The 72,089-nt window shown below is 37.4% G+C and overlaps 2 protein-coding genes and 1 non-coding gene across 6 annotated transcripts; 2 read left to right on the top strand and 1 right to left on the bottom strand.

The window, feature by feature from the left end:
- The first annotated feature begins 3,901 nt into the window (after positions 1-3,901).
- Positions 3,902-6,153, top strand: LOC142556449 (SAGA-associated factor 11-like). 3 transcript variants are annotated; one of them, XM_075667913.1, is made up of 4 exons: positions 3,902-4,041; positions 4,484-4,612; positions 5,207-5,518; positions 5,868-6,153. In XM_075667913.1, the coding sequence occupies exons 2-4, from the start codon at positions 4,571-4,573 to the stop codon at positions 6,039-6,041; spliced, it is 528 nt and encodes a 175-aa protein (XP_075524028.1). In that variant the 5' UTR covers positions 3,902-4,041; positions 4,484-4,570; the 3' UTR covers positions 6,042-6,153. The 3 variants fall into 3 exon arrangements, with proteins under 3 accessions (XP_075524028.1, XP_075524029.1, XP_075524027.1); XM_075667914.1 differs by having other exon boundaries at positions 3,907-4,026; XM_075667912.1 differs by lacking the exon at positions 3,902-4,041 and adding an exon at positions 4,049-4,173.
- Positions 6,154-35,132: 28,979 nt separating this feature from the next.
- Positions 35,133-36,756, top strand: LOC142556448 (uncharacterized). Of its 2 annotated transcripts, XR_012822616.1 has the most exons (6): positions 35,133-35,205; positions 35,313-35,489; positions 35,556-35,663; positions 35,738-35,801; positions 35,897-35,994; positions 36,561-36,756. XR_012822616.1 is itself a non-coding variant. In XM_075667911.1 (5 exons), the coding sequence occupies exons 1-5, from the start codon at positions 35,159-35,161 to the stop codon at positions 35,942-35,944; spliced, it is 444 nt and encodes a 147-aa protein (XP_075524026.1). In that variant the 5' UTR covers positions 35,133-35,158; the 3' UTR covers positions 35,945-36,554. The 2 variants fall into 2 exon arrangements, 1 of the variants encoding a protein (XP_075524026.1); XM_075667911.1 differs by lacking the exon at positions 36,561-36,756 and having other exon boundaries at positions 35,897-36,554.
- A 4,910-nt stretch (positions 36,757-41,666) lies between these two features.
- On the bottom strand, positions 41,667-41,772 carry LOC142504647 (small nucleolar RNA R71). Its single transcript, XR_012804273.1, has one exon. It is a non-coding gene; the product is annotated as a small nucleolar RNA R71 (small nucleolar RNA).
- Between the last annotated feature and the right edge of the window lie 30,317 nt (positions 41,773-72,089).

Raw genomic sequence — 72,089 nt, 5'->3', positions numbered from 1 at the left:
AACTCCACCTCTTGACCAATTGAGCTTTTCGAAAATTCAGTTTCTGTCATTTGGGAAATGAAAATGATCATGGCTGCCACAAGGCCTATAGCCATGGTTAGATCACTTCCCTAGCATGTCTAAGACGTTACTAAGTCGCCCTTTTGGTGGCTTGGTCCATGGTGAATCGGTTTTCAAATGAAATAACAAGAACAGCCCCTTCCCCTTCGGCTTCTTCCTTTGTACATCATGTGTTTTTCGAAAATGGTGGAATGGTGTGGATCTTGGTTGGCCTATGGCCCTTAGCCACGGTTCATACCATACCCCTAGATGTCTAGATCGTGTCATGGTCAATCAAATGGCCATTGGAACGATTCGTGACATCCAAACAAAAGCAATGCATCCTACGTGCAGAATTTGTTCTCGGTTGGAACGTTCGGTTGTTTGCTGGTGTGGTTCGAATTGTGGCTGGCCTAAAGCCCATAGCCATGGTTCAAATCATTCCTTAGGATGTTGGTAAGAGGTTCTGGTTGGTGGCTCAAGCCCCAATGACCATTAGCCTCGCAAACGACACAAGCAACCCAAGCGCATCTGCTGGAATTTCTGGACAGCAACTTGCTGCGTCGGTTCGGTGGCTCATTCGAGTTCTCGGTTGGCTTTTAGCCTATGGCCCTGGACTGGACAGTGCCTTATTGAGTTGGAAAGGTCATGTTTTTGACCGTTTGTCATTCGGATCATTTTTGAGGTCGTACGAGAATTTACGGTGCGATGTGCCAAATTGACTCTCGAAAGAGCGTTTCATGTTTTGGCCTCCATTCACCTAGATTTCGGCCCTCACCATTTTAGGAGCATTATTTTATCATTTTAGGCGTATTTAATCATGACTACATGATGATTCAGTGTTGGTTCGGGTTGGTTCGGAGTCATGATTAAATACGAAGTCATTAGGCGCATTTGTCTCAGTTTTTGGTTTTTAATTGCATGGTTTGGTCAAGTAAAAACTATTGCATATTTTTCATGGCATATTTAGGTTGCAGCGAGCCTGGAAGCGATCCAATCCATTCAGTAAAATTGTTACAGGATATTTAATTCAGTTATTTAATTATATTACGTGCAAAAATACAAATTTTGAGATTTATGCGATATGGCTTGTGGTCACTTTACTATCATGATTAAATCCGGTCGCCAGTTACTGGTCCGGTCGTCAGTTACCGATTATGAGAGCATTACTAAGTCCTGTCGCCAGTTATAGCCCCGGTCGCCAGTTACCGGTCAGTTCAGTTCAGGGACCACATGCGTAGACCATAATCTCACCAGAAAATTATTACAGGCTATTTCAGTACAGGGCTCCAAGGAGCAAACATTTTCACTATGATTTTCAGTTCAGTTATGCACGTATTATAATTAATCATGACACGACATTTTTACGTTATGCCTCATGACATGATATTTTCACTTGCATGCAAGCTTATTATTTATTTATTTACTTGCTATTTACGATATATGCATGTTGAGTCTTTAGACTCACTAGACTTGATTGTTGTAGGTGCTGATGATGTCAGGACCGAGGACGGGGACCAGTGAGCAGGCTCGAGTCGGCAGTAGTAGGACCCGAGGACCTCAGTTTCAGCACTTGCCATTTTATTTTTGATGCTCAAATATTTTATCAGTTGTTGAATACTTTAACTTGTTATTTTGGCAAGTAATAATTTCTTCCGCTGCTATTTTGAATGTTAAACATTTTATCAGTTCAGTTATGAATGAGGCAATTTTATTTATTTAAAAGAAAAATTTTAAATTTTCCGCAAATTTTCAAGCAAGGATTTTCGGGCCTTTACGGAATATTTCATGAATATATCACATAACTACCGAATCTAATATGCAACCCTCGATGAACCAATGTTTGCAGATTCGATCGGGATATATGAGATGAAGGGACCTTACTGTACGTTAATCATAACTAATTGGTTCTTGCAGGCACTATCGGTGATACCTAGGGAATCATGAGGCGATTCTTCTAGGCGTTCTTTCCAGATTCAATGGGTTTAATAAGAAAATTATTTCTGACATTCTCATGATCAAATGTTAGTACTTGAGAAAGGAAAATTAGGGTTGGCACAGATAAAGGAAAATGTCCTAAATCACAAGGAGTTGTGAACCCACGGCTAGTTGTATCTCTGAACCATTGAGGGTCACACAAGTACTGGATATTTTTTTTCCCTTTGAGATAATAAATTCAAAGAGTTTATTTTATGTAAAATCATAAGGTAATAAATTCAAAGAGTTGAAATATGATAATTAAATTTGGAGAGATTAAATTCAAGGAGTTGAATTTATGGAAAATTGATAGTTTAAAATATCAAACTCAAAGGTTGAGTTAACAAAAGATTAAATTAAATATAATGAGAGCGTGTCTAATAGGCTTGTAGAAGTATAAGTCCAACATGCTAATTAATTAAAGTTTTTCATAGAATTTGAAATATTAATTTATTAAATTAATTGGCCTAGTCAAATTAAATAACTAAGCCCATTAGCATTTTATTTAATCATGGAGCCCTAAACCTTTAATTAAGAAAACTAACTTAAGGACTCATGTTTTAAAAGGCAACAAACCCTAGCCTCCACAAATTATTATTTTCGAAAATTTACTCTCAAATTCTTTCAAATTTTCGGCCAACTCCAAAAATATTTTAGGGTTCGAGCTGTTGTTTTGTTTTGTTTTTTTATATCAACATTAAATTTCTTCTAAATTTTCTAGTGCAATTTAGAGGAGTAACAGAAATTTTGGTCATGGACTTGATTGAATATTGAAGAAATGATTAAAAAATATCGTTAGCAGGGAATACTTCAAGAGCTATTTACGTCAATCCTGGAATAGTTGGTGATAAGTGATTTAATCACTCAAGTTATATTCATAAACCCCCTATGAATGAAAATTATTGTTCAAACCATACGAATGTCCAAATACGTTATTTGAATGTCAAATTAAAATTTTCGCTGCGTTTTGAACATAAGAAAACCGATTTCTAACAATACATGATGGGGAAGGTGTACATCGATCTGCAGGGAAGAAAATGTGTGAGTCCTAATTGGAATTACACTTAGTGCTCGAGATAACGGGGGAAGAGTTTTTACTTTATTAAATAAATATTTCGAAATAAAATATCACTTAAAAATTTAAGTGAAACTCGTTTTTTTAATCGATCAAGTCGAAGTAAAAACTGACGAAATAATTTTCAAAAATCTACTATTATAATGGTTTTTATTCTCATATATATAAAAAAATGAATATGCATCGTCGAACTATATATGCGCACCATCGTTTTATAAATTATGAATCATCACCCAAATCATATATAATTATAAAATGATCGTGTAATCTCTAGAACACCATAAATTACAAAAATAATAAAAAGTTATCCTACATAAATAACAGTTTAATTAGTTTATATATCAGAAAATTTTTTAAAATTCAATTTTTTTTTAAACTTATAAGAGTTGGTTAATGTTAAAAAATATTATAATAACACTAAATTTTTATTTTTTTAAAAAAACATAAACCTAATTTATTGGTGCATGCAAAAACGTTCTTGGTTTTACTATAATTTTAATATATCAAGTGAACGAACAATGAACACATAAAGATACAAATTTTTTTTAAAAAATGTATAAATATTAGTTTTTTTTTTTTACTATCAAGAAAATATTATGTGCTTTCAGATTTTTTGAAATCTAAAAATATTATTCAATCAAATATTTAATATTTAAAATTGAAATTCAACAAAAAAGTTAAATCAAATTTAGTTAGTTTTTTTATTTTTCATACTTAACGTAGTGAATCTTAAATTAAACATTTTTTTTATTTTTTTCCCGCACATTTTAGAAACTCACCCTCTTGAGTTCTAAAAAATTCACTTATGGGATTTGGTTCCCGAGATCGCAAATTTGCCTAAAAGCGCATTTGGTCCTTCTCTATAGATAAATCGTGCGACTGACGAGGACGCTCGAGTGAATCTCAAATTTTCACTGATCGAAACTGCTCTCGCTGTGAACTTTCTGCAGGTAACTCTTGGCTTTATCATTTCGTTTCCCTGTCACTGGATTTGTTTTCCGTTTCCGTATTTTACTGGTTTGGATTGGGTTTTAACTAATGAATATCAGATTATGGATCTCTCTGTTTTTGCATCAAATTCGGTAGATTATGCTCAAATTTACTTGATTCAAATTGTGTTATTACGGTTATGCCTTGTTCTGAATGCCGATTTTTTCTCTTCTGCCGCTTGATTATTTTTTTTTGGTTGTATACTTGCTCTTGTGTAGAGATCCTCTCGTGATTCTATTTTGGGTCAGCAAGTTCGTTTTTCCAATTACATCGGACTATCTAAATGTCAATTTACCCTTGAAATTTATTGTATAGTATGGTTTATGCTTATTTGGAATCGGAATTAAAAGATTGGGGAAGAAGTTTGAATCGTTTTTTGTTTTTGAATTTTTTAATTGGCAGTTGGCTTCGCACAGTAATTTTACCTCGGTTGATTGTGTTCGAGGAGGGCATAACCGTAATAAGCATCGTGGTTCAGTTGTTTTATCCATGTCTTTGCTGAAAGAGAATGATGTTTCTTCTACCTCTGAGGTAATCAACTCTGAAGTCATTATTGTAGTTTAATAGAATTAAGGTGTTTGTGGGGTCAAAATATCTTATCTTTCCTATGTCCACATTTCGTGGATCTTTATCTCCTCCCATCAAAGCATAAGATGTTATTTTTGCCCTTATTAGGTGCCAGACTTTTGTTTACAAAGATGAACTGTTTCTGTTTTTTGTCCATCTACGGTTACTAATTTTTTAAAATGAATAAGGTGAAAATGTTGATCATTTGCGCATGTTATCCTAGAATAGAAGCCTTGCTAATCTTCTCCATATAATTTTAATTTTATCAGTTATCTCAAGTTGTACTTTGATCCAAGAGAATTGCTTTTTGGCCTCTGTTTTTGCCATGCATTCCCAACTTTAGAATCAGTATACCACTTGACCTGTTTCCTTAGCTACATCCTTTGATTTTTATGATTAACAATTTCATAGATGCCTCAAGTGTGTGGTTAAGATTGAATGTCAGTTGTTTCATTCTTTAGTAATTATATCTAGGTTTGATGAGGTGCCTTTCTTGTGGTTTTTGTTTACTATAATGAGCATGATTGGGATTTTCTTGTTATTTGGTTTGATTTGCAGTTGTGCTCTGACGTTTTCCGAGACCTTCTTGATTCCATCATCATTGATGTTGCATCGGAGTCGCACCGTATTGCCAGACTAGGACTTGATCGTAAGTCGGACCTAAAGGAAGAAGAATTAAGGTTGTCTGCCGAAGCACGAGCAAGGGCGTCTGATCCAAGTCATAGCGGCGAAGCCAATGGAAAATATGTTGTTGATATATTTGGGCAAACTCACCCTCCAATTGCAAATGAAATATTCGACTGCATGAACTGTGGGAGGTCTATTATGGCTGGAAGATTTGCGCCACACTTAGAGAAGTGCATGGGCAAGGTTAAAACATTCTTTCCAACCATGCTAAATTATAGCTGCACTCTCCTTGAGCATGATAGAATTCGTTTTCACCCTTAATTAATTTGAAACCGTTAGTTTTGATAATATCCCAAGCACCCCACTCCCACACATACGCACAGAAATTGCAATCATTTTTCTACAGGTTGTAACAAGTCACAGCCTGAACTGCAAATTTTCGTACCACTTGACCACCCCTTCATTTTTTAAAAGGCAACATGAACTTTGTCCTCTAGTTCTCTTGTCCACTGTGGCAATTGATACAGCATGTCATCAGTTACATTACTTGGCAGACTGTGTTACCCATGACTCTTCAATCACTTGACGACAGGGTAGGAAGGCTCGGCTCAAGGCAACAAGAAGTACTGCAGCTTCACAGATCCGGCAGACACAAGGAAGCCCTCTTTCCGCTCAGCCAGCAAACATTAACGTCAGCCGTGTATCAAATGGAAGTTTTGGAATTGCAGGGGATGAATACTCAAATGGCACACTAGATGAGCCATGATGCCCGGCCTTCAAGATGAAATCAACTCCTTGAGCCCTAAGGCACACGTAGAGAGGAACAAGTTCATATTGTTAGAGTAGGTGTCCAGCGAGCCAACTTGTGGCTAAGGTTTTATGATTTTTATGTAAAAACAATATTTAATTTAATAATATTTTATGATTTTATCCAATTGTGACATTTATTTTGTCTGTATATTCATGCAAGCTGCATAGATAAATTCATTGAATATGCAAATTGTACTATGAGGTTTGTCTCTGAACGTAAGATCATGAAATTCCTTAGAAAGTATACCGTATATTCTAAACATGTTTCTAGTCGAATCAGCCTTCTAAAATTAGGATAAAGCTCGCTTGAACTTGAGATTAGCATATGTGATGTAAACGTATGTTTCATTGGTAAGGACATGAAGATGTTCATTCATACAGATTAATGATCATTTGATGAATATTGTTCTATATTCCCACAATGCATTAACCAATTTGCTGGCTCAAGAATTTTCTTAATCTCCATATTTGACACTTCTAGTTGACCACTAGTTTGAGGATGATAAGGTGTTGTCACCTTGTGAGTGACCACATACTTGGCCAAAAGAGATTCAAAATGATGATTACAAAAATGTGTTCTCTCATCGCTAATAATGGCTCTAGGTGTGCCAAATCTTGCAAGAATATTTTTCTTTACAAATCGGATCACCACCTTAGTGTAACGTCTTCTTATTTTAAAATTGTACTGAACATTTTTTTTTTGCAATGGCCGAAACCATGCACACATAAATACATAAAATTCGAAATATGCATTTGTAAAATCAACACACTGCTGAATAAAATAACTACAGTTAAAATTATAAAAAGAGCAATCAACCTAAACAATTGCCGTTTAAAAATATAAAACCTCAAGCATATTAAAATCTGTCAAAACCCTCGAAAAAATAAAATTATCAACCATTTAAAAAACTGTTTAAATGTATTATCATAAAATCATATTCTTGCGAAAGAATACAAGGTCATCGGGTTAACATGCGCCACCATCTCCGTCCATTCAGTCATCATCACCTCCAGTCTCTTGATCAAAATTCTCACATGCATCATTCACACCTAGTGAGTCTAAAGACTCAGAATACCTGTAACATTAATAGCAAGTACATATACATAACATGCAACAGTGAAAAATACTGTAATCAACATACATTCCACAAGCATTAACGTAAACATGTTGTATAATAGCATAACATGTCAAAACATGTCTCATCATATAATCATATACGTATACATTTTCTTTTATTGAATTCATTTCATTAGTTGTGACTTGTATCAGCTCTATTCGATGGATACATCTACGTATAACCATGGTATCGAGCGGTGGGGACATCGGCGACAATTTTACCCGTAAACTGATCCTCGGCCTATCGTATCATCATATCATGTCAATGAAAATACGATCGTAAGGCTCCCTCTGGAGCCTTCTCCCGTAAACGGGCTCCCTCTCGGGCCTTTTCTATCACGATATCTCCAATCATATCATCTTATACATATATCATCAGTCACAACCAACTCTCATCATGTTGGAAACTGAATTTCGGATGTTTGACAAACTGTGTGTCTAACTGATATAAAAAGAATGATAACTAATCTAAAACATGTTCCCATTAACTGAAGAAAAACACGCAGGCTCTCAAAGGCAACTGAACCAGCAACTGAACTACGCAAACAACTGACTGATCAGTTGGAACTGATCAGTTACTACAAATAGTTGTGAACTTCTCAACTACATTCAATCAGCTGATCCCTCAACTATACACGTCATTAGTTAAGACATTCAACTGACAAAAGCTGACTACAACAAGTAGTGGGATCGTCGGATTACAGAAAGCTGCAGTGTACGACTATCAGAAGAATGTTGATGTGGCATGCAATGGATAGAAAGGTTCAAATTGTAATTAATATTACCGTTGGAGGGAAGCCTATAAATAGCAGAGAAGAGCAATTGAAGAGAACTCTCGAACTACTGAATCATTGAACATCTGAATTCTTGAGCACTCAAAATCTATTCAGTTACTCTGCTGAAATTTTTGTAAACAGAAAAGCTCACGCTTATTGTATACATTCATAGCTGCTAGGCTTTAATTCAAGCTTTCAACACAAACTGTATTACTCGATCTAGAAGAGATCAGTTGTGTTATATTTATTCAGTTCTATTGAGTTTTGAAAAATAGTTTGTAACTAAGAGTTTCAGCTTGGCATTGTAAAGTCCAACACTAAAGTGGGTCTGTACAAGTGTTTGTATCGATCAAAGTCTTTTAGTGTATATCATATCCTTGAGATAGAAGGGATGACGTAGGAGTGTTTGAAATTTTCAAACATCCATAAAATCATGTGTCTTATTATTTCATTTTTTATTATATCTATCGGTCAGTTTATTTCCGCACAACTATTTGTTAACTGATTGATATTGACTTACAAGATTCTCGAGTATCAGTTCGAAAAGGTTTTGAAAATTGTGAGTGATTATTCAACCCCCCTTCCAAACACTCTCTCACCCTTAACCGAACCTATCAAGTGGTATCAGAGCAGTTGAATCTTGTTCCAGAATAATTCCATATACAAACTGATCTATATGTCTTCTATAAGGTCCAAAATTAAGACGACGTAATTCAACTGCATGCAAATCTAAGAAATATGAAAAATGGTTAATTAATTTATTTTAATTGCTTAATTAATTATGTGACATGTTTACATGACGTTTTAGTAGTTTTATACTTACATGCATTAAAAAGGTATTTTTAAGGGTTATTCGAGTTGCGATCGAGGAACGGAGACCGATGGCTGAAAAAATAGAAAATGTATTTATTAAATGATTGTTTTTAATTATTTAAAATATGATTGATGCTATTTCAAAGGTAATTTTATACTCCGGGACGTAAATTTTATCGGTGTTGGTTTTTCAACAAAAATACAAACATTTTGGCAACCCGGCTAATAAATTCACAAACTTATTTAAACAAAATTATTTTCAATATTTTAATTAAGCACTAATGAGACTAATTAACAAATTTAATGGGCCTAAACTTGGTTAGTACTTTATTAACTATTTAATATGTAATTTTGACCCCATAACCTACACATCGCATGCCCACCACCCTTTTTACAATTCAAACTCTCCCCACCACCATCTTACACGACACTCACACCTAAATATTCAAGATAAAGTTCGAAAATTTCAAGGGAAACTCAGCCTAGGGTTCTTGTCGCCGTTCTTCGCATCGTCAACGGATTTTCGTGCGTTATAAATGCAATGGCATACATATTTCTTTCCTTCAAATATCTATCACACCATAATATGAATTTAATCAAGTTTTGTATGAAAAACAAATGAAGTTATTATTTATTCTCGTTTTTACATGAACATGAATTTTTAAAGCTTTGTTTTTGTTTCAAAATCATGTTTGTATGATGAAAAAGGGATTGCCATGAGTTAGGGATTGAACAAGCATGCTTTTACACTAGTAAGGTCTTAAGAACACCACCCATAGGTTGCACAACATGAAAAAAAAATGGAAGCTGGGACCAGGTTGCTGTCATGGTGTTTTGAGAGGTTCGATTTTGATCATGGGGGCTTGGCTTTGTCTTGGCTTGGGACCAGGGCTAGCAATGGTTGTGGTTGAGTCAAGGGAAGAGTCCTAGCCACGCTAGGACTCGTACACCAGGGTCTGGGAGGAGTCGAGAAGAAGCGAGCATCACGCGTTGGTTGCGCAGACTTGCAGGAAGTCAGGGACTTGGCCAGGGGGATCGGGCTGGGCTAGGTCAAGGGGTTAGGGTCCTAGGAGGGTGCTTGAAGTGATGTTTCATGGGCTGGCTCGGTGGGTAAGGTCCTAGGCGCACAAACAAGGGTCCTTGTCATAAGGGGTTCTCGGCCATGCAAGAGCTGGAGTTGGGGCTTCGGTTTCTGTGGCTGGGGTCGAGTCCATGGGTTCCCAGGGTCCAGGAGAGTGCCCAGAGGGGTTGGTCAGGGTTTGGTCCAGCATGGTTGGAGGGTGGCTCGTGAAAATCGGACCATGGCTCGGGGCTAACTTTTATGGGTCAAGTTAGGGTTTTAAATGAACAAATTAATCGAAACACGTCTCACGGGGGTCGAGTCGGGGTTCATGATGGCTAAAATAATATAAAAAGTCTAAGTTTTGAATTTAGGAATTTTATATTAAATTTTGAAATTATTCGGGATTAAAACGCATTAAAAACGAATAATTAAAGATAAATTAAAAAGCCTAGTATTTAAGCTAAATAAAATTTTGAGAAATTTAATTTAAGCTTAAATAATTATTTGGGACATGTTAGAGTCCATGAAATTATGAAAAAGTCCAAAATGTGAAATTTTATGTTCAGGGGTAAAACAGTAATTTTACACCTAGAAATTTGTAAACGTCATGGCAGTGTCCTGAATGCTGTTTTATATTCTAATATGATTATTTCAAATTTTTATGAATTTTTATATGTTAAATTATAATTTTTACATGTTTATGGATTTTTATGATTTAATATGGACATTTAAAAGACATGTTGCATGCTTAGTTTAAAAGAAAAACGTTATATGCATGTTTAAATTTTATAAAGTGGTGATAATACGAAACTTTAAAGGAAGTGAAGTAATTGTGACTAATACGATGATATGTTTGAGATATCGTGAGGGTGAAGGTCCCAGTGGGAGCCCGACGATACGGATACGATGATAATACGTAAGGCCAAGGCTCAGTTGACGTGTGAGAGTGTCGTTGATGTCCCCGCCGCCCAGTACTATGGTTACATGTAGATGGATCCATCGACCAATACGTAGACAAACACGAAAGTAACAATTAACGATCTGAATTCAACTAAAGGAAAAAGGAATACGTATATGTTGATGAAAATATGTATATGAATATGTTGAGGATGATATAAAAATGTTCATGAAAATGTTTAGGTTTGCAGTTTATGCATGTCATGAAAAGGTTATTTTTACGTAAAAGTATTTTCACTGTTATTTTCAGTGTTGCTAGTACTTTTTAAGCAAAATGAATAGGAGACGTTTCAGTTGGAATCAGAGCAAAGGTTCTGTAAAGGGTTGTGCCACTATCAGCGCCGGAAAGGTCAGTTGTCAAGCCTCAATCTGTAAGTTTACATGCTTTATATGATGTATTATATGATGTTACCTGCATGATTACATGAATAATATGTTTATGTCACATGTATACTAGCTTTTTGAGTATATATGCTTTAATTGATAAAATGAATTAGGATATGTTACATGATTAGAGAACTTAGATTTAAATGCATATTGGTTTTGTTTGAATTTGGAAAACATTCAGATATAATGCCTCCCAGACGCCAACCTCTTGATAGACAGACAGAGACCACCGAGGATCAGAATGTTAATGCACCACTGCCTCCTAATGGGGATGCTGCTACTCGTGCCTTAGAGGGGATGGCTCGTTTCTTCGAGCAGCAGTTACAGCAGCAGTAGTGACAACAGGCACCTAGGCCACAACATGACGTGTATGATCAGTTTCGGAGGCTAGGGCCGAAGGAATTTTCTGGCACCACCGATCCCTTTGCTTTTGAAGCTTGGATTCGTGCACTCGAGGTACACTTTCGTTATTTGAATATGGGGGATGTTGACCGTGTGAGGTGTGCCACTTACCTGTTTAGGGATGATGCTTCTTTATGGTGGAAAGGAGTCGAGCATGGTGTTAATCTTGCTACAATTACTTGGGCTCGATTCAAGGAGATATTCTATGAGAAATATTTTACTACTGATGTTAGAGGGCGATTGAAGAGGGAATTTATGACTCTCCGTCAGGGAGACGCTTCTGTTGCTGAATTTGTGAAGAAATTTGATAGGGGTTGTCACTTTGTACCCCTTATTGCGAGGGATCCTGCAGAGAAGTTGAGGCACTTCATGGATGGTCTACGACCTACCATTAGAAATAATGTGATGATGATGCATCCTTTGGATTATGCTACTGCTATGACTTATGCATTTCAATTTGAGCAATCTTTGAAAGACATCGATTTTGAGATGCAGCGCAAGAGACATCAGCACCAAAATAATAATCAGCCGAATAAAAAGCCATATACAGGTCTTTTTCAAGGTCGATTTAGGGGTTTTGGTTAGTCGATGATTTATGATTTATTTTATGCACTTGAGATTTCATATGTTAATTTGTTATTGATTATTAGAAATGCTAAGTTATTTATTTTAAAATTTTTGAGTTTATGAATTATAATTTTAAAAAAAGTCGAGGTCGTTTCATAATGCCTCCTAGACGCGCACCTATTGTCGATGGGCAAGCCGAGAATGTTGAGGATCGTCATGTTAATGAACCCCCGCCTCCTAATGGGGATGTTGCTACGCGTGCACTGGAGGGCATGGCAATTTATTTGAGCGACAGTTTCAGCAGACTCCTAGGCCACAACACGACATTTATGATCAGTTCCGAAGGCTAGGTCCGAAGGAATTTTCTGGCACCACCGACCCATTTGTTGCTGAGGCTTGGATTCGAGCACTTGACGTGCACTTTCGCTACACTTACTTAGGAGCAATTCAAGAATATATTCTATGGGAAGTACTTCACTGCTGACGTTCGAGGACGATTGAAGAGGGAATTTATGACTTTCTGTCGGGGAGACACTACTGTGGCTGAGTTTGTGAGGAAGTTTGATAGGGTTGTAACTTTGTACCCCTTATTGCTAGGGACACTGCTGAGAAGATGAGACACATTCTAGATGGTCTACTACCTACTATATGTCGTGACGTGATGATGATGCGTCCCTTGGATTATGATACTGCCCACTGTCTATGCATTTCAAGCCGAGCAAGCTTTGAAAGAGATTGATTTTGAGATGCGGTGTAAAAGAAAGCAACACCAGCAGGACTCTCAGCCAAATAAGAAGCCTTATATGGGACCTCCTAGACATCAAGGGCAGCAAAAGCGCCAAGTTCAAACAAAGAAGTCAAGACCACCAAAGCCACAAGGAGGAAGGGTATAAAGTTGTTGATTGCTCGAAGAAGAATGCACCCACTGTGGGACGAGCTTATGTTATGCATGCCGAGGAGGCTGAAGAGGAGGCAGACACGACCCTTATCACCGGTAACCTAATTATTTAACGTTTTTATATTGTATTTATTTCATGAAATGTTAAACTGGTTTTCAAATTGATTTGGATTAAGGATAACCCAGTGAAAATTAGGTTGTATGCTCTATCTTAGTTGGAATTAAGGATTGATGTTAAAAACCATAGAAATTGGACTTGATTTTTGAGCCTTAATTTATGTAAAGAATGTAATAATTCCAAATGAAATTTTTGTGCTTAAATTAAGGAAGATTAGAAACCAAGGGCATGATTAGGAATTTTCAAAATTTTGGAAGGACTAATATGCAATTTCCCAAAATTTAAGGATCGAAATGCAGATTTTCAAAAATAAAATGACCGAAATATAATTAACCGAAATTTAGGGGATAAATTGTGATTACAGAAAGTTTGAGGAACAAATTGAAAATTTCGAAAACGTAAGTGGCTAAATCATAATTTCCGAAATTGTTAGGACCAAAAGTGAAATTTTCAAAATTTTAAGGATCAATGTGCAATTTCCGAAAAATTTATAGGGACTAAAATGTAAATTTTGAAGAATTGAAGGGTCAAAATGCAATTAATCAGAAATTATAAAGGGAGAATTATAAATTTTTCTAGGAATAATAGGATCCAATCAATCATCTTCATGAAATTTTTGGAAAATTAATTATACGAATTCCTTAAGCTTCAACACGAATAATCTAAAGCGTTTTCGCCGCAGGGAGGATATTCATGCTAAGTGTAGCTACATATGCATTGCTGGATTCGGAAGCTACACACTCTTTCTTATCCGAGATTTTCGTTAAGCGACTGAATATTACACCTGAGGATATGGGATTGGGTTTCAAAGTTTCTATTCCTTCCGGTGACCAAATGATCACGTCTAGTATTGTGAAGAATCTGGAGCTTCGTTTATTTAAAGATGTGGTTCGGCAGATCTTATCGTACTCCCTATGCCTGAATTTGACATCATACTCAGTATGGATTGGTTATCAGCAAATGGAGCTTCGATAGATTTTCGTCAGAGATCGGTGTCTATTCGACCGCCTAGTGGGAAATCTTTTGTTTTTGAGGCGGTGAGGAACAAGCAAATGCCGCACATTATCTCTTGTCTGTGTGCGAGGAAGCTTGTGAAATGAGGATGCCAAGCTTTTCTAGCATGTGTCACTACCGCACATGCTCCTATCAGTCAGAAGTTGGAGGATATCGAGATTTTCATAGACTTTCCTAGTGTCTTTCCTGAGGGCGTTTCTGGCATTCCACATGACTGTGAGGTAGAATTTTCTATTGAGTTGATGTCGAGTACTGTACCCATTTCTAAAGCACCTTATCGTCTAGCACCCGCTAAAATGAAAGAATTTAAAGATCAAATCCAATAATTGCTAGACAAGGGTTTTATTCGCCCTAGTTACTCTCCAGTGGGGCGACCGGTATTATTTGTGAAGAAGAAGGATGGTACTATGCGACTCTGTATTGATTATCGAGAGCTGAATAGAGTCAAAATCAAGAATAAGTATCCTCTACCAAGAATTGAAGATTTATTTTATCAATTGCAAGGAGCATCGATATTCTCGAAGATTGATATTTGTTCTGAATACCATCAGTTGAAAGTGAAAGAGTCCGATTTTCATAAGAAAGCGTTTCCGAGTGCCAAGACAGTTTTGACAAGTTAAAGCAAGCCTTGATTTCAGCGCCAGTGTTATCTATGCCATCGGGGCAAAGAGAGTATGTTCTTTATACCGAAGCTTCTAAACTTGGTTTGTGAGCCGTTTTGATGCAAAATGACCGAGTTATAGCCTATGGGTCGAGACAGTTGAAAGTTCACGAGAAAAACTACCCCACTCATGATCTTGAGCTTGCGGCAGTAGTTTTTGCACTGAAGATTTGGAGACATTACTTATGTGGGGAGAAGTCCAAGATTTTCACCGACCATAAATTTTTGAAATATTTTTTCAACCAAAAAGAATTGAATATGCGGCAGCGAAGATGGCTTCAGTTGGCGAAAGACTACAACTATGAGATTACCTACCATCCGGGAAAAGCTAATGTAGTGACAGATGCGTTGAGTCGAAAGGCGGCAGTTATTACTCATTTATCTCTTCAAAGACCACTGCAGCCCGAGGCAAGGCCCTTAACCTTGCCACATTGGCAGCACAGTAGACTTTGAGAGATAGAATCAGTGAGGTACAGTCTACTGATGAGCAATTGCGAAAGTGGAGAGTGAGAGATGAAGCCAAGGGCCGGAAGTTGTATTCTGAGGTGGATGGTGTAGTTCGATATCGAGACCGTTTATGGGTTCCTAGTGACGACTTTTTGAGAGAGCTGATTATGAATGAAGCTCATGACTCACCCTATTCCATTCATCATGGAAGCACGAAAATGTACAAAGATTTTCAGCTATTATATTGTTGCCCGGGCATAAAACGAGACATTCTGCGATTTGTGACCGAGTGTTTGACGTGTCAACAAGTTAAAGCAGTGCATCAGAGGCCAGCAGAGAAGCTTAAGCCACTTCCAATTACCAAGTGGAAATAAGAAAATATTACTATGGATTTTGTGGTGGGATTGCCGAGGACTATCAAGGTGTTTAATGCTATATGGGTGACAGTGGATCGTTTTACGAAATCAGCGCATTTTCTACCTATCAAGATGACATTCACCGTGACATAGTATGTTGATTTGTATATTCGAGAGATAGTTCGTCTGCATGGGATTCCTGTATCTATTGTTTCTGACAGAGATCCGAGATTTACATCATCTTTGTAGAAGAGTCTGCATGCAGCAATGGGGACTAAATTGTTATTTAGCACAACATTCCATCCTCAAACCAATTGTCGAGGCCCGAAAATTCTTACTTTGAAAATTTGCGGAAAATTAAAAATTTTTCTTTTAAAATAAATGGAGTGCCTCATCCATAAAATCAACTAATGAATCAAGTTCAATGTCAAAAAAAAAATTATAGCAGCGGAAGAAACTAAAGTTTGCCAAAAATAACAATTCAAAGAATGTCCAACAACTGGTAAAAATGTTTGAGCATAAAATGACATGTGCTGAAACTGAGGTCCTCGGGTGCCACTACTGCCGACCCAAGCTGGCTCACTGGTCCCCGCCCTCGGCCCTGGCCTCATCAGTACCTACAACAATCAAGTCTAGTGAGCCTAAAGACTCAGCATGCAAATATCGTAGGTAACGAGAAAATGTAATTTGCATGAATAAAATTTCATGTCATGAGGCATACTTAAAATAACTTGTACTGAGCAATTATAATACGTACATAACTGAACTGAAAATCATAGTGAAAATGTTTGCTCCTTGGAGCCCTGTACTGAAATAACTGATAAAAATTTTTCTATTGAGATTATGGTCTACGCCTGTGGCCCCTGCACTGGACTGAACTGATCGGTAACTGGCTACCGGGGAGTATCAAACTGAACTGAGCTGACCGGTCACTGGCGACCGGGTGGTACCAAACTGAACTGATCGGTCACTGGCGACCGTATAAAATAATGCTCCCATAATAGTGAATTGACCACAAGCAATATCGCATAAATCTCAAAAATAAGTATTTTCTATTTTCATGCACGTAATATAATTAAATGGCATAATGAAAATATCCTGTATATTTTACCAACTGGATTGGATCGTTCCCAGGCTCTATGCAATTAAGTTTGAAAATGCGACAATTACGTCTAACGACTTCGTATTTAATCATGACTCCGAACCAACCCGAACCGACACTGAACCGACGTATAGTCATGATTAAAATACGCTTAAAATTATGAACTAATGCCCCTAAAATGATGAGGGTCGAAATCTAGGTGAAATGGAGGCCAAAACAAAAAACGCTCTTTCGAGAGTCAATTTGGCACATTGCACCATAAATTCTCGTACGACCTCAAAAATGATCCGAATCACAAACGGTCAAAAACACGACTTTCCTAACTCAAAGGGACACTGTCCAGTCCAAGGCCATAGGCTAAAAGCCCACCGAGAACTCGAACGAGCCTCCGAACCGTCAGAGCAAGTTGCTGTCAAATTCCAGCAGCAGCAACTTCGCTTTCATCGCGTCGTTTGCGAGACTTTTGGCCATTAGGGCTTGAACCACCGACCATAGCCTCTCAACAACATCCCAAGGAATGATTTGAACCATGGCTAAGGGCCCTAGGCCAGCCTCAATTCGCCTCATTCAAGCAACCACCCGAAAGTTCTTACCGAGGGCCCTCATGCGTGCGTGTGTGGTGTTGTGCTTCGCTTGCTGTCTCGACTCGTTCCAGTGGCCATTGGTTGACCATGGCACGATCTAGACATCTAGGGGCATGGTATGAACCATGGCTAAGGGCCATAGGCCAAACAAGATCCACACCATTCCACCATTTTCAAAATGCACATGCTGTACCAAGAGAAAGCCGAAAGGGGGAAGGGCTGTTCTTGTTGTTTTATTAAAAACCGATTCACCATGGACCAAGCCACCAAAAGGCGACTTAGTCACGTCTTAGACCTGCTAGGGGAGTGATCCAACCATGGCTATAGGCCCCTATGGCAGCCATGATCAGATCCTTACCCTTGGACAACAAAACTGAATTTTCGAACACAACTCTACACCTATGGGGAGCTTGCTGTGATTTCGGTTTTCCAGCAAGCATATGGTCCTAATGCATCCTATTACATGTCTAGGAGCCGCCGTGGGAGCCTGGAGTCGAGCCATCCACCTGAAACGTCAAAACAAGAGAACCCGTGAAGCTTGTCATGGAAACCGAAAATCTGCATGTTATATTTTTCTGAAATTTCTTGGTGTGTTTCGGTTTATGGCCAAAGAAATCATGATCATGCAATGAAAATAATTGATAATAGGACTTGATTGAGGTTTTAAAGAATCTAGACATGCCTTGGTTTTCGTTTGAATGAAAAACGAAAGAATACGACGACTCGGCGCGGAGGAGGTGGAGCGTTTTCTTATCTTGCTTCTTGCTCGATTTTTCTCTCTTGTTTCTAGCTATGAGGGTCACAATTTTTCTACTCTATAAGCTCTTAATTTCGGTCATGGGGGGAGGGAGAATGATGGTTAGGAGAGTGAGGGAAGTGAGTTCAAGATATAGGGGATAACTGAAGACCAAGTCTTCATCTTTTGAATTTTCAATTCTAGTTTGATATCAAATGATTTGTTGGTGCATGTTGGGGTGAGGTGGCCGATCAATTACCATCTAGACTAGGTGAGGATAAGGTTGATCATTAATTAAATGGTGCTCCCAAAAATAAAAGAATTATCCTACTAATTAAATACAAAGAAAGGGTCAAAGGTGTTGAGTTGGCATATCAATGCTTAATCAACTAAGGGTGGCCGAAATTACACAATAAAAATGAAGGGGAAATGTTGTTTAGTTGATAAATTTTAATACCTTAAGAGCCTTACCTATCCCTTAAATAATTTAGTGAACTAACCCCTTAATTATGGAACTTAAATGAATTTATTTTCTACTCACCTCAAGTAGCTTCAATAATTCCTTAAACTTCTTTATTAACTTAAATTAACTTATTTGCTAGCTAAAATAAATCCTGGAAATATTTCCTAAATCTTAAATTTATCTCTAAACTCCAACTCCAGTCCGGCCTCACTGAAATAACTGAAAGAATAAAATTAAACTGCTGGCTAAAATAATTAACTTCAAAGAAAAACATTAAAATAATCATGCAATGAAGTCAATTAAATTTAAAATACTATAATTATGCATGGCTTATACGTAGACTGATTTACGGGTTCTACAATCCTTCCCCCCTTAAAAGAAATTTCGTCCTCGAAATTAGAACTCACCGAATAACTCGGGGTATCGATCTCTCATCTCCGGCTCAGACTCCCACGTAGCTTTTTCCTCTGAATGATTGAGCCATTTGACTTTGACTCGCTTAACCAACTTGTTCCGAAGTTTCTTCTCCTGCCGGTCTAGGATCTGCACTGGCCTCTCCTCATAAGATAGGTTCGGAGTAAGCTGCAATGGCTCAAAGTTCAGCACATGCGAAGGATTCGCCATGTACTTTCTCAGCATGGAGACGCGGAACACATTGTGTACTCCGGCCAGATTCGGCGGAAGAGCAACACGATAAGCTAGCATCACAACTCTGTCAAGGATCTCAAAGGGTCCAATGAATCTCGGACTGAGCTTTCCTTTCTTCCCAAATCTCATGACACCCTTCATAGGTGCCACTTTCACAAAGACATGATCGCCCACTGCAAACTCTAACTCTCTCCTCCGCCGATCGGCATAACTCTTCTGTCGACTCTGAGCAGTCCTCATCCTATCACGGATCTTGACTACTACATCTGCCGCCTGCTGAACAATCTCTGGACCCAACTCTGCTCTCTCTCCTACTTCATCCCAATGAACAGGAGATCTACACTTGCGGCCATATAGTGCTTCATACGGAGCCATACCAATGGAAGACTGGAAGCTGTTGTTATAGGTGAACTCAACCAATGGCAAGTTCGACTCCCAACTCCCTGAGAAATCAATGACGCAAGCACGGAGAAGATCCTCTAAGATCTGAATAACTCGCTCTGACTGCCCATCTGTTTGCGGATGGAAAGCTGTGCTAAACAGCAACTTCGTACCCATAGTCGAATGCAAACTCTTCCAAAACAAGGAAGTGAATCTGGGATCTCTGTCGGATACGATCGAAACTGGAATACCATGGAGTCGGACTATCTCTCGGATATACAGCTCTGCATACTGAACCATGGTGAAAGTCGTCTTAATAGGCAAGAAGTGCGCTGATTTGGTAAGACGATCTACAATCACCCAGATAGCATTCGATCCTCTGGCTGACCATGGCAATCCGGTCACAAAGTCCATGGTAACATTCTCCCACTTCCACTCGGGAATAGGGAGAGGCTTGAGTAAACCTGCTGGTCTCTGATGCTCGGCCTTCACTAACTGGCAGGTCAGACACTCGGACACAAATCGTCTGATGTCCTTCTTCATACCAGGCCACCAATACAATAGCTGCAGATCTTTGTACATCTACGTACTCCCTGGATGAATAGAGTACGGCGACGTATGGGCTTCTGATAAGATATCTGCTCGGATAGAATCACTGCTAGGAACCCATATCCTGTCTCGGTATCTCACAATACCATCACTGACTGAATACAAGACACTGCCCTTGGCTTCATCTCTCTTCTTCCACTGTGCCAATTGCTCATCTGCTGACTGACCACTGCGAATACGGTCCATAAGGGAAGACTGAATGGTCAAGGTAGATAGACGAGGAACTCTACCTCGAGGATAAGTCTCGAGATCAAACCTCTGTATCTCAAACTGAAGAGGTTTCTGAATCGTCAAATGAGCCATCACTGCGACTTTTCTGCTCAATGCATCCGCAACTACATTAGCTTTACCCGGGTGGTAGCTAATGTCACAATCGTAGTCTTTCACAAGCTCCAACCAACGCCTCTGACGCATGTTCAGCTCCTTCTGCGTAAAGAAATACTTGAGGCTCTTGTGGTCGGTAAAGATCTGGCATTTCTCTCCATACAGATAGTGCCTCCAAATCTTCAAGGCAAAAACTACGGCGGCCAACTCTAGATCATGGGTAGGGTAGTTCTTCTCGTGGATTTTCAGCTGTCGAGAAGCATACGCTATCACTCTCCCATGCTGCATCAGAACTGCACCTAAACCGAGCTTCGAAGCATCGGTATAAAGGACAAACTCGCCGGGACCTGATGGCATGGCCAAAACTGGTGCTGAGATAAGAGCTTGCTTCAAAGTATCAAAGCTCTTCTGACACTCCTCGCTCCAAACAAATTTCACATTTTTCTTGGTCAGTGCTGTGAGTGGAACGGCAATGGAGGAGAATCCCTGAATGAACTTCCGATAATATCCTGCTAAGCCAAGAAAACTGCGGATCTCTGATGCATTCTGAGGCACAACCCAATCTCTGACTGCTGCAACTTTTGCTGGGTCTACCTCAATACCACTGCTAGAAACGATGTGGCCTAAGAACGCCACCTTCTCTAACCAGAATTCGCATTTACTGAACTTTGCGAATAATTTGTGCTTCTGCAATGTCTGCAACACTGTGGTCAGATGTCTGCTGTGCTCCTCCCGACTCTTGGAGTAGACGAGAATGTCATCTATGAACACTATCACAAGCTGGTCAAGATACGGTTGAAATACGCGATTCATGAGATCTATGAAGATCGCTGGCTCATTCGTCAGACCGAACGGCATCACAAGGAACTCGTAGTGGCCATAACGAGTCCTAAAAGCAGTCTTGGAAACATCAGCATCTCTCACCCTCAACTGGTGATAACCAGAGCGCAGATCAATCTTGGAAAAAATCGAAGCTCCCTGCAACTGGTCAAACAGATCCTCAATCCTCGGAAGTGGGTATTTATTTTTCACTGTAACCCTGTTCAACTCCCGATAGTCAATACAAAGTCTCATAGAGCCATCCTTCTTCTTAACAAACAAGATTGGCGCGCCCCAAGGTGAGAAGCTAGGGCGAATGAACTCCTTGTCCAGAAGTTCCTGTATCTGCTTCTTAAGCTCTGCCATCTCTGTCGGTGCTAGTCGGTACGACGCTTTGGATATCGGAGCCGTACCTGGCATAAGCTCAATGGAAAACTCCACCTCTCTCTCGGGTGGCATACCAGAGACATCTTCGGGAAAAACGTCTAAGAAATCTCTGACAATCGGAACATCTGAGGCTGACTGGCTGGGTTCCTCGAGGACAGATAAAAAGGTCGCTAGAAATGCCCGACACCCTCTATGCATGAGCTTCCTGGCCTGAACATAAGGAATAATGCGCGGTAAAGGAAAGTACCTGTCCGGCTCAAATAAGAACTGCTCCATTCCAGGCGGTCGGACAAGAACAGATCTTCGCTGGAAGTCTATCAACACTTTGTTCCTCAATAGCCAATCCATCCCTAGGATGATGTCAAATTCTGGCATCGCTAGCACAATCAGATCCGCATAAACAAGATTACCGTGCAGCTCAAGGTCTATATCTCGTATAACATTGGTAGCTGCCATCTCCTCGCCTGACGGCAACACTACTGAAAAGGCTGTATCTAGCCCAATGGTCTGGATCTTGAGAAAGTTTGCAAAGACCTCCGAAATAAACGAGTGAGTGGCCCTTGAATCTATCAAGGCCTTGGTAGCGGAACCAGATATAAAATTTCTCCCTGAAAGAGCGGAGCTCTAAGTTGAATCCAGTAGTTACAAGAACTAAACTTATAGACATGCAATGGTCAAAGTTCTTCTAACTTAAATCCCCAAAATACTACTGAGTAGAGCATGCAATCCTATCACAGTTCTAAGTTCAATCTTAATCCTCATTCCCAAAACACGGAAATTCAAATAATAACTTAAAGTTTAAAGGTACCTGTCAACAACATAGTCTCCGGGTTGGTTTCCGCGGCATGGAGAGCAAAAACTCTGCCTTGGGTAGGCAGATTCCTCTGAGGGCACTGCAGCAACATGTGGTCTGGACTGCCACACTTAAAACACTTTCCTGAGCCAGACATACATGCTCCAGGATGGCGGCGTGAGCACCTGGGACAGACTGGGTGCTCATAAGTCCTCGGGGCTGGGCGTCCCCGCTGCTGCTGCTGTTGCCGGCCTCTGTTTCTAGGCGGTCCATGAAAAGGCCTCTTGTTCTGCTGCTGATGCTGATGAGGAGTAGGGCGGTGTGGTACCTGGACTGGGCGCTTGCCCTGGCGATCCCTCTCGATATCCCGCAGATCCTGCTCTGCGGCTAGGGCCTTGGAGACAGACATCTCATAAGTAGTAGGGTCTAACACCCTAACATCCCGGCGCAAGATCGGCCGTAGACCCACCAGGAAATGCATCAACTTGGCTTTGGCATCATTCGCGATCAGGGGCACAAAATGACAGCCCCTCTCGAACATACGGATGAACTCCGTCATATCTCCCTGTCTCAGGCTCATGAACTCAGTGGTCAACCTGGTGCGAACTTCCTCAGCAAAATATTTGGAGTAGAAAACCTCCGTGAAGCGTGTCCATGAAAGTGTAGCCAAGGTCAGGGCTACTGACGCTCCTTCCCACCATAAGCGGGCATCTCCACTGAACAGATAGGTGGCACATCGGACTCGGTCTGCGTCTCCCAGCTCCATGAACTCGAAGATAACCTCGGGGGATTTGATCCATCCCTCGGCAATCATGGGGTCAGACGTCCCAGAAAACTCCTTTGGACGCATCTTCATGAATCGCTCGTAAACAGCCTCTGGCCCTGTCGGCCTAGTCACCACCGCATTGTTCCCCGCAAACTGTGCGAAGAACTGTGTCATCCCAGCTAGCATCTGGGCACTCATGTCAGGTGGGGGCGGTGGTGGAGGTGGAGGAGGAGGAGGAGGTGTCTGCCTCTCTTGTCTCTGATCGTCATCGTCCTCGCGACGATGCTCGCCACTACCTCTCGGGCGTCCTACTTGACGTCTAGGGGGCATACTGTTCCAACATAACCCATACGTAACTAACATGCATAATTCTATAATTTATTTTAAATGAACACTGAAATGCTGAAAATCTGGTCGAAATTATTTCATGGAAGCATGCTGTCAAAATAATTCATGCTTTAAATAAAATGCTGAACTGTAAAACTTACAGACCGAAGGCGCGGCTTCGTGAGCTTCTCGTGGTCAGTAGTAGTGTAACCCTATACAGAACCTGGCTCTGATACCAACTGTCGAGGCCCGAAAATTCTTACTTTGAAAATTTTCGGAAAATTAAAAATTTTTCTTTTAAAATAAATGGAGTGCCTCATCCATAAAATCAACTGATGAATCAAGTTCAAAGTTAAAAAAAAATTATAGCAGCGGAAGAAACTAAAGTTTGCCAAAAATAACAATTCAAAGAATGTCCAACAACTGGTAAAAATGTTTGAGCATAAAATGACATGTGCTGAAACTGAGGTCCTCGGGTGCCACTACTGCCGACCCAAGCTGGCTCACTGGTCCCCGCCCTTGGCCCTGGCCTCATCAGTACCTACAACAATCAAGTCTAGTGAGCCTAAAGACTCAGCATGCAAATATCGTAGGTAACGAGAAAATGTAATTTGCATGGATAAAATATCATGTCATGAGGCATACTTAAAATAACTTGTACTGAGCAATTATAATACGTGCATAACTGAACTGAAAATCATAGTGAAAATATTTGCTCCTTGGAGCCCTGTACTGAAATAACTGATAAAAATTTTTCTGTTGAGATTATGGTCTACGCCTGTGGCCCCTGCACTGAACTGAACTGATCGGTAACTGGCTACCGAGGAGTATCAAACTGAACTGAGCTGACCGGTCACTGGCGACCGGGTGGTACCAAACTGAACTGATCGGTCACTAGCGACCGTATAAAATAATGCTCCCATAATAGTGAATTGACCACAAGCAATATCGCATAAATCTCAAAAATAAGTATTTTCTATTTTCATGCACGTAATATAATTAAATGGCATAATGAAAATATCCTGTATATTTTACCAACTGGATTGGATCGTTCCCAGGCTCTATGCAATTAAGTTTGAAAATGCGACAATTACGTCTAACGACTTCGTCTTTAATCATGACTCCGAACCAACCCGAACCGACACTGAACCGACGTATAGTCATGATTAAAATACGCTTAAAATTATGAACTAATTCCCCTAAAATGATGAGGGTCGAAATCTAGGTGAAATGGAGGCCAAAACAAGAAACGCTCTTTCGAGAGTCAATTTGGCACATTGCATCGTAAATTCTTGTACGACCTCAAAAATGATCCGAATCACAAACGGTCAAAAACAAGACCTTCCTAACTCAAAGGGACACTGTCCAGTCAAAGGCCATAGGCTAAAAGCCGACCGAGAACTCGAACGAGCCTCCGAACCGTCAGAGCAAGTTGCTGTCAAATTCCAGAAGCAGCAACTTCTCTTTCATCGCGTCGTTTGCGAGACTTTTGGCCATTGGGGCTTGAACCACCGACCATAGCCTCTCAACAACATCCCAAGGAATTATTTGAACCATGGCTAAGGGCCCTAGGCCAGCCACAATTCGCCTCATTCCAGCAATCACCCGAAAGTTCTTACCGAGGGCCCTCATGCGTGCGTGTGTGGTGTTGTGCTTCGCTTGCTGTCTCGACTCGTTCCAGTGGCCATTGGTTGACCATGGCACGGTCTACACATCTAGGGGCATGGTATGAACCGTGGCTAAGGGCCATAGACCAAACAAGATCCACACCATTCCACCATTTTCGAAATGCACATGCTGTACCAAGAGAAAGCCGAAAGGGGGAAGGGCTGTTCTTGTTGTTTTATTAAAAACCGATTCACCATGGACCAAGCCACCAAAAGGCGACTTATTCATGTCTTAGACCTGCTAGGGGAGTGATCCAACCATGGCTATAGGCCCCTATGGCAGCCATGATCAGATCCTTACCCTTGGACAACAAAACTGAATTTTCGAACACAACTCTGCACCTATGGGGAGCTTGCTGTGATTTCGGTTTTCCAGCAAGAATATGGTCCTAATGCATCCTATTACATGTCTAGGAGCCGCCTTGGGAGCCTGGAGTCGAGCCATCCACCTGAAACGTCAAAACAAGAGAACCCGTGAAGCTTGTCATGGAAACCGAAAATCTGCATGTTATATTTTTCTGAAATTTCTTGGTGCGTTTCGGTTTATGGCCAAAGAAATCATGATCATGCAATGAAAATAATTGATAATAGGACTTGATTGAGGTTTTAAAGAATCTAGACATGCCTTGGTTTTCGTTTGAATGAAAAACGAAAGAATACGACGACTCGGCGCGGAGGAGGTGGAGCGTTTTCTTATCTTGCTTCTTGCTCGATTTTTCTCTCTTGTTTCTAGCTATGAGGGTCACAATTTTTCTACTCTATAAGCTCTGAATTTTGGTCATGGGGGGAGGGAGCATGAAGGTTAGGAGAGTGAGGGAAGTGGGTTCAAGATATAGGGGATAACTGAAGACCAAGTCTTCATCTTTTGAATTTTGAATTCTAGTTTGATATCAAATGATTTGTTGGTGCATGTTGGGGTGAGGTGGCCGATCAATTACCATCTAGACTAGGTGAGGATAAGGTTGATCATTAATTAAATGGTGCTCCCAAAAATAAAAGAATTATCCTACTAATTAAATACAAAGAAAGGGTCAAAGGTGTTGAGTTGGCATATCAATGCTTAATCAACTAAGGGTGGCCGAAATTACACAATAAAAATGAAGGGGAAATGTTGTTTAGTTGATAAATTTTAATACCTTAAGAGCCTTACCTATCCCTTAAATAATTTAGTGAACTAACCCCTTAATTATGGAACTTAAATGAATTTATTTTCTACTCACCTCAAGTAGCTTAAATAATTCCTTAAACTTCTTTATTAACTTAAATTAACTTATTTGCTAGCTAAAATAAATCCTGGAAATATTTCCTAAATCTTAAATTTATCTCTAAACTCCAACTCCAGTCCGGCCTCACTGAAATAACTGAAAGAATAAAATTAAACTGATGGCTAAAATAATTAAGTTCAAAGAAAAACATTAAAATAATCATGCAATGAAGTCAATTAAATTTAAAATACTAGAATTATGCATGGCTTATACGTAGACTGATTTACGGGTTCTACACCAATGGTCAGTTAGAGAGAGTTATTCAAATTTTAGATGATCTAATTCGAGCTTGAGTGATCGATTTCCAAGAAATTTGGGAACCGAAATAACTTCTAGTGGAGTTTACCTATAATAATATCTATCAATCATCTATGGGATGGCTCCTTACGAGACACTATATGTAAGAAAATGTAGATCACCTATTCATTGGGATGATGTTGGTGAAAGAAGGGAAATTGGTCCTGACGTCATCGAGCAGAAAATCGAGCTAGTAGTCAAAATTCGAGATAGAATGAAGACTGCACAAAGCCGACAAAAGATCTATACTGACAAGCAACGAAGAAAGCTAGAGTTTGTAGTGAGAGACCACGTTTTTGTTAAAATAGCACCTATGAAGGGTGTTATGCGATTTGACAAGAAAGGTAAACTTAGTCCAAGATTCATACGCCCGTTTGAGGTTTTGGAGAGAATTGGGACACTAGCCTATAGAGTGGCATTGCCACCGATGCTATCTGGAGTACACAATGTGTTTCATATCTCGATGCTGCGAAGGTACATGTCGAACCCTTCAGATGTACTAAATCATGAATCTCTACAATTAACTCCAAATATGACTTACGAGAAAAGACCTATACAAATCTTGGCTAGGCAAGAAAGAAGACTCCGAAACAAAGTCATTCCAATGGTCAAGGTCAAGTGGCTAAATCACTCGGAGGAAGAAGCTACTTAGGAATCCGAGAGGGACTTGAGGAATCGCTACTTGGACCTATTCGGTAAGTTCTAATTTCGAGGACAAGATTTTATTTAAGGGAGTGAGAAATTATAAGGTCCAAAATTAAGACGACATAATCCAACTGCATGCAAATCTAGGGAAAATAGAAAATAGCTAATTAAATTATTTTAATTGCATAAATTGATTTTGTTTGAAATGTTTATATGGTTTTAAAATAGTTGTCTACTTGAATGCATAAAACTGTATTTTTAAAGGTTATTCGAGTTGCGATCGAGGAACAGACACCCAAGGCTGAAAAATTGAAAATATTTTTATTAAATAATTTTTTTTAATTATTTAAATAAGGTTGATGCTTTTTGTTAATTTTGAAAATAAGGAGTTTTGAGGTGATTTTATACGCCGATGCATAATTTTTATCGGTATGCGATTTTCAACAAAAATACGAACTTTTTTACTACTCGCCTAATAATTTCACGAACTTTTCTAAACGAAATATTTTATTAATGCACTAATGAGCATAATGGACCTAACTAACCATGTTAATGGGCTTAAGCTATTATTAGGTGTTTTAATTAAATATAAAAGCCTAAACACTCCCCATTATTAACAAAAACTACACGCCTCCTTCTCCCTCACACACACAAACTCTTTCTCCATCAAAACGCACGCACACATGCATCAACCAGAGGAAAAAGTTGTCAGTTTTTTTGAATTCAGCCTAGGGTTTTCTCATCGCCGTTCTTCGCATCGTCAACGTATTTTCGTGCGTTATATACGCAAAGGCACGCCATAATTCTTTTCTTTCTCATCTATCACACCCTAAATATGTATTTGAATATGATTTGCATGAAAAACAATTTTCTTTTTTATTATTTTCGTTTTTATGCATACACATGGGTTTAAAGCATGATTTTTGATCCAAAACTTGAGAATTATTTACACGAAGGGGCTGCCATGATTAGGTATTGTTTATGGGTCTTTTTAACCCGAGTTAAGGGTCCTGAGATGCACGAGTTAGGCTGAACACGAAGTAGGAACAAGATGGAATCGTTTATTTCATGTTTTGGGTCAAGGTGATCGGGTTAAGGGGTTAAACCATACATGGCTTGGCTTTGGCTCGACCAGGGCTGGGCTGGGACACGGTTGGGTTAGGAGAGGAGTTCTAGCCACGCTAGGACTTGAGCGCAGTGGCTGGGAAGGATTCCTAGCTCTACCCGCAGCTGTGGAAGGTTGCAGCTATGCACAGGGACTTGTGGCTCGGCCAAGGTGGTTAGGGCTGGGTTATGCTAGGTCTTTAGGTCCTGACAGGGTTCACGAGGCGTTGGGTCAGGGGCTGGTCCGATGGTTAGAGTTCTAGCTAGGTTCGAAGAGTCCTAGTGCACTTGGGTTTCTCAGCCGCAGCATTTGCTGCTGGTGTATGTGGCTTCGGGCGATCTAGGGTTGAGTCCTAAGGGTCCAATGGGTTCAGTAGGGTGAGGTTTGGTCAGAAGTCGGCTCAAGGTGGCTCGGGCTTGGCTCGTGGAAACCGGGAGTTGGCTCATGGTGTTAGCTTAGGGTTCGACAATTAGGGTTCTAATGTTTAAGGCTTGAACCGTGGGTCCACATGGGTGGTCCATGGGTCACAAGGGTAGCTTAACTAAAAAGTCTATGTTTTAAATTTGACAATTTTATATTAAAGTTCGAATTTAATTCGATTTTAAAACGTATTAAGAATTTACAATTAAAGAATAAATAAAAAGCAATGAATTTAAGCTAAATAAATATATTTGAAATTTAATATAATCTTAAATAATTATTTGGGATGGTCTAGAGTCAACAGAAATAAGAAAAAGTCAAAATCGTTAAATTTTACTTCAAGGGGTAAAACAGTCCTTTTACACCTAGAAAATAGTAAACGTCATGGCAGTGTCTTGAATGCTGTTTTATATGTTAATATGATTATTTTAAATGTTTATGGAATTTTATGATGAAACGTTAACTTTAAAAGATATGTTGCATGCTTGGTTTAAAAGGAAAATTATTATCATATGCATGAATTTTATAAAGTGACGAAAATATGAAATGATGAAAGAAGTGAAGTAATTGTGACTAATATCAATATGATGATATGTTAATACGTAAGGCCAAGGCTCAGTTTACGGGTGAGATTGTCGCTGATGTCTCCGTCGCTCAGTACTGTGGTTACATGTAAATGGATCCGTCGACCCCTAATACGAAAGTCACAATTAATGATCTGAATTCAACGAATGGAAAACGTATACGTATATGATGAATATGAATATGTTTATGATGCTATGAAAATGTTTAAGTTTATGCATGATTATGAATTATTATTTTAAGTAAAAGTATTTTCACTATTGCATGTGATTTGTATACATATTTTGCAATTAATAATATAGTATGTTGAGTTTTTAGACTCACTAGGTGTGATCGATGTAGGTGAGTATGATGTTGATGGTAGTGGAGGTTTTGATGGTTGAACTGACTGGAATGAAGGTGCACATAACTCGAGAACCTGCACTAGTTTTTCCGCACTTATGATTTAAAAGTTATGTTAACGATTTTTACGACTTTTTTTTTATGCTTTTGAGTGGTTTTTGAGAGGTTGTTAGTTTTAGATTTATTGGTAAGTTATGATTTGCAAACGTATGATGATTTATGTTTTTGAACTATTTCCTTTGAATTTTCAAATATAGTTGGTTGTTTATTTTAAAATGGTGCAAGTTATATTTTAAAAATGTATATGTATTTTTTAATTTGGCCGATTCATTAAAAAAATAAAAATAAATTTCTAGTACTTTTTAAGAAAACGAGTAATGGATGTTTCAAAAAGGCTTTAGTTCTATGTCTCTTCTAGAACGGCTCGTGCAATGCTAGATAACACCTAGAAAAAAAACAACTTTTAAACTTAGGAATATACGTGAAATTAGAAAAATTAAATAAAAAGCCTAATCTCAAGAAAATAATAAATCCCAATATTAAACAATTTGATCCCTACAACGACGCCAAAAACTTGACTTAGAATTTCGGTTGTGAATAATTTTAGAAAGCGGACTAGGTCAAGTAATATTAATTTGATGTTGATTCCAGTTATCGTAGCCACATAGACCAATGTTTAAATACCAGAATATGAATTAATTGTTGTAATTTTGGCTAAAAAAATTTAAGTTAAATGAGATAAATTAATTAAACTAAATTAAACAATTAAAATAAATTAACTAAAGCAAAGAAATCCAAACTAGAGACGAGAGAGGATTAATTTAAACAAAAATTCAAATTCTTAAAAATGATTAAGGCACACAATGGTAGCGAAACAAGTTTATAATCTATGTGTCAAATTCAATAAATCAAATTAATTAATTTACGAAAAATTCCCAAGATTATTTATTAAACGATTTCTCGAATGTGTAAACTTAATTAAATCTAACAATCTAATTATTTCTAACTAGATTTAATTACATTTAACCGCATTAAGTCACCGTGGAATTTAAATTTTTTAACCTAAAGTCGCACATTAAAATCGAATATTATTTCTAGTTATTTTAATCATATGCTGATTGATGCAGTGAAGCAACTATTAATTCATCGTCTTCCGATTTTATATAACGAATATGCAATTTGATTTGTCGGATTAAAAAAGAACGTAATAAACAACATCAATCAATTAATCAAAATAAATAAAAATCATATCAAACTCAAAACATCAAAAATAATTTTTCTTGGCCCTATCGTGGACTTAGTCTATAAAATTCTACTCCATAAATTCAAACACAAAAGTGAAAATTCATGTTTAAATTCATAGGCGAAAACATAATCAAAAAGGAATAAGATGAATTCTCAATAATTTTGGCGTGTATTGAGGTCTTCCTCCGACTGCTGCCTTCAGCCTCTACCTTTCTCCGCACTCTTCTTCTTCCCCAATGTTGTATTCACTTCTGTTTTTTCTGTTTGTTCTCCTCCCTTCACTTCTATTCACATCTGTTCACTTCTCTGTCACCTCTGTTCTGTTCTCTCTCTTCTTTTACATTCCTGCTGTAGTTCTCCTTTTATCTGCCTAATCATCAAGATCTTTGAAGACCATCTAAATTCAAAATTGTTTATAAGATTGCAGAGATTTTATTTTTAAAAAATGAGACTTTATCTTTATCAAGATTTGCCCACATTTTCTTCCAAATCTACAAGATTCTCACATTAATAAAATATAAGAATATTTTATTTCATTTCTTCTGATATTTTGTTGCTTTTGAAGTCTTGCACAATCATCTTATCTCCAAAATTTGGGTTTTTTCCTATTTTATTCAAATCCAAAAAATATCAAATTAAATCAAATAAGCACAAAATAAGGAACGGACATTCAAGGCAATCACTAAAATGAAATCCCTAAAATTCGATAAGAATTTGGACTTAACACTATGTTCGAATAAGAATTTATTCTGAATCATATGAATTTGTGAACCATGATTAGATGTATTCTTGAAACATTGAGAGTTACACAAGTATCAGATTATATATTCTCATTGATATAATCAAGGCCAAAGAGTTGAATTTAGCAACTGTACTTTGATGGAGATCAAACAAATTACTTATAAAGGAGTTTATAAGTGGATTCCATGTATTGGAAGTTGTGGAAGTTATCCCAACAGCTAATTAAGTTAGTAGAGTGAATCTGCATGTTTTAGTAAAGGAGTTCACAAAACTGGTGGTTGTCAAAAATGGATTAGTGTAAATTTTGATATTCGAAATTTTCAATTTTCATTATATGAAGAAGATTTGCATCATCGGTACATCGGTGAAGTCTGATATTCGATCGAGATTATAATGAGTTCACAATTATTTATTTAGTAAATTTATAATCTACTGATTAAATAATAATATTAGAAATGATGACTACTACATGTACATGATTCTCATTGAATATTCTAGAATTGATTATTTTATTTATTAATATTTAATTAATAAATTAAACATGATAATTTTAATTAATTAATGAAAATTAGGATCCTAATGAGATTAAGATTATGAATCATAATAGGAGAAGAACTCTTAATGTGATCAAGAATCAAAGTTTATAAATATTTCATCAAGGGTTATATGAAATAATTAAGATAGTTTTTTGCACATAAAAATTTTGGTTAAATTTTTATTCTCTCTCTCTCAACCAAGTTTTCGGCCACCTTGAATATTCGTAGGAAAAATTTCATGGCCACTTCCACGGGCACATCTCCACAAGAACTCTATAACTCCGATGATCCAGTATCAATGCAAAATTGTTTAAGATCCCTAGTTGATCTAAACAATGAATCCAGTTTTTTATCGAGGATATGATTAGGCGATCAAATAAAGAAGAACCGTTGGTAGGGATATACAAAATGGACCAACTCCGTTAATCCCGGACTGATTCGGTGTCCAGTGTTAAATACACAAAGCTAAATAAACTAAAACATCCTATGAATATTATAAATCATATGATGCCTAAGAAACATTTTTACGTTGAAAATAAAAATTTTAAATTTTATTTGTGTCTTTGGTAGAAAAAAACGATAATTCTACACATATATGCCATTTGCCTTTTAACAACCATCAAGTATTTGATTCAACGAGAAATAACCCAAAAACATCTGTATTGGAATTTCCCCATCATTATGCAACAAGATTTTAAATCTAACATAAAGATCGGAATTTTTTTTATTCCAAATTGTGAGTAACGCTTGGTATGTCGTATGTTTGTTGGCAAAAACTTGTGTGAGAAGGTTTCACGAGTCGTATTTTGTGAGACGGATCTCTTATTTGGGTCATCAATGAAAAAGTATTACTTTTTATGCTAAGAGTATTACTTTTTATCCTAAGAGTATTACTTTTTATTGTGAATATCGGTAGGGTTGACCCGTCTCACAGATAAAAATTCGTGAGACCGTACCACAAGAGACCTACTCATGCTTGTTTATGTAATTAATTATAGTAGAATTTTTTGTTTTTACTTCGCCACTGGTTACTTCGGTGATTATTAATTTTGAAGTAGTATATACCAATCAACTTCGGTAATAACACCGGCGAAGTAAAACATTATTTTTTAATTCAATATTTCAAAAAAAGGGGCTTCACTTCTAATTTTTTGTGACATTTTACTTTGACAGAGTAGTTTTGATGAAGTAAAAAATAAAAAAAAAATAAATTAATTTATATTTAATGAAGTAAAAAAATGAACCATATTTAACTTTTAATTTCCCTTAATTACTTTGTAAAAGATGAACCGATAGTTAACTTTTAATCTCTCTCGATTTTTATTTCCCTTCACAAATTAAGCGGGAGTGAAAAATTATAGCGCCTAAAATCTGGAATAGTCACTAGATCGCAAATTAAAAAAAATAAAATAAAATAAAATTTTAAAGATTTAAGTTTATTTGAAAGGGAGGTTAAAATACTAATTTTATTTACTGAATTAAAATACACTTTTTTAATTTAATCTAACAATTTAAAAGTCTAATATATACTAGGTCCAAAACCCACCCCATAACCCTAATCATGTAGAAACAGGAGATGAAAAAGAAAACAGAATAGTGAGGAGCGTCTAGGGTTCTAGGGTGAATGGCCAGGTCTTGAGCGGTATTTTGAGGGTTTTGAACGTATCTTCTCTTTGACGGATCGCCTCCAATCTATCTACGCAAAAAAGATATAAAAATATAAGGTAAGTTTTAACCGTTCTTTTGACGTATGGATGAAAACGTATTATGTCCTTCATTGGTTCATGTTTGGTTTAAAGATCGATGCCATTTACGAGTTTTTAAAATAAGTATGATTTTCGCTTCTTGGCGTATCGATGATTTCATACTACTCTTCGATTTGTTCATGTTTTTGATGAAAGGCGATGCAGTTTTTGTTCTTTAAATTAGAATATGTTTTATTTTTATACGGATTACAAACATGAGGAGTGCGTACATGTGGAAGAGTGCAATTCGTTCCATCTGCAGAATGCGAAGATTGAAGTGCAATTTGCTCGTTTGTTTGTTTCTGATCCTTTGACTTTTGCTTCATTTTAATGCTCCAGACTTGAAAAAATAACAGAGAAAGCATATGCTTAATCATGATGCTTGGACTTGTTAATTTATGCTGGAATACAGTGGCTAGAAGATTTCTCCATTGAATGAGCAATCACTTAGCCAGAAATGAGTGCTTATGCAATTAGCCTAAAAATGCAATTCACACACTAGCATATGAAATTCGTGACTAGAAATACTTTCAACAAATTTGTTCCCTATTGCTATGCACGTGTACTGTTTAGAATTTATATATTCATTTTTGCGTGAGTGGTTTTTAAAGCAGGTTGTGGAAATATGCAATTTCATGAATTGTTATATGTATGTATATTGTTGGATCTTTGTGTGCTTGGATTGTGATTTAAAAAGGAAACAAAAAAAAGTGTTATACTTAAAGTGAGATGTACTCTGTGTGCGTGGGTTGCAAATGTGTGCTTTGTTGGTCCATGATGTTGAGAATATTCGAAGATAATAATAAAGGATTTTTCAAGGATATTGAAAAAACATTACCCATGGCATGCAAGTATATCTACTCGCTTGCTATTAGATTGATGAATGAATCGGAGATCATATACATAGGGTTTGAGGGTGCTATGTTTGGAAAAACATACGGTTGCTAAGAGAAGATAGTTTACGCTTTATGGAGATGAGAGAGATATGCGCCAGACAAATTTTGGCTTATATGGAGTATGTTATGTTTAACTTACTATGTTTTTTACATATTTAATATTTTATGTTGAACTTGTCCATACTTTGAAACATTTATAACCAAGTTATGTAATATTTGAGTGCAGTCACCTCTACAAATATTTGAGAGAAGAAGACATTGCCGATTATATTTCATTTGTGGATCCCGGAAGCATACCTACATGCCCAATTGGCAAAGATGGTCGGGACTTATCACGACATATTGCTGACCAGTTGGAAGCAGTATGTAGAGACACCATATGCCTTATCCCATACAACACTGGGTAAAAGTTTAATTATTTATTGATTTCTACTACATACTAGTTAATGCTTTATTTTCATTTTTGCAGGTACCATTGGATCTTGACTATCATCAATGAAGATAAAAATATGATATATTTATTGGACTTTACGGCTAAAAGAAACCGAGTTGATGCATGGAAAACTATAGTGACCAAGTAAGTAGTAGATTATGTTGCTTTTGAATGCTTTCACTTATAAATATGAAAAAAAATTAATTTTTATAATGTAGTGGGGTCAAAATGTACAATGCCTCGAAGGGTATTTCTCAAAGGTCATGTTTTAAACAATTGACGGTATGAATTGTGCCTATGTATGAAGACATGAATGGATAGTTCTTATTATTTGGATTGTGATTGTTGCATTAACTTTTCAGTTTCATTATATATAGGGTAATCTAAAACAAAGTGATTCTATTGAATGTGGATATTGTGTATGAGGTGCATGAAAGAGATAGTTGAATCTGAAAATCCACAGTTGGAGAAGATGGTAAGTTTCTTATTTATGATATGCTCTGGTTTACTATTGAGATAAACTGCTGTCATTGGGATATGTGCACATGAAACCTATATAATTATTAATTCCGGAATTTGTGCTATTAGAATTAATGGCTGGGATAATTTGTTTCCATTGGGATATTTATGCGTATGGTAGTATGCACTTTATGATAATTGATATGTTGTTTTACCCTTTATTTTGTAGTTTACGATATGATTAGTTTTGTTGTTTATATGCATATGATTTGGTCTTTATTTGTGACACTGGTGTGTATGATATATGCCCACTTTTGTTGTTTCTTTGTTGATATCAGTTTCTTGTTATAAACTTTACAAAGATTTTCCTTTAGAAGCTGGAATTAATATATAGATTTCAGTGTCTTGATTTCAGAATCTAGAATTACTGTGTCGATTGAAGTTTGGAATCTCCTAAAAATTAAGCTGAAATATATCATGAAACTGGCTCCGAATAATACATTCTCATTTGTGGATATTGTCATTTTTTTTGGAATGAATGATCTTATTAATCTAATGCATCTTGTACTTTTTACATTTCAGTTTTCACGATCAATCAAGAACCAATATTACAATTCTCAATATGATGAAGTCAGAAGTGAATGAAGAAAATTCGTCTACTCTTATGAAGGTGCTTAAATGGATCATGTGCGTCATTGTGTATTTTAGGATATACTTGTGGATGATATACACTTTTGGTTTTGTGGATATACTTGTGGATACATTTTTGGGTTATACTTGTGGATTTGTGGATATATATTTGTCGATTCGTGGATTTTCATCATTTTTAGATGGATAATTTATGAATCAAATGAATGTATTTAAGTTATATGTGTGTGTGTGTATAGTGATATTATTGTATATTTTAAATTATTTTGATAAAGTGAAAATTATGTTTTTACTTCACTACTTTATTAAATTAGTGTGGTGTTGATCAAGAATTACTTCATTAAATTAAAATTGTGTTGCAATAAAATATGATTATTTATTTCAACGCTAAACTAAAAGATGAAATAATAAAATACAAAATAATTCGTCATATTAAAATTGTGTTGAAGTTAAAGAAAGAATTTAATTCACCACAACTCAATAATTGTGAAGTCGTTCTTTATTAATTACTTCACTATAATACAAAAAAAATGAAGTCTTTTAAATCGATTACTTCGCCAATAAATGTAAATTGTGCAGTGAAAAAATACCAAATACTTCAACAAATAAAAATATGGCGAAGTTATAGAATATATTTACTTCATCATAGTTCTATAACAACGAAGTCGTTCGCATCAATTACTTCACTAAAATACAAAACATGTGAAGTTATACATAGCATTTACTTCGTCAATCAATGTAAACAATGTAGTTATATATAAGCTATTACTTCTGCACTTTACGAAATCGATGAAGTAAAAGACGTTGTTTTACTTCGGCATCGGTCTAATTCCGGACCGATTTTCCCTCATTGAACCGGCCAAAGATTTCACTAATTTCTTGGATACGACTTCGGTTATAATGCGAAGTAAAATGGTACCCTATTACTTCACGTGCGTCTACTTCGGTAATTATCTAATGACTTCATTGAATATGCGAAGTAAATCAAGGAAATTCTACTAGTACAACTTCAAATTGAATTGCGCCATTTAAACCCCATAAAACAATTCAAGACAAAAATATCTTAACCAATGTGTTTTGAATAATTTTTTCATTAATTTAAGTTTATTTAAATCAAATATGCCTTAATTTATAATAAAAAGAGTGGTGCGAGCAATGCCCTATTCAATATGACTTCCATGAATTTAAATTTTTTTCATCATTTGTCAAAATTTTGACCCCTTTGATGATTTCGTGAGAGTGTCCGTAGGTAGATCCAATTATCCAAAACAAATTATTCATATGGAGTCAAGCATCTCATTAACAATTAGAACGACATGCAATATAATGTATGTTAGAGTAGGTGTCCGGCAAGACAACTTGTGGCTAAGGTTTTTATTGACTCTAATGTAAAACAATCTTTATTTTAATAATATTTTATAATTCTATTCGATTATATCATTATACTTTATCTGTATACCCAAGAAAGCTGTATAGATAAAGTCCTTGAATATACAAAAGGTACGATGTGGTCTGCGTCGCAACGTAAGATCATTAAACTTATTAGGAAGTGTACCATATATTCTAAACAAGTTTGATATAGGTGGATTTTACATATTTTTCATGTTATGTGATGTCTTTTTGTGTTGCACATATCGTTTAGATTGCATGTATTTTGTGGTGTCTTGTCATAATTTATGTTTTTTAGGTTATCTTATGTCTCATGGTTGAAAATACAGGAAATTCGTGAATAAAAAGAAGAGAAGTGATCAAAGTGCGAGAGATATTTGCCCAGGAGGAAACTTATGTGCATCCGGGTGCCTGCAAGATGTGGATTGGAGAAGAAGCCCGTAAGATATCTGCCCGGGCAGAAACTTATGTGCACCCGGGCGCATCGATGGGAAAAATAAAAGAAAATTTACAAGGGACATCGGCTCGGGCGGAAACTTATGTGCGTCCGGGTACATTTGATATTTAGTAAAGATTCTAGGGTCGATTTTTTTCCTTATTTTGGAGCCCATGACTGCTATGGAAGGGTTGAGGGACAAAATTCAGGAATTATTCAGCAGCCACCAAGGAGCTTTGGAGAAGAGAGGAGCTTGGAATTGAAGATTATCGAGATTCCAAGGATCGTTCTTCGCGTTTTTCTTCAAATCTAGTATTTTTAATTTAGAATTTATTGTTTAAACATTATTTTGCTTATTTTCACTATTAATTAGAGTAGCTAAACTTTCATATTTATTGGGATTTAGGGGATCCTACACCGAATCTTTTGTTTAATGCATTAATATTTGATGTTTGTTTTATGTCTGAGTATGTTATTATGTTCATTGGGTTATTAAAGCGTAGCTAACTTTAATAATAATCCCATATCGCAAGTGAGTTCGAGAGAATAACTTGTGCTAGGAACGGGTAGCATAGTCCGTGAATCTACAATTTACATTGAATTATGAAATTGGGTACATGTTGATAGTTATAGTCCTAAGGGTTTAAATTTAGGAGATTTCATAGACCGAAATGCAATTCACCTTTGATAAATAAACAAAAAAATTAAATTACTTCACTGAGTGGAATTAGTTTGGTACAGCTCGAGAGGACGTGTTCAATTGTGTAGGAAATCCTGTCAAAAGCGCAAACAATTGTCGAGGTTAATTGGTTAAATTAGGGAGGGGTAGGTGAACAATTCATTTGTCATTGAATTTTAATTAATCATTTTAATCAATCATTTAATTTTTGAATATTGTAGTTAGTTATTAGTTGCACCATTTCAGTAATTAACTATCAATCCAAATATCGTTGCAAAAAGTTGAATAGTTGAAAATAATAATTGTATAAAACGGTCTCTGTGGGAATGATACTCGTACTCTCGTACACTATATTATTACTTGGTATCGTGCACTTGCGATTATTTCGAGCTTAAATATTATAAATTTTTACTAAAGATTTTATTGTGCAAGTTTTGCTCGATAAAGTTTTTGGGTTGATATAGGTGGATTTTACATGTTTTTCATGTTATGTGAAGTCTCATTGCGTTGCATATATTGTTTAGATTGCATGCATTTTGTGGTGTTTTGTTATTTGTTATGTTTTTTTTAGTTGCTCATATGTCGCGTGGTTGAAAATGCAGGCAATTCGGGAATAAAAAGAAAGAAGTGATCAAAGGCCGAAAGATATCCGCCCGGGCGAAAACTTATTTGCTCCCGGGCTCTTGCAAGATGTGGATTGGAGAAGAAGGGCGAAAAATATCCGCCTGGCCAGAAATTTATGTCTGCCCGGGCGCATCGATAGGAAAAATAAAAACAGATTTATGAGGGACATCTGCCCGGGCTGAAACTTATTTGCGCCCGGGCGCTTTTGATTTTTGAAAGATTCTAGGGTCGATTTGTTTCCTTATGTTGCAAGCCATGTCTGCTATGGAAGGTTTTTAGGGACGAATTTGAGGGTAAGGAGAAATTATTCACCAGCCAAGGAGTTGATAAAAAGAGAGAAAAGCTTGGAGCAAAGTTTTGGAGAAGAGAGGAGCTTGAAGTTGAAGATTATCGAGATTCCGAGCATCGTTCTTAGCGTTTTTCTTCAAATCTAGTATTTTTAATTTTGAATTTATTGTTTAAACATTGTTTTGCTTATTTTTACTATGAATTCTAGTAGCTAAACTTTTATATTTGTTGGGATTAAGGGGATTCTACCCCGAATATTTGGTTTAATGCATTAATATTCGACGTCTGTTTTATGTTTGAGTATGCTATTATGTTCATTGTGTTATTGAAGCGTAGCTAACTTTAATAATAATACTCATATCGCGAGTGAGTTCGAGAGAATAACTTGTGCTAGGAACGAGGTAGCATAGTCTGTGATCTACAATTTACATAGAAATATGAAATTGGGTACAAGTTGATAGTTATAGTCCTAAGGGTCGAAAGCTAGAGGATTTCATGGACTTTAATGCAATTCACATTTGATAAATAATTAAAGAGATTTAATTACTTCACTGAGTGAAATTAGTTTGGCACAGCTCGAGAGGACGTGTTTAATTGTGTAGAAAATCCTGTCAAAAGCGTAAATAATTGTCGAGGTTAATGGTTAAATTAGGGAGGGGTAGGTGAACCAGAATTCCCAACAATTTCATTTTTCATTAAATTTTAATTAATCATTTTAAATCAATCATTTAATTTTTGAATACTGTAGTTAGTTATTAGTTGCGTCATTTCAGTAGTTAACTATCAATCCAATTATCGTTGCTAAAAGTTGAATAGTTGAAAATAATAATTGTGTAAAACGGTCTTTGTGGGAACGATATTCGTACTTTCGCACACTATATTATTACTTGACATCGTACACTTGCGATTATTTCAACTTTAATTATTATAAATTTTTACTAAGGACTTTACAGTGGAAGTTTTGCTCGATCAAGTTTTTGGCGCCGTTGCCGGGGACTGTTAATTCACAATTTTATTTTTAGTTATTTTCTTTAGCATCGTTTTATTTTTCTCGAGCCAACACGCCCAATTCTATTCCAGATATATTTTCTGGTACATGCCAAAGTCACTTGACGTGGAGCTTGAGCAGTTTGACCCTGAAATTGAAAGAACTTTCTATAGAAGAAGACAGCAGTAGAGACTTACTGATGGAGAGGCACGAGCGCGAACCTGAGGAGGAATACCATAACAATAGATATGTTGAGGTGCCACGCCGCATACCGATGCTAGAGTATGCCCAACCTTCTTTGGATGGTTCACGCCCCAACCTTGTGAGGCCTATTGTGCGATCGAACCAATTCGAAATCAAGCCAGCTATAATTCAGATGATCCAGAATATGGTCCATTTTGGGGGATCTGCATTAGATGACCCAAACACGCACATCCCAGTAATTCTTGAAATTTGCTATACTTTTTAATTTAATGGACTTTCTGATGATGATGTTAGATTGCGTTTATTTCCTTTCTCCTTACGTGACAAAGCTAAAGCCTTGGTTAAATTGTTTGCATGTAGGTTCTATCACCACATGGGAGGACATGGCGAAAGCATTTCTCATTAAATACTTTCCTCCATCTAAGACCATGAAGCTGCGGGCAGACATCACCACATTTGCTCAATTCGAGGAAGAGTCTTTATATGAGGCATGGGAGCGTTTCAAATATTTATTACGCAGATGCCCGCATCACGAACTGCCACTTGGGTTAGTCATTCAAACATTTTATTATGGCTTGCTTACTCCTAATCGTACTATGATAGATGCTGCTGGTAGTGGAAACCTATTGAAAAAAATTTCCGAAGAAGGTTATGAGTTGTTGGAGGAGATGGATTCTAGCAGCTATCACCTTCAATCTGAAAGGAACAACAAGCGGAGAAGTGCAGGAGTTCACCAGGTAACTGACCTTTCTGTTATTACTAAGCAACTTCATGTCCTGATCATTAAATTGGACAGCTTGAATATGGGTTGCACGGCTATGCGTAATCAAGAGATATTTTGTGATAAATGTGGAGGTGAACATTTTGCGAATGACTGTCAATATGGCAATCCCTTTTATTTGCAAAATGAGACACCGGTAAATCAAGCGGGGGTCCAAAACCGTCCAAAGAATGATCCGTATTCGAACACATATAATCCTAGATGGAGGCAACATCCCAACTTCTCATGGGGTGACAAAAACACTCAGAGTCGACCAAATGGAGGACAACCATATGGAAAACAACCGATGTACAGATCTGACCCTCCTAGAGAAGAAAAGTCCAATTTGGAGCAGATGATGTCTATGTTTATCTCATCCACCAAAACTAGACTCCAAAACCAAGATTCATCAATAAAGGGGCTAGAGAATCAGATTGGACAGTTAGCTAAGATGATAGCAAGTAGAGAGCCAGGCACTTTGCCAAGTAACACAGAGACCAATCCAAAAGAGCAAGTGAAGGCCATCGAGTTGAAGAGTGGGAAAATTTTAGAGTCCAAAGGAAAGGAAAAAAGTCTTTTACCGGATGAACAGACTGAGACATCCAAAAGTAAGTCTTCTAACTCTACACTAGCACCTACTGCACAATCCAAAATTGTTATACCTCCTCATTTTCCCGCGGCATCGAAAAAAGCAAAACTTGATGTGCAATTAGGTAAATTTCTTGAGGTATTTAAAAAATTGCACATCAATATTCTTTTTGCCGATGCTTTGATTCAAATGCCTAGTTATGCTAAATTTATGAAGGACATCTTAGCGAATAAGAAAAATTTTGAGGATCACATGACAATAAATTTAACTTAAAATTGCTCTGCTTTGGTGCAAAATCAGATCCCACTGAAACTTGAAGATCCAGGTAGTTTTTCTATTCCTTGCATGATTGGTGGTGATGTTTTTCATAAACCCTTACGTGATCTTGGTGCAAGTATTAACCTCATGCCTTTCTCTGTGTTTAGGAAACTTGGATTGAGAGAACCTAAGCCAACAAGGATGTCTTTACAGCTAGCAGACAGATCTGTCAAGTATCCACGAGGACTTATTGAGGATGTGCTCGTGAAAGTGGACAAATTTATGTTTCCTGTAGATTTTGTGGTACTTGACATGGATATGCCGTTGATATTGGGGAGGTCATTCCTTGCAACTGGAAAGACCCTAATTGATGTGCAAGAAGGGAAGTTGAGATTGATAGTGGGGGAGGAGGAGATTACTTTTGATGTCTTTAATGCACTTAAGCACACAAAACATTCTGATAGTTGTTTTAGAATTGATGTTTTTTATTCGCTTGTGTGTAACTATATGCAGGATGCTATTATAGACCCTTTGAAAGCCACTCTCACTCCTGAATTGAGAGAAGACAAATTGGATGAAGAGAAAGCTGAAATAGTGGCATACCTTAATGCCAGCCATCCATGGAAAATGCTAATAAGAATGAGATTAGAGGACCTGGGGGATCAGAGAGACTTGACCCCTCAAAAGTCAAGCATAGAGGAGTCACCAACTCTTGAACTGAAGCCATTACCTCCACATCTGAAGTACGTCTATCTAAATGAGAATAATAAACTTCATGTGATTATTTCTTCTTATTTGACAGATGTGATGGAGGGCAAACTGCTGCAAGTTTTGAAAGCGCACAAGGGTGCATTTGCGTGGAAGGTGCCAGATATCAAAGCGATCAATCCATCAATCTACATGCACAAGATATTGATGGAAGACAAGTACTCACCTCTTGTGCAACCTTAGAGGAGATTGAATCCAAAGATGCAAGAGATAGTAAAAGCAGAAACTATCAACCTCCTTGATGCAGGTATTATCTATCCTATATCTGATAGTTAACGGGTGAGCCCTTTTAAATGTGTGCCAAAAAATGGTGGGATTACTGTTATCACAAATGAAAAAAATAAATTAATACCCACTAGGACAGTCACGGGATGGCGTGTGTGCATCGATCATTGATCAAATGATTGAGAGGTTAGCGGGTCATGAGTTTTATTGTTTTTGGATGGGTATTCAGGGTATAACCAAATCATGATTTTGCCGGAGGACAAAGAGAAAACCAATTTCACTTGTCTTTATGGCACCTTTGCTTTTAGACGGATGCCCTTTGGTTTGTGTAATGCTTCTGCCACTTTTCAACAATGCATGACCGCTATATTTCATGACATGATAGAAACTTTCCTTGAAATATTTATGGATGACTTCTCGATCTTTTGCTCTTCTTTTGATGACTATTTGTAGAATCTTAAGGTGGTGCGCCCAGGCACCTGCAAGATGTGGATTGGAGAAGAAGGCCGAAAGATATCCGCCCGGGCAGAAACTTATGTGCGCCCGGGCACATCGATGAGAAAAATAAAAGCAGATTTACGAGGGACAACCGCCAGGGCGGAAACTTATGTGTGCTAGGGCGCGTTTGATTTTTTGGAAAGATTCTAGGGTCGATTTGTTTCCTTATTTTGGATCTCATGACTACTATGGAAGGGTTGAGGGACGAAATTCAGGAATTATTCAGCAGTCACCAAGTGGTTCTCACTCATCGAGTGAAAATGTCCTAGTTTATGGTTGTACACCATTAGTCCTTATGACCCGGAACAATATTGAGACTCTATATGCTAGCATTGCACTTTGACTTGTTTACCGACTCATATGGGGTCATCAAGTGGCAAGGTTGGGTGTTTTGTCGAAACATATAGGAGTCAATGCATTGTAGTCGAGGATTCATCGCTTACCTTTGGGTACGGATATCCTATGTGTATGTAGTTTGAAATCTCTGATCAGAGTATGGTGGTAATTAAGAAAGGGGTTTCTTAGATTACACCATCGATGAAACTACGACATGACACATAGTATCGATTCTTTGACAGCTCTCGATATACAAATATTTGTCGAATCGGTTGGGATATATGAGATGAAGGGACCGTACTGTACGCTAACCATAATTGAATGGTTCTTGCAGGAACTATCATTTGATACCTAGGGAATCATGTAAGCGATGCTGCTAGGCGTTTAACATGATTGGTTGGGTACTATATGACTTGAGTTCTGACGTTCTTATTATCAAGGAGTTGATAATTAAGAATGGAGCAATTGGGATATGCTCATATAAGGACATGTTTAATCCCGAATTAAATTAAGATGTGAACTCACGGCTAGTTGTATCAATGAACCATTGAGGGCCACACAAGTGCTAACTTTTAACATCCCGTTGAGAAGTGAAATAGTTCAATGTGTTGAACAACTTATAAAAGAGTTTATAAGCACAAGAAAAATTAGAAGTATGACTTAGTAGTTCAATGTGATTTTCATAAACATTATTATGGACTGAATTAAATTAATTTAAGTGTTGAATTAATTACACTAGTGGACCTAGTAGAGTCCAAATAATTAAATTAATTCAAGTGTTGAATTAATTAAATAACATTGGGCCTTGTAGAGCCCAATTACAAATAATTATTCAACTAGTGGGCTTGAGTAAAACTAAGTAAAATTTAAATCGTCTCAAATGTGTTTGAGATATTTAAATAAATGTTCATGGGCATTGTAATTGTTACAAGCCCAAATAAAATGCATGCTTGGAAGGTGAAGGGTTGAAGACAACTTTTTCATAAAACAATGCATGGCATGCTCAATCACTTTATCACCTTTTCACACAACCAAGAAAAAAAATTCCTTCTCTCCTCCCACACATGCTTGGCCGAAATTTTTTGACTCCATTGTCATTCATTTTTGCTTCTTCAATTGTTCAAGATTGCATAATCTTCTCAAAGAAAAATCCTCTAATTTTTCTAGTGCAAAATTAGAGGGGATCTTTCTTGTTGGTAGTGGGCTTAATTTTTGAGCAAGGTGTGCTCTTAGAAGCTTGAAGATTTGTCTTGCCATTGAAGAGCTTAGTTGTTTGACAACTAAGTTGGAGCCATCATCAATCTTTTAAGATTGATAGGTAATTTTCTAAAACACTCTATGAATGTCATTTTGTGTTTATTCAGGATTTAATCGCCGCACGAAACGCATATTAACGAGTTAATTGAAAAGCCTAGTTTTATGCTTTATAAAATTATGGAAAATTAGGTTTAAGCTTAAATAATTATTAAAAGTCTAATTTTTTAATTTGGGAATTTTATATTAAGGTTTGGTTTAATTCGATATTAAAACGCGTTAATATGTCTCATTTAAAGATTAATTTAAAAGTCCTCAATTTAAGCTAAATAAAAATATTAGAAAATTCATGTAGGCTTAAATAATTATTTTGGACATGTTAGAATCAATGAAATTAAGAAAATTTTAAAAACGAGGAATTTTACGTCCATGGGTAAAACAGTCTTTTTACACCTAAAAATTAGTAAACGTCATGGCAGTGGCCTGAATGCTGTTTTATGTGCTAATATGATTATTTTCTATAGTTATGGATGTTTATGGAAATTTTTATGCTAAAATAATATTTTAAATGTTTATGGGATTTTATATGTTAAAATGATATTTTAATGTTTAGAGAATTTTATATGTTTATACTTTAAGATGTCAAAATGTTATTTTAAATATTTTGAGGTTAAAATGTCATTTTAAATGTCCATGATTAAATTATGATTTTTAAATGTCTATGGGATTTTTATGATTTAAGGAAGGCATTTAAAAGACATGTTGCATGCTTGGTTTCAAAACAAAATTATATGTTATGTATGATTTTTATAAAGTAATGAGAATGTAAACGTTGAAGGAAGTGAAGTAATTGTGATTAATTCGATAATGTTGGAGATATCGTGAGGGTGATGGTTCCAGTGGGAGCCCGACGATCGTATTTCCATTATTACGAATATGAGGTAACGGTATGTGGTAACGGTAAAAATAGAATATCGTGAGGGGAAAAGGCCACAGAGGGAGCCCATTTATGGGAAAAGGTCCCATAGGGAGCCCCGACGATCGTATTCTATTCAAAGAGGATAGACCAGGGCCCAGTTGACCGGTGAAAGTGTTGCTGGTGTCCCCCGCCGCCCAGTACTGCGGTTTCATGTAAATGGATCCATCGACTTTTGAGGTTTAAGAAAAGTCACAATTAACGATCTGAATTCAACAAAGGAAAAAAAAAAAAGGAAAAATGTTTATGATCATGAAAAAGATTTTATGTTATATCATGTTGAGGAAAAAGAAAGGAAAAGGTTAAGGTTTATGTGATGCATGTCATGAAAATGTTTATGCTTTAAGTTGATGCATCATTATGAAAATGTTTCTATTTAAAGTTCATGCATCATGAAAAGGTTTACGAAGATGTTCATCTTTGAAGTTTATGCATCTTCATGAAAACGATATTTTAAGTACAAGTATTTTTCACTGTTATATGTTGACTCTATTACGTATTATTTGTTACCAAGATTATGGTAGACTCACTAGGTGTGATGGATGCAGGTGAGGTTGAGGGTGGGCTTGACGGATGATTTGACTAGACTGAAGGCGCACACAACCCGAGGACCAGCGCTTTTACTTTTTTGCGCTTTTACGATTTATGAATCATGATTTATGTTAAAGATTTTAAGACTATTTATTTATGCTTCTTGATATATTTTTGAGAGGTTTATTATGGGCTATAATTTTCAAACTTATTGCTTTTTAGATCGGGTGAAACAGTTGACAATTTCATTTTATGACTATTGCACTTGATCTTTTAAAAATGCTAGTTGGTTGGTGTTTTATTTTAAATGGGAAAATATTTTCATGTGGGAAAGGTACATGGCCGAAAAATTGAGTGTTTATAAAAAAAAATTTCTAGTACTTTTAAAGCAATAAAAAGGGTAGACGTTTTAGTTGGTATCAGAGCGAAGGTCCTGTAAAGGGTTGTGCCACCATCAGCGCCGGGAAGATCTGTGGGGCCCTTAGCTCCTAATCGTTATTACAATGCAATCTGATTAGGGTTAACTAATTACAGCGGAAAGCGAGTTTAAAATTTCTTTACAATGAGCCCAAATCATTTTATTTGATTACTAAAAATAGTATTTCATCTCACGTCTTAAACATGCCCACACGTAATCCAAAACCAATCATATACAAACAACTCATATCCTCGGGACATGCCCCGGTATGTAGATACATATACATATATACTGGGAACAAGACATAAACATAAAACCTCAGCCCAAGCTGTGGCTCCCTCCAGAAGTACCCTCTCCGGTCTCCTGATATCCTGGAGTACCTGATATTGTCCACACACAAAGACAACAACAGCCCCCCTTGGGGGTGAGCAAAGCTCCGTATGGAACAACCAATCATATATACCACAGATATCTAAACGATGATATATGGTATGCAATGCATGTATGTCGTGGAGGTATCAGGTCAAATGCCCATCCACTGAGCACATGTCAGAATTAATCGAATCGCTATCAAATCAATGCTCGAGCTGGCACACCGGCCAATATGGGATACTCGTATGATAGCATCGGCAAAGCATCAAATCCCAAATCTCATATCCAATCATATGGGGCCACAATTGTCTATGCTTTACGGGTCATATAATACTGGCATAGCGATTGTGTTCACAAACCCCAGAATCCAATCAAATCATATCAGGGTATCCAAGGATCATAGCTCAACGTGCATGTCATGTATCGCTGTATGCATAAAATGATGTGTGTTAACAAAACATTTATTTTATACATCGATATCTCAATCTCAATGTCATGTATGCCACATCAATCAACAAATAAGGCATATAGACACATAATCTCATCCCAATCAATCAAATCAATCCGACATATATCATATAATACAGATACCCGTCGTATGTTACCCGGTCGCAACATACCTCAATTCTTCGTTTCCAGTTGATGTAGCCTGAAGATATTGATATTACACTTTATCTACATCAATAACATACTCATTCCAATCAATAACATACTCCAAAATCATTAATATGAGTTTCAAATATCATTTGAAATTTCAAAAATTCATATCAAATCAAATTCATATCATAATTCAATTCCGACTTTGAATACAAGTTTCTTGTCGGTTATTCTACTACATATCAGAAATTCAACTTCAAATACATGCTATTCCAGCACTTTGATATTTCGAGCTGCTGGAACTAGAAGAAAATTACCTCAGTCAGAAGCTCTCGACGCGACGATCACAAATATATAATTTGTTTCGCGTTTAGACAGCGTTTTGAAGTCGATTTAGAAGGAAGAAAATCGAAATCTCTCGAATCCCCTCGAAGTTATCGTATAAGAAATGAAGAAAAAGAGGAAAATAACTTGTTCTTATCTTCACCGCTCTCGCGCTCGGGCGGTAGAATTCTCGCGCCCGAGCGCGAGACATTCTGTCCCCAAGTGTTGCTTGTACCGCGCTCGAGCGGTCACAATTTACCGCTCGGGCGCGGCATGTTCTGTCCCATGCCACTCGCTTCGCGCTCGGGCGGTCACAAACTACCGCTCGGGCGCGAAGTGTTCTGCCCAAACACAGACTTCATATACCCTGGCGCTCGGGCGGTCATTTTCTACCGCCCGGGCGCCACCTCTTCTGTACAAGTGTTTATGTTTGTACTATTTTGGCGTTCGGCCTTTCCAATCAAGTTCTTACAACGTCAATTCATATACAATATTCATTTTCTCAATTCCATTGTCATGATATACATCAAATCATAATCACATATCAAATTCCTGAATTATCGATAATCATATAGGATTTACGATAATACGATACACGGTCCTTACATTTCTTCCCCTCTTAAAAGATTTCGTCCTCGAAATCTCAAACATGTCTATATACATAACATTGACAAACATACATATGTCACCAGTTATAGTACATATCAAAGCTAAAATCAGTAAAAGGATCAGAATACATCGAATACAATGGAACAGATGTTATAGAATCAAACAAATGCGGATACGAATCTCGCATCTTGCTCTCCAATTCCCATGTTGATTCTTCAACACCATGTCGTGTCCATTGCACTCGTTATAAAAGAATCGATTTATTTCTCAATATCTTTTCCTTTCGATCCATAATTCGAACATGTTGTTCGACATAGGAAAGAGAACGATCAAGTTCCACCTCATCAGGTGCAAGTACATGTGATGGATCCGGTTCATATTTCCTCAACATAGAAACATGAAATACATCGTGAATGGCAGATAGAGCTGGTGGCAATGCCAATCGATACGCAAGATCACCAACTCGATCAAGAATCTCGTATGGACCAACATAACGAGGAGATAATTTCCCTCGCATGCCAAATCGAACAGTGCCTCTAAAGGGAGATATTTTCAAAAATACTCTGTCACCTTTCTGGAATTCCACGGGTCGTCTTCGTTTATTCGCATAACTCGTTTGACGATCCTGAGCAGCTTTCATCCACTGCCGAATCAACTGAACCTTATCGTTCATTTCCTGTATCATTTCAGGTCCAGTCAATTGTCTCTCACCAATCTCATCCCAGAATAATGGTGATCTACATCGTCTCCCATATAGAGCTTCAAACGGTGCCATACCGATACTCGTCTGAAAGCTATTATTATAAGAAAATTCGACCAATGGTAAGGCATCTTGCCATCCCATTCTGAAGTCCATCACAATCGCACGCAACATATCCTCTAGAGTCTGAATCGTACGCTCGGTCTGGCCATCAGTTTGAGGATGATAAGCAGTACTCATAGCCAAACGCGTACCCATCGCTTCCTGAAAACTACCCCAGAATTTAAAAGCAAATCTGGGATCACGATCAGATACAATCGAGACTGGCACACCGTGCAGTCTCACAACATTCTCAATGTATAAACGGGCCATTCTCTTATAAGGATAAGTCCGTTCATACAGAATAAAATGCACAGATTTCAAAAACCGATCAATAATAACCCAAATAGCATCACAGTCCTTGGGCGAACGAGGTAAATGAGTCACAAAATCCATAGCAATATGTTCCCAATTCCATTTCGGGATTTCGAGACTATGGAGCAAACCTCCAGGTTTCATTCTCTCGGCTTTCACTTGCTGGCAGACAAGACATTTAGAAATAAACTCAGCAATGTCCTTCTTCATACGTTTCCACCAAAATTGAGGTCTCAATGTCAAATACATCTTTCGACCTCCAGGGTGAATACTGTATTTGCTACAATGTGCTTCTCGAAGAAGGGCAGATTTCAATTCAGAATCATCAGGAACTACCAGCCGACCATTAAGTCGTAAAGAACCATCAGAAGAAATCTGGAATCCAGACTAATGTCCAGCAGATACAGGTTCTTTCGACTTCTGAATCTGAGCATCGCTTCGTTGGGCCTTTCGAATCTTCGATATCAAGTTCGGCTCAATTTGCAATGCTGAGACAGTGACAGAATTCCAATTCAAGTGAAAAGTCCAGCCAGAAGTACATATATCCTCATGTACCTTGGCGACATTGACGGAAGCTAAAACAAAATCATAAACTTTACGGCTCAAGGCATCCGCAGTAACATTCACCGATCCAGGGTGATATTGAATCTCACAATCAAAGTCCTTCAAGAGATCCATCCACCTGCGTTGCCTCATATTCAAATCAGATTGAGAATAGAGATATTTCAGACTCTTATGGTCCGAATATATAACAAACTTTTCTCCGTACAAGTAATGGCGCCAAATCTTCAAAGCAAATACAATGACGGCCAATTCAATACAGCTTTGACCTTCGAAGGATCAACAGATATACCATGTCTCGAAATGACGTGGCCCAAAAATACTACCTTGTCCATCCAGAATTCACATTTGGACAATTTAGCATACAAATGACTAGTACGAAGAGTCTGAAGTACCAGTCTCAAATGTTCAACATGCTCCTTTTTCGATTTCGAATAAACAAGAATATCATCGATAAATACAATAACGAATCGATCAAGATATTCTCGAAAGACATGATTCATTAAATCCATAAAGATAGCAGGAGCATTCGTAAGACCAAAAGGCATAACCAGAAATTCATAGTGGCCATACCTCGTACGAAAAGCAGTTTTGGGCACATCTTCGTCTCGAACTCGTACTTGATGATACCCAGAACGAAGATCAATCTTCGAGTATACAGAAGTACCTTGAAGCTGATCAAACAAATCATCAATACGAGGAAGTGGGTACTTGTTTTTCACAGTAGCCCGATTCAATTGCCTATAATCAATACACATTCGCATCGTACCATCTTTCTTTCGAACAAATAAAACTGGAGCTTCCCAAGGTGATACACTCGGTCGAATATATCCCTTATCGAGAAGATCCTGTAATTGTTCTTTCAGTTCTTTCAATTCCAATGGTGCCATACGATAGGGAGCTTTAGAAATAGGCGCAGTCCCCGGCACAAAATCAATACTAAACTCAACTTCTCGATGAGGAGGAAAATCAGGAATCTCATCGGGAAATACATCTGGGAATTCTTTCGCAACAGGAATCTCAGATAAAGAAGACTCCTTCTTCGAAATATCAATAGCGTAGATAAGATAACCCTCATCTCCGCTGGTCAACAATCGGGACATTTCTAAGGAAGATACCAATGGAATTTTGGCTTGGGAACCCTTGCCATAAAAATTCCACTTGGGTCCATCAATCGGTCGAAATCGAACCATCCCATGACAACAATCAACAGTAGCTCGATTTGTCGTCAAGATATCCATGCCAACAATACAATCAAAGTCGTGCATTGGGAGGACAATCAAATTCAAGAACATCACATTATCTTCATATATTAATACACAATTATGCACAACTTTTTCAGACAAGATAATATTCCCTGCTGGCGTGGCTATCGATAGGGTATCATACAACGGGGTACACTCAATATCGTGAGATGCAACAAATGCATGAGATATGAATGAATGAGATGCTCCTGTATCAAATAAAACACGTGCAGGATAATCGCAAAGCGTGCAAATACCTACAATCATGCCTCCAGGAGCTTCTCTCGCCTGATCCTCAGTCATGGCATACACTCTCACTTGGGGAGGAACTTGGGCACTCTGACCACCCGGTCCTCGATATCGTGGGACACTCGACTGCTGAAATGATGGAACAGGAACAGTAGGTCTCATCATACCAGGGCCACCTCTAAATCCTGGCTGGGGTTGAGCAGAAGTCGTACCCCTGTTCGGACATACTCGAGAGAAATGGCCTTCCTGCCCACATTGATAACAAGTACCAAACATACCTCGACACTGCTCGATAGTATGTTTACCCCCACAATGGCTACAATAGGGTGAAATCACAGGACTCCCTCGCTGTGATCCACTAGAGCTCGAAGAAGACGAAGAAACAAAACCAGTCTTCTTAAACTTCTTACCTCTCGGCCTCAAAGTAGGCTGCTGAGCTGACACCGGAGGTGGAGGAGTATACTGTGGACCTCCTCTCCTAAGTCCAGCCTCGGCTGCCTTGGCTCGTTCAACTGCCTCTGCGTAGCTGGTAGGCAATCCAGAAACAACATAAGTATATAAAGCAGGATGTAATCCATTTACAAACCTGTTATATTTTGCCCTCGCATTCCCAGCTACGTGAGGTGCATACTTCAGTAAAGTAGAAAACTTCGAAGCATACTCTGCAACAGACATTGTTCCCTGCTGCAGATTATTAAATTCATTCTCCTGTGCAGTATAATAAGATGGAGGAGAATACTGCTCCAAAAACTGGGCCTTGAAGACATCCCGTGTGACTTCAATCCCGTCTTCCTTCAGTCCAATCTCAGCGGCTTCCCACCAAGATTTAGCTCGGTCTTTCAGCTGATACAAAGAAAGTTTCAGTCTTCGAGCCTTAGAATACTCAACAATATTAAACAAGTGCTCGATATCCTTTAGCCAGGCCTCAGCTCTTTCAGCACTCTCAGTGCCAAAGAACCTCGGTGGTTTCAGATCATGGAATCGAGCCATCACTACATCCATGGACAATCCTTCAAATTGCCCAACAATCCTCTCAGTACTGCTACTCGCAGTTTCATTTGTGGGATCCATCTACAAATCAAAAGATGAATATCACAATTTCATAATCTCATCATCTCATATCATCAATCTCATCAGATACTTACTCGAATCAAATCAAGTAGGAGCAAGTAATACAAATAAATCAAACACATACGCACAATTCATTGGTTCCTATTCACGTGTACACAAGACTCAATCGAGCATTCCTAGCTATGCTCTGATACCATCTAGTGTGGGGCCCTTAGCTCCTAATCGTTATTACAATGCAATCTGATTAGGGTTAACTAATTACAGCGGAAAGCGAGTTTAAAATTTCTTTACAACGAGCCCAAATCATTTTATTTGAATACTAAAAATAGTATTTCATCTCACGTCATAAACATGCCCACACGTAATCCAAAACCAATCATATACAAACAACTCATATCCTCGGGACATGCCCCGGTATATAGATACATATACATATATACTGGGAACAAGACATAAACATAAAACCTCAGCCCAAGCTGTGGCTCCCTCTAGAAGTACCCTCTCCGGTCTCCTGTTATCCTGGAGTACCTGCCATTGTCCACACACAAAGACAACAACAGCCCCCCTTGGGGGTGAGCAAAGCTCCGTATAGAACAACCAATCATATATACCACATATATCTAAAAGATGATATATGGTATGCAATGCATGTATGTCGTGGAGGTATCAGGTCAAATACCCATCCACTGAGCACATGTCAGAATCAATCGAATCGCTATCAAATCAATGCTCGAGCTGGCACACCGGCCAATATGGGATACTCGTATGATAGCGTCGGCAAAGCGCCATCAAATCCCAAATCTCATATCCAATCATATGGGGCCACAATTGTCTATGCTTTACGGGTCATATAATACCGGCATAACGATTGTGTTCACAAACCCCGGAATCCAATCAAATCATATCAGGGTATCCAAGGATCATAGCTCAACGTGCATGTCATGTATCGATGTATGCATAAAATGATGTGTGTTAACAAAACATTTATTTTATACATCGATATCTCAATCTCAATGTCATGTATGCCACATCAATCAACAAATAAGACATATAGACACATAATCTCATCCCAATCAATCAAATCAATCCGACATATATCATATAATACAGATACCTGTCGTATGTTACCCGGTCGCAACATACCTCAATTCTTCGTTTCCAGTTGATGTAGCCTGAAGATATTGATATTACACTTTATCTACATCAATAACATACTCATTCCAATCAATAACATACTCCAAAATCATTAATATGAGTTTCAAATATCATTTGAAACTTCAAAAATTCATATCAAATCAAATTCATATCATAATTCAATTCCGACTTTGAATACAAGTTTCTTGTCGATTATTCTACTACATATCAGAAATTCAACTTCAAATACATGCTATTCCAGCACTTTGATATTTCGAGCTGCTGGAACTAGAAGAAAATTACCTCAGTCAGAAGCTCTCGACGCGACGATCACAAATATATAATTTGTTTCGCGTTTAGACAGCGTTTTGAAGTCGATTTAGAAGGAAGAAAATCGAAATCTCTCGAATCCCCTCGAAGTTATCGTATAAGAAATGAAGAAAAAGAGGAAAATAACTTGTTCTTATCTTCACCGCTCTCGCGCTCGGGCGGTAGAATTTTCGCGCCCGAGCGCGAGACATTCTGTCCCCGAGTGTTGCTTGTACCGCGCTCGAGCGGTCACAATTTACCGCTCGGGCGCGGCATGTTCTGTCCCATGCCACTCGCTTCGCGCTCGGGCGGTCACAAACTACCGCTCGGGCGCGAAGTGTTCTGCCCAAACACAGACTTCATATACCCTGGCGCTCGGGCGGTCATTTTCTACCGCCCGGGCGCCACCTCTTCTGTACAAATGTTTATGTTCGTACTATTTTGGCATCCGGCCTTTCCAATAAAGTTCTTACAACGTCAATTCATATACAATATTCATTTTCTCAATTCCATTGTCATGATATACATCAAATACATAATCACATATCAAATTCCTGAATTATCGATAATCATATAGGATTTACGATAATACGATACACGGTCCTTACAAGATCAGTCGTCAAGCCTCAAAGTTGTAAGTTTTACATGCTTTATATGATTCAGTATGATGTTATCTGCATGATAATATGAAATAAGAAATCATTTGATTTTAATGCATGTTGGCATTGTGGTGGAAATTGGACCATGTTGAATTTTGGGTTTTAGTATTGACGTTCTACTTTTTGGGCCATAAGTTAACCATGAATATTATGAATGCTTTTGGGACACGTTGGTTTTCTAAGAAAATATTTATGATTTGTGGTTACCAGTGAATTAATTTTTGGGAATTAGACATAAGGAATAATGATTTGAGTACTGCGATTAACTTTGGGAGTGTAAAAATGTATAAATTGAGATTTTAAGCTTTGATGAAAGGTAAGATTGGTTATATGAATTGGTTTGTGGGTAAGTTTAAATTTTTGAAATTATGTTATGAGAAAACCATAAAAGGAAATTAAGAACGCCAAAAACTTATGGGTTAATCGTAGGATTTTTGAAATTAAGGATCAACGGGATAATTTTTGGGAAAATTAAGAATTTATTTTGTAATTGTTAAGGAAATTGAGGACTAATTTAGCAATAAACGATAATTTGATGGTTTAATTTGATAGAAATTTTTGATGATTTGGGCTAGAAAGAATATTTAGAACCTTGAGATATCTTAGTTATAATGTTATAAGGAATGTTAATCAAAGGTTTTTAAGGATGAATCGATATTAGGCTTGAAAAATTTAAGCGTTAGCGGATGAGTTTGGGATTTTAAGATTGGAATATGATAAGTTGACTAACATTTTGGATATTTAATATGGAAATTAATATAAGATAAGTATGGTCATCCATCTTTTTATTGAGAATTTTAAGGAAAGTTGATATTCGAGGTTATAATAGTAACAGCACTAAGTCATTATGGGTCTTTTAATTAGTTGCAATTCGAAAATAAGGATTTAGAAGGAAAATTTAATTGGGATCAAGGAGACGTAATGACCTTCCAGAATTTAAGTTTTATCAAAGTAGAGCAGCGGAAACGTGGATTTTTGGGATACTAGAACTGAATTTAAACTTTGGGTTATTAAGGATAAACGAATTTCAAAGACGAAATTCAATTTAAGGGGGGAAGATTGTAACGCCCCGAAAATTTTAAGGTCCACGCAAACCACGTGCATGCAATTATTAAATTCTTTTTATTTTAATTAAATTGTTTTAATTGCATAAATTAATAATGTGGTGCATATTTGCATGTTTAAAATTATATTTTTCTACGTGATTGCATTAAAATGCATTTTTAAAGGTTATTCAAGTTGCGATCGAAGAACGAAGACCGAGGGTTGAAAAATAGAAAAATGTTTTTATTGGTTAATTGTTTTTAATTATTTAAATTAAGGGTGATGCTTTTTATTATTTTTGAAAATAAAGGGTTTTGAGGTGATTTTATATGCCAGGACGTAATTTTTATCGGTGTTGGATTTTTAATAAAAATGCAAACTTCTTGGCAACCTGATTAATAAATTCACAAATTTATTTAAACAAAAACTTTGTTAATATTTTATTAAATTCTACTTAAGCACTAATGGGCCCAATTGGTATGCTTATTAGGCCTAAGCTTAATTAAGGATTTAAATTACTATTTTATATGAAAACTCACCTCAAACCCATGGAAAAGGCACGCCACTTTCAGAAATCCTTCTCACCCATTCACGTCACACACCACACGAAGAAATGAGGGAAAGTTGTGAGGTTTTGAAGAAAAAATTCAACCTAGGCTCCTACGTCAAAGTTCCTCACATCGCCGTTGTTTATTCGTGCGTTTAAAATGCAAAGGCACACCATATTCTCCTTTTACTCATCATCACACCATAGTATTTATTTTATTATGTATTGCATGAAAAACAAGTAAATCTTTCAAATAAATTCGTTCATGCATCAAAGGTTAATTTTTAAAACATGTTGTTGATCCAAAAATCATGAAATTCATGTACCTAAGAGGCTTCCATGATTACGAAGTAATATGAGATTGTTTTACATAAGTTTAAGAGGCTAGAAACTCGCACAAACATGAACAATACAAAGCTGGAACCGTATGAATTAATTAAGAATAGATCACCGAAGGTTGCTTGGCTTGTTGTGGTGCATAGGATCGGTGGCTTTGCATGGGGCCTAGGGGCTTTGCCAGGGCTGGCTGGGGCATGAGGAGGGTCATGGGTGAGGGCCTGGTAGAGTCCTAGGGGGCTAGGGCTCGCGCTTAGTTGGCTGGAAGAGTCCCTGCATGAAGGGACTCTCCACGCGTGAATTATGGTGGCCGAGAATCGCAGGGGCGGCGGCTCGGTTTGGGCTGGCTAGGTGGTCGGTCAGGGTCCCAGGGAGATGTTCCAGGGTCGGGGCAGGGTCTGGAGTGGCTTGGGTAGCTGCTGGCTCGAGGGAAAAGAGGAACCCATGAGGTTCAAGGAAGTGGCGCATGTGTGCTTCTGGATTCAGGAGACTCATGCGCGGGGTCCAGGGCTTGGTTTGGTCTGGGTATGGTTTGGTCTTGGTCCAGGGAAGGTCAGGGTGTGGTGGGCTCGGTGGTGGCTCGGCTGGAGGTGTCCTAGTGTCACTAGGAATCTATAGGCTTGAGTTCTAGGATAGTGCAGAATTGGGTCAAGTTCAGTAGGCTTTTTTGAGCGGAATAGGGTCATGTTATTTGGGCTGGGCTTGCGCAATATGGTCACTAGGTGGGTTGGCTAGGTTTTAGCTCGAGGTGGCTCAGGGGTGGCTCGAGTAAATTGGGAGATGGCTCGGTGGGTTCGTCGATGTGTCAAAAACAAAAATCATAAGGCTAAAATTGAATTCATGGGTCCACAGGGGTGGCCCATGACTTGGAAGGATAGAATAAATCAAAAAATTGCTATGTTTGAAATTTGGAATGAAAATATTGAGTGTTGGATTTATTCGGGATTTAATCGCCGCACGAAACGCTAATTAACGAGTTAATTGAAACGCCTAGTTTTATGCTTTATAAAATTATGGAAAATTAGGTTTAAGCTTAAATAATTATTAAAAGTCTAAGTTTTTAATTTGGGAATTTTATATTAAGGTTTGGTTTAATTCGGGATTAAAACGCGTTAATATGTCTCATTTAAAGATTAATTTAAAAGTCCTCAATTTAAGCTAAATAAAAATATGAGAAGATTCTTGTAGGCTTAAATAATTATTTGGGACATGTTAGAATCAATGAAATTAAGAAAATGTCAAAAAAGAGGAATTTTACGTCCAGGGGTAAAACGGTGTTTTTACACCTAAAAATTAGTAAACGTCATGGTAGTGCCCTGAATGCTGTTTTATGTGCTAATATGATTAATTTCTATAGTTATGGATGTTTATGGAAATTTTTATATTAAAATGATATTTTAAATGTTTATGCGATTTTATATGTTAAAATGATATTTTAAATGTTTAGGGAATTTTATCTGTTTATGATTTAATATGTCAAAATTTTATTTTAAATGTTTTGAGGTTAAAATTTCATTTTAAATTTTTATGAAATGTTCATGATTAAATTATGATTTTTAAATGTCTATGTGATTTTTATGATTTAAGGAAGACATTTAAAAGATATATTATATGCTTGGTTTAAAAACAAAATTATATGTTATGTATGATTTTTATAAAGTAATGAGAATGTAAATGTTGAAGGAAGTGAAGTAATTGTGACTAATTCGATAATGTTGGAGATATCGTGAGGGTGACGGTCCCAGTGGGAGCCCGACGATCGTATTTCCATTATTACGAATATGAGGTAACGGTATGTGGTAACGGTAAGAATGGAATATCGTGAGGGGAAAAGGCCCCAGAGGGAGCCCATTTATGGGAAAAGGCTTCAGAGGGAGCCCCGATAATCGTATTCTATTCGAAAGAGGATAGGTCAGGGCCCAGTTGACCGGTGAGAGTGTTGCTGGTGTCCCCCGCCGCCCAGTACTGCGGTTTCATGTAGATGGATCCATCGACTTTTGAGGTTTAAGAAAAGTCACAATTAATTATCTGAATTCAACAAAGGAAAAAGGAAAAGGAAAAATGTTTATGATAATGAAAAAGGTTTTATGTTATGTCAAGTTGAGGAAAAAGAAAGGAAAATGTTAAGGTTTATGTGATGCATGTCATGAAAATGTTTATGCTTAAAGTTGATACATCATTATGAAAATGTTTCTATTTAAAGTTCATGCATCATAACAAGTTTTACGAAAATGTTCATGTTTGAAGTTTATGCATCTTCATGAAAACGATATTTTAAGTACAAGTATTTTTCACTGTTATATGTTGACTTTATTACGTATTACTTGTTACCAAGATTATGGTAGACTCACTAGGTGTGATGGATGCAGGTGAGGTTGAGGGTGGGCTTGACGGATTAATTGACTGGACTGAAGGCGCACACAACCCGATGACCAGCGCTTCTACTTTTTTACGCATTTATGATTTATGTATCATGATTTATGTTAAAGATTTTAAGACTATTTATTTATGCTTCTTGAGAGATTTTTGAGAGGTTTAGTATGGGTTATACTTTTCAAACTTATTGCTTTTTAGGTTGGGTAAAACTGTTGACAATTTCATTTTATGACTATTGCACTTGATCTTTTAAAAATGCTAGTTGGTTGGTGTTTTATTTTAAATGGTAAAATATTTTATAAAAATATATTCATGTGGGAAAGGTACATGGTCGAAAAATTGAGTGTTTATAAAAAAAAATTTCTAGTACTTTTAAAGCAATAAAAAGGGCAGACGTTTCATGTTTACTTATTGTTGAACAATGATTTTAAGTTGATTTTAAGATATGTTTTGTTTGTACCTGATTTGGTTAAAAACATTGTTTCCATTTATATGCTTAATAAAGATGGATATTCTTGTTTATTAAGCAAAGGTGCTTGCAACATTTACAAGAATAAATGTTTAATTGGTACTGGAGAACTTGAAAACGATCTCTATAACTTAAAATTGAAAGATATTCCACTAAACAATGTCCAAGCAATAACAACAACAAACAAACGAAAACAAGATACTATGAATTCGGCACAATTATGGCATGCTCGATTAGGACATATTTCCCTATGAAGGATGAACAAGCTAGTAGAAGTAGGCATGTTTGATATGTCTGATATTAATTCTCTCACGACTTGTGAATCCTATCTGAAAGGAAAGATGACCAAAATTCCCTTTAAGGGCCATGTGGAGCGAGCCAAAGGGTTATTGGATTTGATCCATACCGATGTGTTCGGTCTGCTTAGCATCACCACTAATCATGGACTTGCCTACTTCATTACCTTTATCGATGACTTTTCGAGGTATGGGTATGGGTATGTGTATTTGATGAAATACAAATTTGAAGCCTTTCAAAAATTCAAAGAATGCAGAAATGAAGTAGAGAAACAGTTGGGATAAAGCATCAAGACACTTCGATCAGATCGAGGTGGTGAGTATTTGAGTGCCGAGTTCCAAGAGTATCTTAGGGAGAATAGATTTTCTCGCAGTGAACTCCGCCTGCTACACCACAGTTGAATTGTGTTTCGGAGCTTTGTAACCAGATTTTGATGGACATGGTTCGGTCCATGATGGGGTTCACGGAGTTGCCGTCATCCTTTTGGGGATGTGCGCTTGAGACAGCGGCACTGTTGTTGAACAATGTCTATTCAAAAGCAGTTGATAAGACGCCATATGAGATATGGATGGGTAAGCCTCCCAAATATTCTTATCTTAGAATATGAGCATGCCCTGCTTATGTGAAGCAGATAGTGGGAGATAAATTGGATAGTCGATCCATTTTATGTTACTTTGTGGGATATCCAAGAAATTCAGTTGGATATTATTTCTATCATCCCCAAGAAACAAAGGTGTTTGTTTCTAGGAATGCAACCTTTTTGAAAAAGAAATTTCTATTGGATAGGAAAGGGGAGATGACAGAACTCGAAGAGGTTCGAGAGACACACACAATTGTAGAACCCACACCCGAAGAGCCAAGAGAGGAGATACAAGCTCCTAGAAGATCCGAGAGAGTCTCGAGACCACCTATGAGGTATGGTCTGCTTCTTGAAGAGGGCCATGATGAGCCTAACCATGGATGTGATCCAAGGACCTTCAAGGAGGCGTTATCTGATGCCGATTCATCCAAGTGGCTTGAAGCAATGGAATCTGAGATGAATTCCATGCATTCGAACCAAGTGTGGAATCTCGTGGATCCACCTGAGGAAACTGTTCCCATAGGGTGTAAATGGATTTACAAGAGGAAACTTGGGGCGGATGGTAAGATATTGACCTTCAAAGCGCGATTGGTAGCAAAAAGATATACTCAAAGACAATGAGTTGACTTTGAGGAAACCTTTTCTCCAGTTGCAATGTTCAAGTCTATAAGGATATTGCTAGCCATAGCTGCATGGTATGACTATGAGATATGGCAGATGGATGTCAAGACAGCCTTTCTTAATGGGGATATTAAGGAAGAGATTTACATGTCTCAACCTAAAGGGTTTACATCTGTCGGAAGTGAGCATATGGTATGCAAACTTCAAAGATCTATTTATGGTCTAAAGCAGGCATCTAGGAGTTGGAACCTTATATTCGAATAGTAAAATCAAAGAGTTTGGTTTTACTAAGAACCCTGTGTGTATAAGAAGGTCAGTGGGAGTACTGTGACATTCCTGGTGCTTTATGTTGATGACATTATACTCATTGGGAATTATGTAGGAATGTTGAAATCAACTAAAATATGGTTAGCGAGTAAGTTCTCGATGCAGGACTTGGGTGAAGTATCTTTTGTATTGGGAATACAAATCTATAGAGATAGATCAAGAAGATGGCTTGGTCTCACCCAGTCCACATACATTGATATCATCGTGAAACGGTTTTCGATGGATGAGTCCAAGGGAGGATATCTACCAATGTGTCATGGTATGTCCCTATCCAAGACTGATGCAGAGATAGCGGCGATGACAAGCATTCCTTATGCATCTGTGATTGGTAGCATCATGTATGGGATGATATCTACATGTCCTGACGTGGCTTTTGCACTAAGTGTAATGAGTAGATATCAATCGAACCCTGGTCTTCCACACTGGAAAGCTGTGAAAGACATCCTCAAGTATTTGAGAAAGACCAATAAGTTGTTCTTGGTCTATGGGGGTGGAGTACTGAAATTGGAAGGCTATACCGACTCTAGCTTCCAAAGAAATATCGATGACTCGAAGTCAACTTCTAGGTTCGTATTCATGCTGAATGGTGCTACTGTCTCTTGGAAGAGTTCCAAGCAATACAGTACTGCGGATTTCACCACTGAAGAAGAATACATTGCTGCATCAGCTGCAGCAAAGGAGGCTGTTTGGATAAGAAATTTCGTCCAAGAGTTGGGCGTCATTCCTAATGGATTTGCTCATTGCCCGGTGTTTTGTGACAACTCGGGAGCTATTGCTCAAGCAAAGGAGCCAAGGTCTCATCAGAAATCCAAACACGTATTGAGAAAGTACCACATCCTCCGAGAGATTGTGGAAAGAGGAGAAGTGTCGATTGACAAAGTCGGCTCCGCAGATAATGTTGCTGATTCGCTAACTAAGCCTTTACCTGGACCATTATTCGAGAAGCATTGCGAATCGATGGGTTTGAAGCATATGGGTAGTTGGCTCTAGTGCAAGTGGTAGATTGTTAGAGTAGGTGCCCTTCGAGCCAAGTGTTGGCCGAGGGTTCATGTTGAAACTCTATGTATAAACAATCTTTATTTTAATAATATTTGAATTTATTGTTTTGGCACATCTTTATCTGTATATCCATGCTAGTTGCATAGATAAAATCCATTAATATATAAATAGTAGAAAGAATATGAGATGCTCATACGATGAGTATCATGAAACTCATATTTGCAATACTATATATTCTAAACAGTTCCTAGTTGATTCAGCCGCCGCTAAGAAGGATATAGGCGGCTCGAGTTCGAGACTAGTATCTGCGATGTGAGTACCATGTTTCATTGGTAGGGGACATTGTGATGTCCGAACATGCAGATAGGTGCTCCTTGTAGAGTGCACTGAACAACCCTTCATAAAAGACTTTCCAAGTGGTTCTCACTTATCGAGTGGAAACGTCCTAGTTTATGGTTGCACACCATTAGTCCTTATGACCCGGGACAACATTAAGACTCTATATGCTAGCATTGCACTTTAACTTGTTTACCGACTCATTTGAGGTCATCAGTTGGCAAGGTTGAGTGTTTTGTCGAAACATATAGGAGTCGATGCATTGTAGTCAGGGATTCACCGCTTACCTTTGGGTATGGATATCCTATGTGTATGTAGTTTGAAATATCTGATCAGAGTATGGTGGTAATTAAGAAATGGGTTTCTTAGATTACACCATCGATGCAACTACGATATGACACATAGTATCGATTCTTTGACAGCTCTCGATATACCAATATTTGTCGAATCGGTCGGGATATATGAGATGAAACGACCGTACTGTACGCTAACCATAATTGAATGGTTCTTGCAGGCACTATCATTTGATACCTAGGGAATCATGTAATCGATGCTGCTAGGCGTTTAACATGAATGGTTGGGTACTATCAGACTTGAGTTCTGACGTTCTTATTATCAAGGAGTTTATAATTAAAAATGGAGAAATTGGGGTATGCTCATATAAGAACATGTTTAGTCCCGAATCACATTAAGATGTGAACCCAGAGCTAGTTGTATCAATGAACCAATAAGGGCCACACATGTGCTAACTTTCAAGATCCCGTTGAGAAGTAAAATAGTTCAATGTGTTGAACAACTTATGAAGTAGTTTATAGGCACAAGAAAAATTAAAGTATGACTTTTATAAGGGGAATGTAACTTTTAATTTGTGGAAATGTTCCTAAATTAAAAGTTGGCCAAATAAATAATGTATTTGAAAATTGTGATTTTCATAAACATTATTATGGACTAAATTAAATTAATTCAAGTGTTGAGTTAATTAAACACTAGTGGACCTAGTAGAGTCCAAATAATTAAATTAATTAAAGTGTTGAATTAATTAAATAACATTGGGCCTTGTAGAGCCCAATTACAAATAATTATTCAACTAGTGGGCTTGAGTAAAATCAAGTAAAGTTTAAATGGTCTCAAATGTGTTTGAGATATTTAAATAAAAGTTCATGGGCCTTGTAATTATTACAAGCCCAAATAAAATGCATGCTTTGAAGGTGAAGGGTTGAAGGAAACTTTTTCATAAAACAATGCATGGCATGCTCAATCACTTTATCACCTTTTCACACAACCAAGAAAAAAAATTCCTTCTCTCCTCCCACACATGCTTGGCCGAAATTTTTTGACTCCATTGTCATTCATTTTTGCTTATTCAATTAGTGGGGATCTTCCTTGTTGGTGGGGGGCTTAATTTTTGAGCAAGGTGTGCTCTTGGAAGCTTGAAGATTTGTCTTGCCATTGAAGAGCTTAGTTGTTTGACAACTAAGTTGGGGCCATCATCAATCTTTTAATATTGATAGGTAATTTTCTGAAACACTCTATGAATGTCATTTTGTGTTTTATTGTATTTTCTACACACTATAGTTTAGGGTGCTCGATTCGGGCATTCGGGCACCTTAATCGATCCCCTTTCAGAATAGTCTGTAGTTATGGTTGTACACCATTAGTCATTTGTCCCGGGACATTGTAAGGGCTATACGTACTAGCATGCACTTTGATTCGTTTATCGACTCCATCGAGGGTCATCAGGTGGTGAGCTTGGGTGTAGTTTCAAAATACAAAGGAGCAAATGCATTGTAGTCGGGAATTCACCGTTTGCCTATGGGTGAAGATATCCTATGTGATCTGATGAGTTAATAGTGCAAGGAGTCTCTGGCCAAAGCAAGAAATGTGTTTTAGGGAAATGTGTTTTCCTAGTTGCACATACCATAAAACTAATAGTACTCAAAGATAAATCGCATCGCTATCGAATTCATATGCAGCTCTCGATATTCCAATGTTTGTAGATTTGATCGGGATATATGTGTTTAAGGGACCGTACTGTATGCTAACCATGACTAAAGGTTATTGCAGGAACTATCAGTGATACCTATGGGATCATGGGTCGATGCTACTAGACACTCTTACCATGATCCGATGGGTGCAATCAGAAATGAGTTCTGACATTCTTGACTAAGGTGTTGATGAAAATAATGGGGCTAACTAGGGTAAGCTTGAATAAGAATAAATTTTATTCTGAATCATATGAATATGTGAACCCACAGCTAGCTATATCCCTGAACCATTGAGGGTCACACAAGTAACGGACTATGTGTTCTCGTTGAGATAGTCAAATTTCAAGGAGTTGGAATTTGGCGAATATAGTTTAATAGAGATCAAAAAAGAAGCTTATAACGAAGTTTATGAGCTTATTCCATATAATGGAAGATAGCATGATTGCTAAATAAGGAAGGAGAGTGGAACTGCCTGTTTTGTGAAAGAGTTCGCTATAACTGACAACTGTCCAATATGGTAATGAAAGTTTTGATCTTCGAAATTTTCAATTTTCATTATTTGAAGAAGATTTGTATCGTTGGTACATCGGTGCTCTCGGATCATCGATCGAGGTTATAATGAGTTCGAAATCTTTTTTTTTTGTGAATTTGGAATTTACTAATTAAATGAATTTGCTAGTAGTGGTGACTACTAACATGCACAAATTTTCATATATCTTCAAGAGGAGTCTAGAATTAAATTAACCAAGAAGTTAATATATAAATTAAATAATGGTTATTTAATTTAATTAATGTATATATATATTTGATATGGTGATATAAAATATGTGTATATGGTATTAATATATCATGTATTATTAATTATTAAAAGTTAATAAATACATTATATATTATGGGAGTTTAAATATAATGAAATTATTAGAGTCCTCTTAGGAGAGGGACTCCTAATTAGATTAGGAGTCTCACTCTATATATACACTACTAGGACTCATAATACATACCATATGTTTTGCACACAAAACCACCACAAATCCTCTCCTCAATTGAAGAAAGTGTTCGACCTCCACAAGGAAATTGATTAAGAAACTTTGGCCCACAAAGCAAATTAGATTTACATGATTGTTGGTTTAGAATCAATAATTATTTGTTAATAATTGATTGAGAATCAATTAGCACAAATCCATGACTGTAAATCATGGAATTCTCGGCCAACAAAAGGTTTTGGGGAAAATTAATTTCGGCCATCAAGAATCTTCTATCGCCGCACCGCCGTCGCTGCACCGTCTCCGGATTTTGGAAATTAGGAGGCTACAGTCTCAACGAACAAATCCTTTGAGATTTATAGTTCAATTCAAGCTAAGAACATAGCTTTTGATCGTGGACCTAATCAGGCAATCAAATTTTAAGAATAGTTCGTAGAGATTTATAAAAAGAGTTATATCCGCATAAACACTGTAATAGTTTGGAGTTCAGCGTTAAGAACGCGAAAAGATAATTATTTAAACACCCTATGAATGTTTTAAACATACGACGCCCAAAAACAAAAATTTTAAACTTCCGATCCGTCTTGGGTGCGTGAACACGATGTCCCAACAGTGGTATCAGAGCCGGTTTTCTCAATCATGTGTCTAAATTAAATTGTGTTGAGTTTATTATTTCTAAACACATAATTTTTTTAAGAAAAATGTCCCTCAATATTTTTTTAAAAAAAACCTGATTTAAAAAAAATAATTTTTTTGGGTCTGCCCGGCATTGTTCCGAGCAGACGCAGCCTGCACGCCGCGCACGCACGGGAGGCGTGCAGCGCGCAGCGCACGGCTCGCCTGCCAGCATTCGATCGGATCAGGAAACGGGCGGGCGTGCGGCGCGGGCAGGTGCTTAGGAACGTCTCGAGCATTGCGCTGGGTCTTGGGCTTAAATTGTTCGGGTCTAGGGGGCGATTTTCTGATTTTTCAAAATTTTGGGTTATATTGATATTTTATAAAAATACGGACAATTTTACCCTACAATAATTTTGATAAAATTAATTTCTTACAAAATAAATAATTGAAATATGATTTTAATTCTTTGTGGTAAAAGGTGTTTCATAAGAAAATTAATTATTTTAAATTAAATAAAAGTGTTTTATTTAGTTTGATAATTATGACGGTTAGTGATAATTTACGAGATACACGATTTATTGATAATATGTGATATTATCGGATTTATATAATATATGATATTATATAGGAAAAGGATGATCGAGCGCCATGATCAATATTCTATGTATATGTTAGGATATTTTACGTGTTGTAATTTTTAGTTATTTGATAATTAAAAGTTGACCTGGTTTATGGTCTGTTCCCACCCCTAAATTTGTATCCCAATGTGCCATGGATATTTAATGTAAATATTAGAATTAGTGGGAGATCAATATTTGAAGATGGTGGGCCCGATCCTCGGAAGGAGTTTTGAAGACCAGAGACATGTAAAATATTAGAAGCTTATGTAATATTGCATTTGCATCCATGCATTTACCTAGGTTATGGACATGGATCCGTATGTGGCTCGTATGGATCAATTAGCTCTCGGTTATCGATCATCATTAATTATTTATGATGTATGTGATATATTATAAAAATCTGTATGTGCGTTATTATTAATATAATAACAAGAGTTGCATGAACCTGACAATCATAAAAACAGTCATGGCACGAGTTTGAAAATTAAGGATGAGATAAATTTCAAGAATTAAAATCTCTCATTTTGGATGAGATCCAAAATTTAAATCAAGCTCATTTAAAGAATAATTAAAATAAAGTTTAATAATTCACTGTCTTCCATCAACGGTGGTTGCATGATGAACGCTACCCACGGTCAATGTCTGGCTCATATTATTGGGGAGGCCTGGACGCCGGAAACTGTGACTTCCACTGACATATTTGACATGAACTACGTGGAACTCCCATGACTTCGACTAATATTATTGGAGGAACTCATGGCGACCGTCTATTAATGTTCAACATTGATGGGCCGGGCTCGACATGTGAAGAGAAAGGGGATCATATTATTGAACCCTCCTCAAACGTGAGGCAAAATTACGTAATTGTTGTAAGGAGTTGCAATTGAGCTCTACCTTTTGGAAGCTATGATTGGCTGATATTATTCGGGATCATAATTTCGCAATTGAGTCTTGCGTACTCACTAAGAAAATTGAATTTCCCGTTTTTCATTAGAGAGTGGTGAAAATGTCAAAATAGTGGGACGCAATTCGTAAAAACAAAATTCAATATTTTACGTCTTCCAAAATATTTTAAAATAGTCAGTAACTTTTTTTCTATTTCCATATCAGTATATTTATGATTTCGTCACGTAATCCATTTCAATTATTCAAACAAGCTAACCAAACAATAATTTTCAAGATTGGCTGGGAAAATTGTTCTAAATTCGGAGAAAATAGCACACACTTGATATGAATCTAGCCAGCCACTATGCGTTTCAAAAACCAATCCCGAGAGGACGCTTGAGGATGTTGAATGTTGCCCTTCATCCAACCAATGAAGGGTTGGAAACAAGGCTCGAGGGGTTCGGGTTGCATCACAATCAAGTAGAAGATGACTTGGAGGAAGCAAAATTTCCAGAACCCTCGGCGCTCGAGCGGTCAAATTCTACCGCCAGAGCGGGAACAAGCCAGAAGACCTGGCGCTCGAGCGGTAATATCCTACCGCCCGGGCGCGACTGCTGCGAGGAGAATTCTAGTTTCCTTAGTTTAATTAAATTCTAAATTAATTATTGATTTGTTAAGGTTTTACTGTTCATTCGCCGGATTTACTGTTCATTTGCCGGAGTTACTGTTCACGCGGATTACTGTTCATTCGTCGGAGTTACTGTTCACGTACTATTCACCCGAAAAAAAAATATATAAAAAAATTTTGGGCAATATGCTTGATAGTCAGTTTCAGTCATTGTTGGTAGAATTTGGGAAAAGAATGGAGGAAGAATTTAAACATTTGCGTGAAAGGTATGGGCGAGTGGATGAGAGTGGAAGGATGAGTAAAGAGGAGAGAAGCACGGCGACACCAGCGAGGAGTTCAAAACGTGGATATCAAGGTACATCGCAATTCTCACATAATTGTATTTCTGATATTCGATGTTTATGGTGTCTAGAGGTAGGACATGATTTTCATCATTGTCCAAATGAGGATGTGAAGGTAGTGGATTCCACTTCCAATCTTGCCAAACTTGTGGATGATTTGAATGTTGATACTTCAATTGCGTGTCATGCGAGTATTGAGTGTTGCGCTGTGGAGGGTGAGTTGTTAGATGATGTGCAAGTTGTTTCTTTTGCTCAACTATCTACGAATGTAATTTGTATTGATGAATCAATTTGTTATGAGTTGAGAGAAAAAGAAAATGAGATGGTCGAAAAAGAAGAGTGATAAAAAGAGTGAGGTGGCCATCGATGAAAATAAAGAGTTGTGTGAAAAAAAGGCCAAACAGACAGAAAAAAAATTATATATATGGCCCAAAAGAGTGAGGATGAGCGATTCTTTATTTTGAATAAACCACTTCATGTACATCTGTGCAAGGTTGGTTTATTTTATTTTAATGAAATAGCCGGTTCGATCCCGAGCATTGTTAAACTCTACTTGCAGGATTATGGAAAAGGCATAAAATGTGTTGATCTTCCTAGCTATCAAGAAAGACAAGATTTGAGGAAAAATCTTTTTAAAGAAAGGGAGTATGATATGAATCTAGCTAGCCACTATGCGTTTCAAGAACCAATCCCGAGAGGACGCTTGAGGATATTGAATGTTGCCCTTCATCCAACCAATGAAGGGTTGGAAACAAGGCTCGAGGGGTTCGGGTTGCATCACAATCAAGTAGAGGATGACTTGGAGGAAGCAAAATTTCCAGAACCCTCGGCGCTCGAGCGGTCAAATTCTACCGCCCGAGCGGGAACAAGCCAGAAGACCTGGCGCTCGAGCGGTAATATCCTACCGCCCGGGCGCGACTGCTGCGAGGAGAATTCTAGTTTCCTTAGTTTAATTAAATTCTAAATTAATTATTGATTTGTTATCTTTAATTATGCAATTTTCTATATTTAGGGTTTTGTTTCCTATATATAAGCTAGAATACCATGTAAACTTTGAACACTTTTCAGATTCATTATTGAAATCTTATCAAAGTTTAGAGTTTTCTCTCAAACTTTTCAAAGTTTCGCTTTGTTATTCAAAAATCAAACTTATCAAAGTTTTTAACTTTGTGGCGTTTGTCGATCGTGCTTGTGCGGATTGTCGTCGACTTGTTCTTCGAAGGTTCGTTATAATTTCGTTTGTTTATTTCGTGATTATTGTTGCTAGAATTTTCATAGTTTAGAGGTGAAAATCACAACACACACACTTGATTCAAAAGTTCGGGACAACAACGATTCTTTGTTCGTTATTGAATTGAGGGCGCGATTCGATTTTAATCGTGTTTGCTATTCGTCGTACAAAGATTCACATCAACACTAATGTAAGTCTTGATGAACTGACAAAGCATGCAAGATGGTGGAACCATAGGTATGTAAGCAAAAGTGTAATATACTTGCTTCTATGTCAAATGAACCGTAGAGACAGTCTGAGTAAATTTTGAATGCTATTGACATTCGAATACACATGCGAGAGTTGCATAGTGCATCAAACTTGCACAATGATGCACACCACTTTCAAAGAACAAATAAGTGCGCGCGTGCAAGATGGGGCTCTCGCCCATGAGCATAGTATAAGTATTATTGGGTCTATTGAGAAGGTGGTTGGCTTGGAATTTGACAAAGCCTGATGAGTCAGAACATGTTTGCTTCACTGCAAGAAATCTGGACATAAGAAATTATCTGGGCCAGAAATGTTTTGGCAATGATTTGTGAATGTCCAAGTAAACACGATTTCAACAACAAACAAATTAAACAAAACAAGATAGTCTAAATAAAACACATTTGTGGCACGTTAGGCCAGGACATATTTCCCAAAGAAGGCACAAGCTAGTGAGAGGGCATGTTTGATTCGTCAGACATAAACTCTCTAGAGACATATGAGTCCTGTCTGAAATGAAAAATGACCAA

Source organism: Primulina tabacum, chromosome 9, assembly GCF_025594145.1.
Source record: "Primulina tabacum isolate GXHZ01 chromosome 9, ASM2559414v2, whole genome shotgun sequence".
NCBI lineage: Eukaryota > Viridiplantae > Streptophyta > Magnoliopsida > Lamiales > Gesneriaceae > Primulina > Primulina tabacum.
Note: the sequence above shows the minus strand (reverse complement) of the source record. Positions and strands in the feature narration are given on the sequence as shown.

Coding starts and splice junctions, on each gene's coding strand:
- LOC142556449 (XM_075667912.1), top strand. CDS start 4,144: ATGGATCTCTCTGTTTTTGCATCAAATTCG. Junction 4,613..5,206: donor ATGTTTCTTCTACCTCTGAG/GTAATCAACTCT, acceptor TTTGATTTGCAG/TTGTGCTCTGACGTTTTCCG. Junction 5,519..5,867: donor TAGAGAAGTGCATGGGCAAG/GTTAAAACATTC, acceptor ACTTGACGACAG/GGTAGGAAGGCTCGGCTCAA.
- LOC142556448 (XM_075667911.1), top strand. CDS start 35,159: ATGGAGATGAGAGAGATATGCGCCAGACAAATTTTGGCTTATATGGA. Junction 35,490..35,555: donor CTTATCCCATACAACACTGG/GTAAAAGTTTAA, acceptor TCATTTTTGCAG/GTACCATTGGATCTTGACTA. Junction 35,802..35,896: donor CATGTTTTAAACAATTGACG/GTATGAATTGTG, acceptor CATTATATATAG/GGTAATCTAAAACAAAGTGA.